A 72089-nucleotide genomic window follows, 5' to 3' on the forward strand; every position below is an offset into this window, starting at 1 on the left:
GTAGTTCAGTGGATAGAACACTGGTCTTGGACATAGGAAGACAGGAGTTCAAATACAACCTTAGATATTTGACACTAACTAACTGTGTGACCTTGGCCAAGGCACTTAACCCTGATTGCCTCACAACCAGGGCCATCTCCAGTAATCCTGATTCATCTCTAGTCACTGGACCTGGATGACTCTGGAAGAAACTGTGCGATTGGTGACTAGACTAGCACCCCTTTACTCATGGTATCACCTTCCTGATTTCCTTTGAGAACGAAGGACAAACATCACATCACATCGTCATCAACAACAGATCCTCTTCAAGAATGAGACAGCAAATATATATATATATATATATATATATATATATATATATAGCTTTAAAATTTACAATGTCTTTTCCTCATGACACAGTGAGACATCTTATAAGTATTATCCCATTATTATAGGGAATTAGAGCTCAGACAGTTTGTAATACCTTCAGCATGACATAACTACTCAATGTCAGAAGCAGGATTTGACCTCTGGGTTTCCAATCAGAAGGCAAGTATTCTTTCTACTATATAGCATGTTCCTCATTCATTTTCCCTTTGTATTTTTTCCTATCAAGTTCATTTCAAACTTCTTGGCATTGCATTCAGGGCTGCTGCCAAAATGATACCACACTATCATTTCTGTTTATTATTGCTGACTTTTCATTTTAGCCAACACTTGTTAAGTTCTTACTATGCAGAAGGTTCTATATCATGTACAGGTTTCCTCTCTTTGCTACTTGTCTGTCTTTGCTCATACTTTTGTGACTGGAATAGCATTTCCTTCTGTTCCTGTTTATCTTTTCTAAATCTCTCATTCTATCAGTAGTTATTGGTTCCAGGAGAACAAAGACCACACCTAATAAACATTATATCTTCTCTGTTTATCTCTTATTTAGTAAATAATTAATGCTGACTGAATAAATGAATATCAGATTTATCAAAAGCAAAATCATTTCCTCCAGGAATTCAATATATCTGATATTTGCATGATGCTTTGTTGTTGTCTAAGTAACTATTTAGATTATCTCCATTTATTTATGCTTCTCTAACTTCTATGGGGTAGAATGCATATCTTGGATTTAGGAAGACAGGTTCAAAGTCCTTCCTTGGTTCAGTCTGGTAGCAGGATCATGAGGAAGTCACCTTAAGCTATCAAATTGCATCAACAGAGGGAGTTTTTAATCTAGTGACTTCCTACCAGGGATCCAGATCCTTATGTTGGTCCAGAATTTGATTTTTATTTTCTCTTATAATGACCAAATTCTAGCCACTAGTAGCTTTAAATGGTGGGATTTTGTTATCATTAAGTAATCTCGTGAAAGGGTGAGGGGAAATAGATTTAAATATCTACATATATATAATTTAGCAGGATAATATCAGCTGTTGTTTTGTTATTGGGTGCTTGTTTTAAGAGTCTGGGAAGTCTGAATTACAGCGTTATACATGACCTGAACTCATTTGTTTCATGATATCACAGTCCTTCAACTGTTAATTTAGATCCTTAATTTCATGCATATGTCTTTAAAGCAAGTTAAAACTTAAAGTGATACATAAATGTTTTGTTGTGATTATTGTGTAGGGAGGGAATACTTTTCCTTATTAGAAATGATTTTCATTTTATTTATTTCCTGATTAATAATTCTCAATATTTCTTCTCTTCAGGTTGATCCTTGGAGGTCTATGCCCTTGGAGATATTTGCTTGGTTAAGTTAAAGCAGATAGAAGAAAATACAAAACAGGAATAAGAAAACCAATTGTGGGGGGCAAGCTAATTCTTTCCCTAGAGTCAGGCTTTTTGTTTTTTTTTTTAAAGATGAATCCTTTAAAACTGAGATATAATTTTACCTTCTCTATGAGGCGTTCAATGTTCCTTCTACTTGGTAATAATGACCTCTCTCTTCCCTTAACCTCACCTGACTTTAGGACTTTGACATCTCTAATAAATGGATTATTTTGTTTCATTTGTGTATTTGTCATAGTCAATTAACTCTCTGGACTTGACTTTCCTCATTTGTAAAATGAAATGGTTTGTTTTAGGTAACTTTTAAAATCCTTGACAATTCTAAATCTCTGATTCTATGGTGCAGAGTTGGCTCCAAGAGAACAAAAACCCACACCTAATAAACTTTGTATCTCCTTAGTTTATCTGTTATTTAGTATATAACTAATGTTTCATGAATAAATAAATATCAAATTTATCCAAAGCAATGTCATTTCCTCCATAAACTCAATATATCTGGTATTAGCCTGATGCCCTTTTCAAAGTACGTTTATTTAGATGATTTTCATTTGTATCTGCTTCTCTAACCTTTAGGTGGGTAGAATACATATCTTGAATTTAGGAAGACAGGGTCAAAGTCAGATATAAATTGCCTTAGTAAAGGAAATTTCCACTTGAGGGACTTCCTACCAGGGATCCAGATCCTTATGTTGGTCCAGAATTTGCTGGATTTCCTTTAATAATGGCCAATTCTAGGCACTAGTGACCTTAAATGATGGAATTTTGTTATTCCCAAGTAATCCCATGCAAAGATGAGGAGAAATGTATTTAGGTATCTACATATAATTTAGTTAGATATTATCAGCTGTTTTATTATTGAGGACGTGTTTTAGAGCCTGGGAAGTCTGAATTACAGTGTTACACATGACCTGAACCCATTTCTTTCCGTGATGTCACAATCCTTCAGAAGTCAGTTTAGATGCTTAATTTCACGCCTGTTAAAGCATTTTAAAACTTGAAGTATTTTATAAATACTATTATTGTGCCCACGATGGAGGGAGGTGGCACTTTTCCTTATTATTTATTTTCTGAGAAGTAATTCTGGTGAAGTTCTTAATAGTTTCTCCCTCCAGATTCTGGCGGCTCTCTTCCCTCCCAGAGGTCTTTTGGCTTCGTTAAGTTTAGCAGCTAGAAGTCCATACAAATCAGGAATGGGAAGACCACTCTTGGGCTGCCAGCTTGTTCCCTCCCTAGAGCCTGGCCCGGCCGCGTGGCAGAGACCTGTGATCCCCACCTCGCCCTCCACCAGCCCTTTGGAGCATCTGCTCTGCCCATCCGGGAAGAAAGGAGGAGGCTGTCCGGGGAGGGTGGGGACCAAGAGACCGAGCCCTCTTCCCAGAAGACGCCAGAGAGGACCAGGGGGCAAGCAGGCACCTATTCCGGTTTCTGGGTGTAGCCTCAGATCTTACTGAGTCATTTTTCCCCAAAGTGTGGGGAAACTCCGGGCTGAGAAATTGGTTTGGGCAGAGGGGGATGGAGTGGGGGGAAGCGGAGGAGGGCGGAGCCAGTGGCCCTGGCGGAGCCCAGCGTGCCCACTCCGCTCTCTGCCCGCGCTCTCCGCCCCCAAAGGGTGAGAAAATGAATTTCTCCACCCTCCGGAAAATGGGCAAAGGCGGAGCATCCTGCCGGGCTTCCCTTGGGCCGCTGGCTAAGATCCAGGAGCGTCCGGCTTGCGATTCAGTCATCCCCAGAGGGCGAGAGGAGTCGCAGTCTGCGCCGGCCGGGCTGCCCCGGCTGCCAGAGGTTCCCCGGGTGCTCTGCCCTGCCAGTCCTGCTGTTCAGCCCCTTGCCCGCCCCGCCCCGCCACGCAGGGGCGCCCCGAGTCGCCCCCAGGTGAGTCGGACGGTCCAGAGCAGTGGCAGCTGCCCGCCACCGCCGGGGGTCGGGAAGGTCCTACACCCCTTCCCCTCTCTGCTTTTCCTCGCCCATCCCAGCCCCTTCGCCCCTGGCTGTCAACCCAGCCTCTTGGCTACCTTCAGGACCCAGGTCATAGCCCACCTAGCCTCTGCAGGAAACCTTGCCCCCTCCGTTGCCCCACTCTTAGGTCTGAGCCCGCTGCCACTGCCTTCTTTTCCACATTATCTGCTCTCCTTTCCTTGGCGCATGTCCGCCTTGCCCCTGCTCTCCAGGTCATCTACCCCCAGTAGAGCGTCAGCTCCGGAGGGCTGAGACTGTTGGTGCCTCTTTTGTAGGATCCTCGGGCTCCCCACAGGCTCTGGCACTGGTTGACACCGGCAGATTCCCTCTGCCTCTAGGTGGTCCATACTTCTTCCTAGCACTTTCATTAGAATAACCTCATTGAATAGATCATTACCCCATTTTAAGGATTGCAGGGCAGAGATGTCACAGAATCACGGATCCGATTTCCATGGGACCTCAGAGACCAGCTGGGCCAATCCTTCTCAGTGGACCGATGAGAAAACTGAGGCACCCCGACTCAACTCTTTTCTGAAGAGATGGGTAAAATGGCTTAAGACTCCTGAGTGAAGTGTAACAGCTCATTGACCCTACTCGCTGCCAACATGAGATTTTCTTATAGTTTATAGGAAAATAGAGGATGGAATTTTGCTTTCCCTTAAAGTAACTTCTTTAGGGAAGCATCGAAATGGAGATGAGGATGATCGACTTAGCCCCAGGTGCTTAGGATGTTTTATCCAACAGATAATATGCCCACTTTTCATGATCCCTCAAAGCAAAATAATTGTAACAGTAACCGATTTTCCTCAATTAGTAATCATTTATTAAATATCTCTATTAAATTAAATACCTATATAAATGAATATGTTAAATACATGCCAAGAACTTTGCTACCTGTCTGATGTAGGAAAAGGAAAGTAAAACTTTTTACAAAAGTAAAAAACTCAAATTTTCTGGGAGAAGAAAACATGAAAGAAAATTGCAAAAAAAACCCTTATGTATATAGGTCTATACAAAAGTTATATACATCTCTTTGGATTTAGGTTTATACAAAGGAAATGCACATCTCTTTTATATTCCTATTGTGGGAGATGGGGAGGGTTTTAGTAACTGGAGTTTCTACCTATGCCATATTAGCCAAAAGTGCTTCTCCAGTCCAATCTTGAAGGAGACTAGGAATTTCAGAGACAGAGAGAGGTAAGAGGGAAGTACATGGGGATGGTAGTAATAGTACTCCTACCTGTTGTTGGTTAAAGCGGATTCCTACGTAATGGTCATATGATGCCATTATGTTAAAATTAATGAAGTAATATCACAAAGCACTGAGATTTGCTAGGGAAAAAATACTGTTCTTTAAGCATACTTGAGTGACTACCACATAGTCTTATATTGTAAAATTCTTGATCATGTCTTTTTGTAAATACTTTATAAGGGAGCCTCCTATTTGGTTGAAGATCTCTCATTCTTTTTGCTCTTATGGGATGCCAATATGCTCCTAAGGTGGTTGTTCTTCCTTTTGTTTTAATACATAAGATTCTTTTAACTGCTAATGTGTCAATAGAATCAATTAGACTTGCTTCACACCTATTCATATTTAAATATATGAATATTGACCAATTAAGTATCATAACTTTTTACTTCATCTAAGTCTCCTTCATCACCATTTAGTTGTAGTCATCATGCACTCTTCTTTGGGTTCTGCTTTTTTTTTTTCACTTTGCATTATTTCATAAATGAGAAGTTACATATTTTCACAGGGGCAAATACATTTTTAACTTCCTATCTGTAGGTGTTACTTTTCCCATTACCCCATACACTGTATCCTTCCTCTAGGGCTGAAACCATCTCAAGCTCTTAAACTCAACATATCTAGATAACAATTTAGTATTTTCTTCCCTAAACCCCTCTTCTTCCAAACTACCCTACTTTTGTTTAGGGTACCACCATCTATCCATTTAATCAGATTCATAATTTCAGAGTGAGTGGGATAAAGTCAGAGATTTCTTCAGTAGAATATTATAGATCAGAAAATACTTGAATTATGTGCCCCTCCTCCCCTCACCAAACAACTTCTGGAATATTGGTGGAGTCAACTGACCCCATCTTATCTGTTGAAGTCCATTCAATTCCTGGGGCTGAAGGGATAATCCAGTTTCTGTTTGAATTATCTGCTTTTTTCCTTAGCTTAATTTACGAGTTTAGATTTTGAAGAACACATTCCTCATTAATGAGGATGGGTATGGGGGAGGAAATCACATTAGGATAAATAATAACCCTTGCCTCAGTCTCTGTAATTGATTGGAGCCCATCTCTCCAGAAAGGAATAAAACTTCCTATCTTGAGAGATCTCCAAAATTTATTTAAGTGGGATTTGTCCCACACAAGAGGCATCTTCTACTCTTTCTTTTCTCATCCCCTATGAATTAAACTAAGATTTGTAAATTCTACTCCTGCAATATATTCATGATTTTATAAACTGACTGTTCCTGCCACTTTCATTTGGTGGTGAACTTCCTGGTAAAGTGACTGACTCTTCATATTTAGTTTGGCATGTTAATGACAGACACATTCTATCACACTGCTTGTACCCAAATCCTTTGCAGCTTGATGAGACCTGCTAGGATTGGGTTCAGCTGACACAGTTTTCAGAAACTCAATTGTGCAAATCTTACTTTTTTTCTTTATGTATCCTCATTGCCTAGAAGCAGTTGAGTGCAGAGTGGTTAGAGTAAGAAGACCAAGTCTGAATTTTGCTTAGGAAATATGAACAAGTCACATAATCTCTGTCTGACTCAGTTTTCTCATCTACAAAAGGGAGGAATGATAGTACCTACATCTCAAGGTTGTTGCGAGTATCAAATAAGAAATCGTGTGTAAAGTGTTTGCAAACCTAAAGTACTTTATAAATGCTATTATTATTATTATTATTATTATTATTATTGCTTCTTATTTGCTGCTTCATCTCATGTACAGTTGCCTAACTTGAATATGATTTAACTTACATTGTCTTTATTTTGATAATATAGATTTTTTTTCCTTAGTTAATTTCTGGATAATTTGTGCTCCTGATGGTTAATATTCTTGGAGTGTCATTATATTTGAGGAAGCAATTGTGCATTTGAAGACAGGCCTGAATTTGAATCCAATCCTGCTGTTGTCCTCTGCTGCTGGGGAAAGAGTCAGTAGAAACCTGGATTTGAATTCTATTTCTGGCATGGCCATGATCCACTCCAGTTGTCTGCTTCTGGGTTTCCTTACCTGTGAAATGTGGATAATAATACTTAAAGGATCCACCTTACAGTACTGCTATGAAGGTCAAATGAAATCATCTGAGTAAAGTTCTATGTAAATTAGAGTGTTAAATAAATATCTATAAAACTGTTAATTGTTGTAAAAGTATGCCCTTGGGCAAGCCTCTCTGATTGTTTCCTCCTTTGATACGTGAGAGCACTGAGCCTTCTTTTAGCTCTAAATTCTAAAATTCAATGAAAAATTCACCCACTACTCAACCTGGTCCTGTCCTCTGCACTAAAGGCCACTGAAACATCTATGTAACATCAGAGGCCAGGTGTTAAATCTGAAAGCAATGGATTCTTTTCTCCTTTTTACCCAATTCTGTTTCCGGTACTCTGCTTCTAAGTCCAGTAAGGTAAATTGACCTTTTGCAATCATTGAATGTTAGAACTGGAAAGGATGCTGAAAATTACCCAGTTCAGTACTCTTTTTTTAAATAAATAAGGAAACTAAACATCCTAAGGAAGAGTGACTTGTCCAAGGTCCCACAGTTCAGTAGTAGAACAAGTCCTAAAGTTAAAATTATGATGTCAAAGAATATTACAAGCCTGGAAACCAGGCTCTGACAGTATGTGACTTCTTTTCTTTTCTCATTCTTAATTTTCTTTTTTACTTACTTCATCTATCCCAGTATTATTCCCTGAGACTAACAACACAGGGAAAAGCGATTATTATGTTCAGGACCTCGGGACCAATTGAGGCAGAGCTATTGTTCTTGTTCTTTAGGAACAAGCTTGACCTACTTTTGTTGGGATGACTCATGGTTCTGATAGTAATTATTGGGAGAGAAGGAAATAGAAAAATTTTTTCTATAAGAATTGAGGAATATTTTAATTAATATTTGAAATACTTATGAATAGAATTAGGTTGCTCATTTCATAAGAGGGAAATTTGCAGTTCAACCAAAGGACTTTGGAGAAATAAATGGTGATGGAAAATGGTACAGAGAAATTAACCTCTGTATAGGAGTGGCTAGGTGGTGCAGTGAATAGAGCACTGGCTCTGGAGTCAGGAGTACCTACCTGAGTTCAAATTCGACCTTAGACACTTAATAATTACCTAGCTGTGTGGCCTTGGGCAAGCCACTTAACCCCCCCCCCCCCACTGCCTTGTAAAAACCTTAAAAAAGCTGTATAACTAGAAAAGATGTGTCAGTATGATGAAGTAAGATATTTGAGGACAAAGCTGTTAGACATCTTGTGTATAAATTATTTTCTACATAATATGGTGGAAAGCCCCCTTGATTTATTGGAGTACATGGACAAAGGGTGCATAGGATAAGAAAGCTTAGGCAGATTGTGTTAAAGGTCACAAAATGTCCAAGCCAGGGAAAGTTAATCTAGGCCATTTCTAGTGATATCATTATATAGTTAATGCTTATCCTGATAGCAATATTTAGAGTGTCTTTTCATAGTCAGTCAATAGAATGCTTGTCATTTTTCTTTGTAGTCTTTTTTTTTTTTGTCTTAGAATTTGGAGGACACCCTAATTCTTCCTGTAGTAATTTAATTTGTATCTTTCCCCCTCGTTTTTGATAGTAAATTTAATAAAATCTTTATTGATATGAGCTGTCTGTGGCCCACATCTCCCATGAGCACTCACATTAATGAAATCACAAACTCCACAATATCTTTATGAAGATTTATGGTTGCTGAATTCTATTTTAAAGACATCTCAATAAATGTGTTCATTTGAAGTTCCAGATTTTACATGTAGTCACTTATGTGGTCTCTGCCCAAAATTACCACCAATTTCTTCTTAAATGATTGCTAATTAGATAGGTCTTGAAAGGGATTTTTTTGGAGTACATTATTGACCCTATTGTCATATTTGCTTGCCGTTTCCGTTAGATACACACAGATTTAGCCCTTCTCCCTCTCACTTTAGGTTTTTTTTTTTTTTGCAAGGCAAATGGGGTTAAGTGGCTTGCCCAAGGCCACACAACTAGGTAATTATTAAGTGTCTGAGACCGGATTTGAACCCAGGTAGTCCTGACTCCAGGGCAGGTGCTTTATCCACTGCGCCACCTAGCCACCCCTCCCTCTCACTTTAAAGGGACAAAAGAAAATGCTTAGGATTTTGAGGAATTCCAATAAGTCACTCCTCTTTATTCTATAATTAGGGGCTTAACAAATGTTGATTAGCTTCCTAGACATACTGTTTCCCTTGGTCTGGTGTAAATAGCTTTGCTGAAGGATACATTGTTTCTTTTGTAAATCCACCCCCCCCTTTTTTTAAAAGTACCTCTTCCTGTTTACCTGTTCTCATTGATCTTACCCTAAACTACTTTGTGGGAGGGATTTTTTTTATTGTGAGACACCTGACTATCGTGTTGTCTTTCTTGCTTTTGAATAGATAAAATGCTGTTTACTTATCTGGCTTAGTCTTGAAGTTGCTAACTGGGACCCTGAACTTCCTGCAATAGTATCTTGTTCTTTACTTGTTCCCTCCCTTCTCCCTTCCTCTCCCCTTTGCTCTATCTCTGAGGACAGAGACTGATTTCTTTATTCTTTTTACTTGATATTGAACCTGGTCCAAGGTAAGCTCTAAATTAATGTAAGCTCTCTTTTTTTAATGTTTGTGAATTGATTGGCTGCTTAAGTGAACTCATATCACTGATTTTTTTTTTTTTCCTCAGAGTCCACCTTGAAACCAAAGAATGGCAACTCAGGAAAAGAAACCTGAAAATCGGCAGTCTTCAGAGTAAGATCCCAAACTGAATGCTCTTTGTTGTTTATGTGTTATGTTATCTGCCTCATTTATCATGCAAATCACCAGTCTGACTGGCATAGTTTATTAGGAGCTGTGTGATCTTGGGCAGTCTGTGCCCTTGACTAACTCTTTAGACTTAAGTTTCAATTAAAGAAAGAGTTTCCTCAACTAAATTTCCATGTATCTGTCAAAGTACAGGTCTAGTTCTTAGTTTCTTTTATCATCCAATATATAATAACATATGCAGACCTAATACAGACCTGTTTTTAAATATGTTGACATTTCAGCAGTTTTTCCCAGATCCACAAGTTGAAGTAGGACTTTTAAGATTGCTACCTTTTTTCCCTGTAAAAAAAGGCCAGTTTCCACACATGTATGTCACAATGTATTTTTCTTTTCTTCTCCTTCATCACTTGACAGGATGACAATTCTCTAAATGCCCACATTGATAGTCATGTTCCCAACAAGTAGCTTATCATTGTTTTCTGTGTTCAGGTTTTAGCTATTTATAGCACACAGGGCACCACTGGGTTGCTGCTGGCCACTCAGCATTCTTTCATACTTCTCACCAAATAAATCATAATTAAAAATTTCTTCCCAGCTAGTTTTCCTGTCTGGTTCTGAATCTTGACTTCCTTAATTATTATTATAGCTCTTTCATCTCATTGATTTGTTTTCTCTTTCTTTTTGGGGGTTTTTGCAACCCAAGGGAAGAAATGAAACCTAGAGAAAGGATTCTGCTGATGAGTCATTGTCATTAATCAATTGTTTACTTCCTTTTCTACAGAAGTAAGAATAAGGGTAATGAATTATTTCATTTCTATCTTTTATCATTCACATTCATAGGAATTAAAGTAATGTTTCTTATTTATTTCCAAACCATTTATTCTGGACAGTGTATGGGGATAAGACTACTGGATTTGAAAACATGTGCCTTTGTCTCAAATTATTAGTCTTGTGACTTTGGGGAAGTCTTTAACCTTTCTAGGTTTCACCATTTCTTCATCTATAAAATGAGGGGATTATATCAGATGAAGGTTTTGGTCACTCACAGTTCTGAATCTGTGGTCCTTTGATCTGGTCTTCATAGACTCTTCAGAACTATTACAACAGTCTTTGAATTACTGTATTTCAGTCTCTCCCACCCAGTCCATTTTCCATACAGCTGCCAAAATAATGTCTCTAAAGCATAAGTCGCTAACTGTGTCATACCTCTATTTGAGAGACTTCAACTTTTCCTAATCACTCCTAAGATAAAATAGAATATTTCCTTGACCTTGCTTTAAAAAATTTTCTGGCCACCATTTTAGGCTTATTGCAAACTTTTCTTAACGTCTTTGCAGTTTATTCTTTTTCTCTGAAATGACTTCTCTTCTTACTTCTCTCAGAATTGCAGTTTAGCTTCCTTCTAGATTTAACTCATGCCATCTCTTAGTGGCATCCTTCTGACCCCTTTAGTTGTTAGTATTTTTTCTCTCCTTTGTTAAATGTTCATATGTTCATTACTAACTTATCTGTTTATTTGTGCTATCCCAAGTAGAATTCTTGGAGAACAAAGGCTAGTTTTGGGTTTGGTTTTGTCTTTCTATCATCAGTGACTTTGCACAGTGCTTGAAACTTATAAATTCTTTAAAAAAATTTTTTAATAGTATTTTAATTTTTCCACTAATTACATTTCTAAAAATTGTTTTGAGTTAAAAATAAGTTTTGGGTTTTAAATTCTATCCCTCCCTCTTTCCTTTTCCCCTCCTTGAAACAGTAAACAATCTGATATAGGTGTGATATATGTATAATCACATAAAACAAGATTTCTAGATTAATTATTTTGTGAAAGAAAACATGAATTTAAAAATGAAAGAGTGTAAAAGGATGCTCTGATTTGTATTCAGAAGCTATCGATTCTTTTTCTGGAGGTAGGATAGCATTTTTCATCATGAGTTTTGGGGATTGTCTTGGATTGTTATAATGCTGAGAATAGTTGAGTCATAGTTTGTCATCAAACAGTATTGTTGTTACCATGTACAGTGTTCTCCTGGTTCTGCTCACCGCTCTGAATCATATAAACTCTTAATACATATTTTTTGGATTAGTCTGAATGAACCAGGCCTGAATTAGACTGGATATTTATTGATCTGAGGCAATCTTTTGAATGTGTTTGGCGGAGATACTGACTTCTACATTTTTTATTTGTGCTTACCCCTATAACTAACTTAAATTTCAATGTAGAGTTAAACACACCTAGTCACAAACATAAATCTCATCAATTGTAATAGAACTACTTGCTCTTTATGAAGCTTATTTCATCTCAAAGAGATGTGACTATTTTATTACAATATTAACTTTGATTTTTTATTTTACTTGTGGTAAATCATTCTCAGAATTTATTAGTGCATAGGTAGGTAGAAAGAAGAAGAAAAACTGCTCAGAAGAATGCCTTGGGTATCTTTATTTTGATCTTAAGATAGGAGATTGGGAATGCCAATAAGACATTTGAATGATTGGAAGATTAAAGTTTAAGAAAACAATAAAAAAAATGTTTCCAATTTTATCTATTTCATCCTACCCCTTCTATCTATATGTCAGCACCCCTGATATTCATTCACTGGAATAATCAAGTTGGCTCAGACCCAATTTCTTGGAACTTTCCAGAACCTGATTGGCATCTGACTTTGCAGGGCCTGTGGTATGGCACTGGATAAACACTAAACAATGCCCTTTGTAATACTTTGTCAGCATTTGAAGCATTAAAAAAATGAGTCAGCTTTATAGTGAGAAAGACTGGGAGGTTCCCTGAAAAGGTATTTATTCATTCTTTGTATTTTGTTGGGATAATGTAATTTCAGAACCATGAAACTCAATTATATTGTAGTAATAATAATAATAATAATAATAATAAAGACCTTATGGGAAGGGAGAACTTCCCAGCATCAACCATAAAGGTTTATTGTTTAAAGTTTATTGTTGCCTATTACAAGCAGAGGGAATTGGCCTTGAACCCAGGAACTCTTGAGTTAATCACTTAACCTCCCAGTGCTCTAGGTAACTCTCTAAGATTATAATTTTTTTTTAAGAGAAGAAACCTAGAAACCTTTTTTTTGTTAGAGGGAATTTTCTCATCTGAACTTTTCTTCTGTTAATGAAATCCTAAGTCCAGTTCTATTTCCATCCCTTCTGATATGTAGGAAGGACATCTTTTAAGCTCTGGAGAGATAAAGAGATACAAAACTTTATTCCTGCTCTTAAAGGACTAACAGCCTTGTTGGGGAGACAGGATATGTACATTAAAAAAAAAGCAGACAAGTATTGTAGGAACAATATATATAGTATTTTTTCTATGACCAGGATTAGCAGGATAGGAGGAGGCAGTGCTTGATCTGAGAAGCAGAGAAGAGCATTCTTCTGGGAGTTGGAGTTAGTGTGAACAAAGCTTTGGGGGAAGATGTGGAGCAACCTAACAACAGCTATTGTAGTTATCTTTGGGAGCATATTGTAAATGAAGTAGTATTTGTGGTTTTAGATATTTTGAAACTGGAATCAAAAGAATATCAGAGTAGAAATTTACAAATAGGTAATTATAGGAAATAATTACTGCTAAGGAGGCATTAGGAAGAGAAATGTAGATTTTGAAGTAGTTTAAGTAATAGTTTAGTCTGTGAACCAATATTCTGATTAAAAAAATAAAGTGAGCATTACAGAGTCTTGAGGATATACTCATATTTCAGTAGTCCTTTTAAGACTTACAGAGTTCTTGCCTCACCTTTGCATCAATAAACATGTAGTTTATGTATACAAGTATTAATAAATATCCTTAATATATCCTATTGTAAATGAGGAAACCAAGATTCAAATTGAGTGCCTTGTCTATGTTAACTCAACAAATGTAGAAACCAGAATTTTGTATCTAGACCTCTTATTACAAGTCCAAGTCTGTTGTCTGTTCTGAAGTTTGTAAAGATAACTATGACTAGTGTGGTATTGTAAGGGAGGGGAGTTTGACTATACACACATACATACATGCACACATGCATACATACATGTAAATGCATGAACATATACACATGAATAAGAGGGCTAAATATTTTATATTATATATGTATGCATGTATGCACGCACATATATAAATATATAACCTTTTTAGAGTTCTTGGCTCTGTATTAAAGCCAAAGTGAATTTTTTTTATATAAAGATATGCTCTTTGATCATTTTTTAAAGTCATCTCCAACTCTTCCTGGCTCCCTTTGGGGTTTTCCTGGCAAAGATTTGCCATTTTCTTCTAGCTTATTTTATAGATGAGGGAACTGCAACAAACAAGATTAGGTGACTTATCCAGGGTCACACAGCTTGTAAGTCTCTGAGGTTGGATTTGAATTCAGAAAGTTGAGTCTGCCTGACTCCAGGCCTAGTGCTCTATTCACTACTTACTCGACTTTGTTGTAAATTAGTACTAAGTCTGTGGAACATATACAACTTGATTAGCTTCATTTTTAGGAGCAGGCCCTTTGGCCTTTTTGATCTGGGCTTCATGAGGAATTGTTCATTTCTAGATTGTAGGCAAGAAATTGTTCTTGATATTAGTGATGTCTTTGATCTTGGTGTAGTTTCTTAACCCCACTGAGTTTTGGTTTCCTCTTTTATAGTGATTGGACTAGAACAATATTTGAATTAACAAGTCTACAAGCATTTCCATTTGGTAAACATTGTACAAAGTACTAAGACAGAAAAAAAGCCCTACATTCAAGGAGGTCACAACCTATGGGAGACACAATAAGCAAGCAACGATAAAAGGATAAATTTGAGATAATCATGAAAAAACACTAACATAAAGGGTCATTGAGGAAAGATTTCTTGGAGAAGGTATAATCTTAGCACTTGAAGGAAACTGGGAAGCCAAGAAGTAGAGAATTTCAGATATGAGAGACAGTCAATGAAAATGTATGGGGGTGAGAGAGGGAGCATAGTATTCTGGAAATAGAAAAGATTACTGATTCCTAGAATACATGGAGGGAAGTAAGAAGTAAACATACCAGAAAGGTAGGAAAGGTTCAGGCAAAGGAAGGCCAACAGGATTTCATATTTGATCTTGGAGGCAATAGAGAGCCACTAGCACTTATTGAACAGAGAAAGGTAACATTATCAAGCCAGCTCTAAAATCATATCATCCTCTTACTTCATGACTTGGCATCCAGGCGATCCAATCGATTGAATTCCAGACATGGAGTTAGGAAAACCTGAGCTCAAATCTGGTTTCAGATGCTTACTAGATATGTGACTTTGGGTGAGTCTCCTAATCCCTGTTTGCCTCAGTTTCCTCATTTGTGAAATGAGCTGGAGAAGAAAATGACAAGTAGCTTCACCAAGAAAATCCCAAATGGGATCCCAGAGTGAGACACCTCTAAAATGACTGAACAACAATATGAGAACATAGCCTTTAAAAAAGGTACAATCTCGTCTGGAGTAGGAAGGTCTAGATGAAATCTGGGAAATCATCTAGTCCAACTCTCTCTGGAGATGAGTAAACTCAGAGAACTTAAATGGCACCTGTACTAATAAGGACCTAAGTTACTTAGTTTGTTCAAGGTATGACATTTATGATTTGAAGCAAGATTATTATTAGAAGGTCTAGACTAAAGACAAAAGTCAATGTAGACTGATAAATTGCCAGATTAGTTTCAGTCTTGTGAATTTAATCTTGGCTTTGATACATGTTTTTTATCTGGGTGTTACTTGACTCCATCTATGTCCTTATGCTTAAGTGTTATTAAAAATAATAAGTTCACAGAGGCCTCATATTCTCTTCCCCCCACTTTTTTTTGCAAGGCAAATGGGGTTAAGTGGCTTGCCCAAGGCCACACAGCTAGGTGATTATTAAGTGTCTGAGACCGGATTTGAACCGAGGTACTCCTGACTTCAGTGCCGGTACTCTATCCACTGTCCCACCTAGCTGCCCCTCCCCCCAACTTTCTTGATTTGATTGCTGCTTCTCTTTATTATTTATCTAGCAGCTTTGCACTTAATTCATAGTTTAGTTCTCTACACCCTTGTCCTAGTGTGGACTCTGGACATTGGAACTTTTTAGTAAATGTTGAATTAAGTTGCAATTCAAAGGAGGATGTACCAGACAAGGGGGTTCAACATTCTCTATGAAGAGAGGCAGTGGGTATATAATGTGAAGTACATTCTGAGGGGATAAAATTGGGAAGTTCTAGGCAAATCCCCTCTACCTTATTTTTCAGTTTCATTTGTAAAATGAGGGCTGGAGTAGATGATCCTAGAGGTGTCTTCCATCTGAAATTTTCTGATTCTAGAACCCAGAAGAAAGATCATGTCACTTCCCTTTTAATTTACATTCCTTCCTGCCCACTCCTATTTAAGGACAAAAGTATTTGTTTATAAATAAACATCTAGCTTCTCCTAGAGAGACAATTTCAGCATTTTAATTCAGATGAGAATTAGTATGGAGTGCCAGAGTGTGAAGGCTAGATCCCACTTGATCCTGTCCTCAGATGCTCCCTTGATGAACTCAAAATAAACCTCAATTTCTTTTTAGTATAAATGGAGATAATAATATATCCACTAACTATCTTAAGGAGTTGCTAAAAGGAATATATTTTGCAAACCTTAAAATATGACATGAATGGGAGTAATTATTTGAAGTATAGAACTAATCCTAATTCCAAGCTTGTCATTTTAATTGTCCCCTTTTGAAATCTTATGCTTTTCATTCTCTTCAATTTTTTTTGTGATGATTATTTTGTCACCCAACTCCTCTCAGTAATGTTCCCTGCTTTTCTGTCTCAGTGTTTGATTCTATCCATAATCACAGAGCTGGAGAAAACTTCTTGTTCAATTCCACTATTTCTGGTGAAGAACCAGAAAACCATTGGCTAAGAAGCAGCAGTGTCAACACCAAAAGTCTTTTGATTTGCTTTTTGCTTGTATTTTTATTTTTATTCCTAGCCCTTAGAGTAGTTATTAAATGTATGCTTCCTCCCCTCTGTCTTTTCCCCTCTCTCATCCTCCCTTTTTTCCTCTCCTTTCCCCTTCACCTTTTTTCATTCTAAGTTCAGCTACACAGAGATGGCAAAAGAGAAACATCAAGAAGAATACTGTGGAGGGCAGTAAACAGGCTGATATTAATGTCTTTTCCATGTTAATATTTATGATCTGATAAGTTCCAATATTGTAATTCTATCTCCTCATTTCTCCCCCTCCCCCACCATTTCCATTTAAGGGTACCAATGAGATAGATAAATTTATGCTTCTTGTTTGACTAATTCTTGGTTAATTTAAGTAATCCATTGGACCTAGAAAAAAGTGCCCAAATCTAATGCTACTGCTCAGCACTGAAACCCAGGCTTTGCAACTAAACCTTCTTGAATGAGATTTGACACCTAAAATCATCATAAATTTCAAGGGAATCCTTCCTCAAAAAACATTATAACTAGAAGTTGCTATATTTACTGAGGACCTATCAATTAGTATCCCTACTTTCCTAGATCTTTTTTCCATTCTAGAAACTTTAGATAGTCTCTTCTCTGAAAGATTTTATGTGTATTCAAAAACCCTTTTTGCTCTGTATTCTTTTTATAACAGTGGACACTTAATTCAACTTTCAAACCCAAATATCTCAGAAATGAAAGAAGATATTCTTTATCACTTCAATCTTGGGACTAGAACTCATGATTTACAGGCGATGTTTGGAGATGTAAAGGTAAATATACATACATTTATTTTTTCTTTAATTTTCCAGGGTTTTTTGCTTACTTTTATGTTAGGACCTTATTTTGGCAAATAGTGTAAGATATTGGTCTATACCCAATTTCTGAGAGACTGATTTCAGTTTTCAATAATTCTTTTTAAAAACCAATTAGTATATTCTTATCTCAAAAGCTTAAATCTTTACATTTGTCAAATATAAAATTATTGCAATCATTTACTACTGTATATTGTATATCCGCTTTGTTCCACTGATCTACCTTTCTATTTATGATTTTTTGGGGGGGATGTTTAAAATTTTTGTTACCTTTCTATTTCTTAACCAGCATCATTTAGTTTTGAAAATTACTGCCAGGGGGAGGGGGGGCAGCTAGGTAGTCAGTGGATAACCTGGGTTCAAATCCATCTGATCTCAGACACTTAATAATTACCTGTCTGTGTGGCCTTGGGCAAGCCACTTAACCTCATTTGCCTTGCAAAACCCTAAAAAAAAATTACTGCCTCATTAAATGGAAATCTTGTTCCTTTACTTTTTCTTTTGTTTTTGCTCGGCAATGGGGTTAAGTGACCTGCCCAGAGGTCACACAGCCAGGTAATTATTAAATGTCTGAGGCTGAATTTGAACTCAGGTCCTCTCAACTCCAGGACTGGTACTTTATTCATTGTGCCATAGCTGTCCCATCCATTTTTCATTAATTCCTTTGATATGCTTCTCAATGAATTATTTTTTTCTAGTTCAATATCATTTTTGGTGACTTTACTGGAATGGCATTGATATGTAGATTAATTTAGGAAGAATTGCCTTTTTAAATATATTGACTGTCCACAATTAATATTTCTTCAATTATTTAAATTATTTAATTCAATTATTTAAATAAGTTAAATTACTTATATAAAAAGTGTTCATAATTATATTCATATGTGCATTTAATTCTGAAAATACAATGCATTAAATTTCCTCCATTTAGTACTGGTCTGTTCTATGTCAATGTGATGACTGTTGATAAGGAGTTGATTGGAAATAGTGTGTTAAGTGTAAATAAGTGTATTAAGAGATTTTTTTTAAAGTTTTTTTTTTCCCTTTGCTTTTTGTAAGGCACTTAACCAAGGCCACACAGCTAGGTAATTAAGTGTCTTGAGGCTGAATTTGAATTCAGGTCCTCCTGACTCTAGGGCTGGTGCTCTATCCACTGTGCCACCTAGCTGCCCTTAGTTTTAATTTTTTTGAATATAATTTATTGATGTTTCTTGACAATTACATACATTCAAATGTATAAATAGAAATGAAAGAAACATGAGGTTGCGAAAGATTGTACAAATGATTCTAAACTCTCTTACTGTTTACAACATCTACAAATATGTAATTTTTAAATTTTATTTTAAAAACATTTTTTAAATATTTTATTCTTTTGGTTTTCCAATTACATGCAATGGTAGTTTTTACCAATCATTTTTTTAAGGTTTTGAGTTACATTTTTCTACCTCCTTCTCTTCCCTCCCCTCTCCATAACAGAAAGCAATCTGATTCCTTTAAACTCCATAGTTCCTTTTCTGGATATGTATGGCATTTTCCATCATAAGTCTTTTAAAATTGTCTTGGATTATTGAACTGCTGAAATGAGCAAGTCCTTCACCCCCATTGTTAAAGTGTAGGTGTTCTTCTGGTTCTGCTCATCTCACTCAGCATTGGTTCTTTCTTTTTTTTTGGCAAGGCAAATGGGGTTAAGTGGCTTGCCCAAGGCTCACACAGCTAGGCAATTATTAAGTGTCTGAGGCTGGATTTGAACTCAGGTACTCCTGACTCCAGGGCCAGTGCTCTATCCACTGTGCCACTTAGCCACCCTTGCATCAGTTCTTTCAAGTCTTTCCAGGCTTTTCTCAAATCCCATCCCTTATGATTTCTTGTAGAACAATAGTGTTCCATCACATACATATACCACAATTTATTCAGTCATTCCCCAATTGATGGGCATCCCCTCAATTTCCAATTTTTTGCTACACAGAAAGCTGCTATGAATATTTTTGTACATGTGGGATTTTTTACCCTTTTTTCAAAATCTCTTCAGGGTATAGACCCAGTAGTGGTATGGCTGGATCAAAGGGTATGCACATTTTTATTGCATTTGAGCATAATTCCAAATTGCTCTCCAGAAAATGTTTATATTTATTTTAACACAGCAGTTTTCATATCACTTTTCCTCTTTTAAAAAACACTTTAAAGTGTTAGATTGTTACTGTTATTGCTGTTTTTAATTTCACAATGATTATCAGTGTATCTTGTCCTCTGGCTTCTATTTTAAGATTCATTCTGCACCCCTTCACATAAAGTCTTCCCAGATAACTAGGAATCCTTCATAATTGTCATTTATTGTGCTGCAATAATGTTTCTGACTTTCATAATCTGTACCATGGCTTTCTTTTAGATGATTAATGCTGGTTATTTTAAAAGAAACCTTTGTGAATCTTCTATATTCCCTAATTCATACATGTGTGCGAGTATAGATATATACCTATATATACACACATTTTTTTTAATAAATTTTTTTGCAATCACTTATTTTTACATGGCAATTGGGTTAAGTGACTTCCCCAAAGTCACACAGTTAGGTAATTATTAAGTGTTTGAGGCTGAATTTGAACTCAGGTCCTCCTGATTCCAGGGTGGGTGCTCTATCCATTATGCCACCTAGCTGTCCCCATATACACAATTTTTAACCAATGCTGATCTTAGTGACTATAATCATGTATTTTTGTGTTTAAGCTGAATTTATTTATAAATTTTTATAATATATAATATATATTTATAAATATTTATAAATCATCAAATCCTCTGGGAAAAGAGTCCCCCATCCTCGTAGAGATTCACAATTTACTTTTTGTTAAACTTCTTCAGTTTGGATTTACTGATTTTTATAAATAGTTATTTTTTTCCTGGCAATTTATCAGGTCTTGGCAGGAGTTTTACTACTAAGGAATAAGACTTCCCTGTAAATATCACATTGAATCCATGATTTAGAAAAATATAGCAATCACAGCAACAGTTTTTTTTAACCAAAGAGATGTTCTTTTTTTCCTGGTGCTTGTTATGTTGCAAAGTATCTAAATATTTTTTACTTTAAATTCTTGATCTGCATATAGGCTTCATTTCCCCCCTATTCAACCCCAAGACCTCTCTTGCATGAAACTTTTCTGTGGGTTTTGTTATTTTTCAATGCCTCCATATTTCATGTATGTATACACTTTCTCACTTTTTAAAAAAACTCTTATTTTAGGGGGGCCAACCTTTATTTGGGTACTCAATAAAATACCATAATTCCGTGGGTCATTTGAGATTTATATGTTGTTATGTGATCTCTTTGTTAGTTTGTGTGTGTTGGAGGAAGTCCTGTTCGAATGAAAGCTTTCATTAGCTATATAGGAGAAGAGCTGGGACTTGCACCACCTGGCATGGACCATCCCAACATTTGTGAAGGAACTGACCGTTATGCCATGTATAAGATTGGACCTGTATTATCAGTTAGTGTAAGTAATATATCATTTAGTTATTAACTTGATTAAGCCTTCCTTTTCTTCAAGCCACAATCATACCTCTTCCTAATTTACAGAAAAGACAAATTATTTGTGAACTCTGATAAGAGATGATGGGGTACTACTGGGATTGGGAATTACTAAGATTCCTCTTTAGGTTATTTATTCAATTGTAAACGAAGGCAGTGTGCTGGAGTTTGGATTGTCAGTTCCCTTTAGGTTATTTATTCAATTGGAAATGAGATAGTAGGGGTACTATTGAGGTTAGGAATTTGAAAGTATTTCCATTAGGTTATTCATGCAATTGGAAATATGATGGTAGGAGTACTACTGGGGTTGTGAATTTCAATGTACTCTCTTTAGGTTATTCATTCATTTGGAAATGAGATGGGGTTGGGAATTTCAAAATATTCCCCTTTGGAAGTCTCTGCTTTCTGTGAGAGCTGTGGTAGATGTTGGGGAGATTTAGAAATTGGAAAATAGGAAAATGGACTGGCTGGCTTTGCTGAGGTGTAATCTGCATCCTGTGAGGCAGGACCCTTTTTTAGTGAGATTTAACATCTGAAGGATTAGAATATCTAATTACAAATCACTAATACAAATATGTAAATAAATTACTATTTGTATTGCTCCCTTGATCTCTGATTCTTTATCTCCCTTGAATCTTACTGACCCAGGGATGGCAGTATTAGCAATAAGTAAATCATCCCTTTTTTTGCTGACAGATGTGGAAACTGAAATAATGGTAAAGAGAATAAGCGATTTGCTCAATAATCACATGAATATTGTATTAGTGTCAGAATTCTGATGTCACAATTCTTCAGCTAGTTCTCTGAGTTATTTCATTTAGAATTTCAACATTTCAAAAGAAGTGAAACTATCAAATGATCATTTTAAAATTTGAATGGTTTTAAAACAAGAGAAGTCTCCCTTAGTCTGTTTTTTTTTTGATTTAATGTCTAGCTAATATTATATAGAATATGTTGCATGGTGTAGTGGATAGACTGTTGGACTTGAAGTTCCACTTTTGCCTTGGACGCTACTTGAATGATCTTGGGCATGCCATTGAATTCTGGATATCAGATTTTCCATCTATAGAATGAGGGTGTTAGAGAATTAAACTAATACCCCGTTTTATTTTGTATGTTTTTAAGGCTTAATCAATTTATTATGTATCAATGCTATTTATTAATTATTCTCTCTGAGGATCTGAATTTGAATGTTATGAACTTAACCTTATTAGTTGCAGGTTCTGGCTTTGTGCCTTAAACTATTTTGCATTGCTCACTAAGCCATCTTGTTGTTTCCCCCTGTACTCCTTTAAGAATCACAAGAAGAAAGGACTCGAGCCTTTCCTAAAATGAGCTTTTTTTTCCTCTCTCTCAAAAAACAGTTGTTTAGAAGAAGGTGAGAAATAGAGCCTTGGGTTTGGCGTAGATAGTATCTGAGTTCAAAACCTGTCCCTTATTCTTGAGTGAGTCCCTTAACTCTGGTTTGCCTCAGTTTCTCAACTGTAAAATGGGGATAATGATAATAGCACCTCCTGGGTTGTTGAGAGGATAAAAATAAGACTTTTTTTTCCCTGTTAAAACATTTCAGTTAATGTCTGCCTCTTCCTGACCCCATATTTTCTTGGCAAAGATACTGGAATGATTTATCATTTCCTTCTCCAGCTCATTTTAAAAAATGGTTTTGGTTTGTAAAATAAAACAATTTCATAATATAGTATAATAAAAAAGATAATTGCACATGGAACTCTTAATTTATTATGTACAGCTTGCTATTCCTATCTAATAAAGTTATCACCCACATGGCTATCATCAGACACAAATGGTTTATATATGTAAAGTTATTTTATACAGTCTTTTATCACTTTCTCTGGATGCAGATAGTCTTTTTTTAATGTACTTTATAATTAATTGGGATGTGTATATATATATATATATGTACATATAAAATCAAAATGACTTATTCACTCAAAGTCATTATTAAAACATTACTGTTCCTGTATATAAAGTTCTCTTGGTTCTGCTCATTCCCTCTTCATTATTTCATGCAAGTCTTTCCATGTTTTTCTAAGCTCATTAAGTTCATCATTTCTTATAGCACAGTGGTATTTCATCACAATCATGTGCCACAATTTGTTCAACTATTAACTAGGACTCAGTAGCTTGCCCTTCTCAGAAAATCTCAACCAGACTACAAGATCCCTGATCACCTTTGAAAATTGCTTACCACCGGATGTGTTAGGAGCCCAGGTCTGATGGAATTTATGATTAGCAATCTCATCATTGACCAAGGAGAAATGAGATAGACCTTTTTTCCTCAAGATGCTCTTTACTGATAATTAAAAACCTGCTGTCAGATCATTTCTTGAGAAGCCTCAGCTAGCTTTGCTAACAGCTAGCTTGATGACTCAATGGATAGAGTCCTGGGCTGGGAGTCAGAAAAACCCTGGTTCAAATTTGGCCTCAGTTATTCACTCTCTCTGTGATCCTGGGTACAAGTCTCTTGACCTCAGTTTCCTCTTTTGTAAAATGTGCTGGAGAAGGAAATGACAAACCACTTTAGTATCTTTGCCAAGAAAATCAGTAACAAAGCTTTGCTAATAAATTCATTGTGCTCTGTGCATTTTGGTTTCTTTATCACAGACTTTTATTACCATAGGTTGAAGTCACTGACTTCTAAGATTCCTTCCACTTCTAAGTCTATTAACCCACTTATGAATCTATGATTTTTTTTTTTTAGGATTTTTGCAAGGCAAACGGAGTTAAGTGGCTTGCTCAAGGCCACCCAGCTAGGTAATTAAGTGTCTGAGACCGGATTTGAACCCAGGTACTCCTGACTCCAGGGCCGGTGCTTTATCTATTGCACCACCTAGCCACCACTGAATCTATCATTCTTATGTGTGGCATGTCCTATATACAAATCAGAATTAACCTCAGCTGCCCTAGGCAAAGCTTTCAAACTGCAAGTCTCCAAAAGACACCAAGGTATTCAGTTTCAGACTGTCACAAAGTCGTGACTCCATGCAGGAGGCAGAAGCAAGATTAAAGACAGCATAGGCTACCTCTCCAATATTGAAATGATAGCTGACAGGAGGAGGAAACAGAAAAACTATAAATCACTTGGGGCCATTGTTTGCTCAAGGGTTATTTGCTCAAGAATGTTGTTGTATTATACACAGCATAATAATGGATGTTTTGTAGTCCAGTTTCATAGTCATCAAGCAAAGGATAATTAATCTTCCAGATTCTCTGTTTAAGAGGACAGAGATGTGAATTACATGTTTTAAAAAGATTTCCATAAAAAGAGTTTCAAATAAAATCAATGTTGGTGCTGAAAAAAGGGTAAGCTTCAGTCACTGGGGAGATTTGCTTATGAGGAACACCTGTTCCTACTCACTGCCAAGAAATTAAGACCATTATAATGCCATAGTCACCATTTAAGTAGACTTTTAAAATATAACTAATCAACAAAACATAAGACTATGCAAAAGGCCAAGAATATTGAATTTATGTGATAAGACAGTTTTAAATTCTAAAGTAATGATTTGATTAATATGTGTATAGTTTGAAATATTATTGAAGAGATGTTATTTCTAATTTTTTTTCTATATTTTTTTCAGCATGGTATGGGAATTCCTTCCATTGGAATCATGTTACATGAACTCATCAAGTTATTGTATCATGCCAAGTGTTCTGATGTCATCATTATTCGCATTGGCACATGTGGTGGAATAGGTATCTTTTCTAAATATGTTTTATTTTTCTAATAGCTTGGCTCAAATATTGATACAAGGTTATAGCAATATATATTATTTATTTGTACTTTTAAATACCTTCGAATAGTACAGAATTTAGTATAGCATGGTGCTGAGGCCTTGCTTGTAGCCACATCATGTTGTAGGATACCTGTCCTTATGTAGAAGTCTCCTTTGGAACAGCACAATAGACAGCCTTCTTTGTCTTTGCTCACATTGCATTTGTGCAAATGTTCTTGGTTGGAAAGCCTTGCTGTATTTGTCAAATATGCGCTCTTCTTTTAGGTCTCGAGCCTGGTTCAGTGGTGCTCACTAGAAAAGCTACAGATTCTTGCTTCAAACCTGAATTTGAACAAATTGTTTTGGGGAAACGGATAGTTCGAAGTACAGAGCTCAATGATGATCTGAATCAGGAATTAATGGCCTGTGCTAAGGAGATAAATGAGTTTAATACTGTGATGGGAAATACCATGTGTACTTTGGACTTCTACGAAGGTAAGGTTATTATTTGCTAAATGGATTTAAATAAATTAGAAACATCATATATACATACATATATATATATATATCAAAGGGTTTATTTATCCTCCATATACTTCCTAGGTCAAGCTCGGCTGGATGGTGCTTTCTGCTCATATACCGATAAGGATAAGCAAGAGTATTTACAGGCAGCTTATGATGCTGGAATCAGAAACATTGAGATGGAATCTACTATCTTTGCAGCCATGTGTGGTGCTAGTGGCATCAAAGGTATGCTCTGTTCTAAGCCATGCCCTCACAGTATTGTGGCAATGGAACTTTGCCAATTAGATATGACAAAGAACAGGAAGACAAATGCAAAGCATCTGTATGCAAAATTAAAATATGGACAAATTCTGTATGTAAAACACAACAAACTTGGTGCACTTTTAAATATATATTTGTAAGTTGACTATTTGGACTTCAGTTCATTTCCTTGTAAAAAAGTTTTTAATACATGGCAATTAGATTCTCAGTTCATCAAAGCCTATGAATTCCATGAAATCTTTAAATATCTAGGAAATGCATTTTTTTTTTGGTTTTGATTTGGATATTTGATACTGTTTAGATGTGACTTTAAAAAAATTTATTTAAGGCAATAGGATTAAGTAGCTTGTCTAAGGTCATCTAGCTAGTTGTCTGAGGCAAGATTTGAACTCAGGTACTCCTTGGTTCTAAGGCTGGTGCCCATTCTACTGTGCCATCTAGCTACCTCCCAGATATGATTCTAATTATAGTGTCTTATAATCTAAAATGCTTTCTTTCTTTTTTTTTTTTTTTTGCAAGGCAAATGGGGTTAAGTGGCTTGCCCAAGGCCACACAGCTAGGTAACTATTAAGTGTTTGAGATCAGATTTGAACCCAGGTACTCCTGACTCCAGGGCCGCTGCTTTATCCACTGCGCCACCTAGCCACCCCTATCTAAAATAATTCTGTCTGCTTTGGTTTGCTTCACAAAATCCTACAACTTTTTGGCTAATGTTGATTTTGGTTTGACCCTAAAATGCCTTTTAAGAATCAGATTTCACAGAATTATAGACGGATAGAATCTTAATTCTAGTGAGCCATTCTAATTATATGGTCCAATTTTTTTTTTTTTATGTTTTTGCAAAATTTATTTAAGGCAATAGGGTTAAGTGGCTTGCCCAAGGCCCCACAGCTAGGTAATTATTAAGTGTTTGAGGCCGGATTTGAACTTAGGTACTCCTGATTCCAGAGCTGGTGCTCTATCTACTGTGCTACCTAGCTGGCCCAGCGCCACCTAGCTGCCCCCAAATTTTTCATTTTCCAAATGAGAAAAATGAGGATTTTAAACAATGGTTTGCTTATGGTCATATAAAAAGTTAGTGGTAGAACCAGGGGTAGAATTTGATTCTTGAGGGAAAAGAACAAAATCAAACCATTAACAAAGCCTAATCCTGTATCCAGGGTTTGAGGATTAGAAGGAAGGAAAAGGAACAAGCATTTTAGCACCTACTCTCCAAAGGTTCCCTGCTAATTGTTTTACAAATATAACCTCATTTGATCCTCAGAGCAATCTTACATATTATTTGCATCAAATGTTTGAGAAACTAAGCAAATTTTAGGTGACTTGCCAAAGATCACACAAGTATCTGAGGTCATCTTTGAACTCAAGTTTTCCTAACTTCTAGGACTTATCCTTTGACCTCCAGGCTCTATCCATTGAGCCGTCTAAATGGCCACTAGATACAACCCATTTATTTTCAGAGCTTATTTGCTAAAATATCTCCCCTGACTGTTTTTCCTGCTACAGGACAGTTTTCTAAAAGGGCTATGTTTTGATATGAAGTGAAAGAGTGAGGGTAGAGTAAAAGGTCATAATTGAATTTGAAATAAGAGGTTTGGATTACATTCCTGCCACTTAACTTGTATGAATCTGGATAAATAATTTAACCTTTCTGGGTTTTAGTCCATCTGTAAAATAATAGAGCTAATCTCTAAAAGTCCTTTCCACCTCTGAATCTCTGATCTTGTGGGTCTCTAGAATTTTCTCAACTCTGTGCTGCCAGCTCTGGTTTTTATTCTGGGTTCTGCACATATATTTTCAGATTTCCATTGGTGTCCTTTGGAATCAGTCAACTACCTTCCAAAACACTAGGAAAATCAGGATAGTGGATTTTACTTTTCAAAGAAAGTTTGAATAAATAAGCTTTTTGTTCCATTTCTTTTGTATAACAAATTGGGAAAATATCTTTGTTAAACAAATTAAACCTGCTCTAACTTGGGTGAGTCAAACCTGACCAGAGACAGTACCAGTTAATCAGACAGAGAGGTTTATTAATTATTTTTGTTGTGAGGAATGGATTTGCAAATAATGGGATTACACTATTCCTTGGAACAACTTGGGCAGGGAATATATACATGCATTTTTGGGCTTTGAATGATCTTCCTAGGACAAGCACACCGTGCTGGACAATAAATACAAAGATTGCATCATTTGTGATCAACCCAGCCCTGTGGGAACTGATCCACTACACTTAATATAGACAAATTTGCAGGACTTGTGATGAGTAAAACAAATTAGTACTTTGTTTTCACTCTTTCCCAGGTCTAGAGGATGCCTGTGAATCATCTCTAGAAACTAGATTATTATTGTTAAATTCATTACACATATACTGATCAATTAAAATCTTTATTCCACATTGTTTCAATTTTATTTTGTACTATAAAAGTATTCTTTGTTCCAGTAACCTTTACTATAAAATAGATTTTGATAAAGTAAATTTTATTTTCCCACTGACTTCCATTATAATGACAAGAAATGGGTTCCATCAAAAAATATTTCCAGATAGTTTGAGGAAAAACAATAACTTTCTATTAAAATTTTACAATAATATGACAGAGACTATAAGAATCCAAATAGAACACTGAGAGAAAATTACAGCAAAGGATCCAGAATTCTGGCACTGTAATTCTGCGCTTCTGCCGTCATAGCGGGGTATATATTATTCTCTTTGTAAATGTAGCAGCAGCTGAAGTGTTTAACAGTTTTCACTAGTCTTAGATTATTTGAATTGAATGCTGTCTTTGCTAGCAATAATTCCATAGTAGCACTTATACATTTATTATGGTGTGAATAGGAGGAGCCGATCAGACATTTGGTTAATGTCTATGGTGATCAAGAAATTATTAGGAAATTATTGTTTGTAATGACTATCCTAACTCCAATTTAAGGCTTTATTTATTTAACTGAAGGCAGATAACTAGGTAGAATTTATTACTCCTAACACCAGGAAGGCATATTTATTGTAAGCATTCTAAATATATTTTTGTTTGTATTTACCTTAACTTTGTTACAAACAATATATAGGAAGTGAATTGAGCAAGTAGGCTGTTAGTTTAAATCAAGTTTAAATCTTTATCTGGGTCTGTGAACCTTCTAAAAAAATTTTGTTAACTACATTCCTTTTTTTTTTCTTTTTGCAAGACTATAGATTAAGTGGCTTGCCCAAGGCCACACAGCTAGGTTATTATTAAGTATCTGAAGCCAGATTTGAACTAAGGTACTCCTGAATCCAGGGCTGATGCTCTAGCCACTGTGCCACCTAGTCACCCTATGTTATCTACATTTCAATATAATCATTTTCATTAAAATGTTATATTTATTTTCTTAATTTAAAACACTCAGAGGAGTCCTTAAACTTCAATATACTGCCAAAGGGGTCCTTGACACAAAAATTAAGAATTTGAAATTTAGGGGCAGCTGGATGGTACAGTAGATAGAGCATGGTCTTTAAAATCGGAAGACCTGAGTTCAAACGTAACCAAAGATGCTTGATATTTAACTAGCTGTATGATCTTGGGCACATTATTTAGAACCATTGCCTTGCAACCTCCCCCCACCCCTCCACCCCCCAAAAAATTAAGATTTAAATGGATGTTCTTTTCTTTTTGCAATGTTGACTAGTTAAGAAAGTCATCTTTCTTATATCCATTAGTGGTACTTTAATTACTTTATTCCTACTGTTTCCTTCCCCTAGGGAATATAATGTTTGAACAGACTTTTAGGGAAAACAGTTTTCAGGTAAACTTTTTTCAGTTGAGAGCTTTGAGAGGTGCTCTGAAGAATCTATTTATATGAAGAGAGACTATTCAATATCTAAATTGTTCATTTAAAAACTAAAGAAATCAAGAATATTATGAACCTTACAACCCATGATTAATCTTGCAGATAGCTCATGCCTTTAAAAAAAAGAATTTTCTCATTATTTGTTCTCCTTTTTATCTTGTACTTGTGAATTTGAGGAAGTTAACCAGATGATTTATAAGGTTCCTTCTAGCTCTTAAAACAGACAAGGTTCTAAGGGTGAAAATCAAGAGGAAAATGTATTTGTTACATTTTAAAACTTATTTTTACTTCTATTTAGGAGACAACTGAAAAAAATTGTTCAGAATAGTATCTTTTTTTTAGGTTTTTGCAAGGCAAACAGGGTTAAGTGGCTTGCCCAAGGCCATACAGCTAGGTAATTATTAAGTATCTGAGACTGGATTTGAAACCAGATACTCCTGACTCCAGGGATGGTGCTTTATCCACCTAGCCGCCCCATAATATCTCTTAAAAAGTTTCAGTTTTTAGTATTTTTGTATTTAATTATTTATTTCAAATTGGTCTGAATTGTTTGATGAGGAAACTTTTACCTTGGAATAGCAGGTATGAAGAAAGCAGGAAAACATGAGTCCTGATCTCTCTTCTTGGTGGCATCCAGGGAGCTTTCAAACCAGAAACTCTTGGTTTACCCTATATTTATTTTGCCATGGTTCTTTTTAAGGTTCAATCTGAATGATGGTTCAATTTTCCTGACATTTTTGGTGCATTTTGCAACAAAGTAGATAAAAGTTCTCATATATGTTATTTTACTTCATTTTAAAGGACAACAGAGAATCAACTTTTGAATGGATGTGTTCTTTTTTCCCTTTTACAGCCGCTGTTGTATGTGTTACCCTTCTGAATCGTCTTTGTGGAGATCAGATTAGCAGCTCCCATGAGGTTCTCGTTGAGTATCAAAAGAGACCACAGAAGTTAGTGGGATTCTTCATCAAGAAACGCCTAGGAGGAAAAACATGAAAAACTTGTTTGTTTATTTCTGGGTTTTGAGAGATCCTGTAATTGTTTACAGTTAAAAGTAATGAATCTCAATTGTATTCTTTCTAGCATTTTGTAAAACAAAAATCAAATAAATGTGACTTGTTCTTTTTATATAATTGTTCTGATGTTTTGGCAAAAATAAGAGAATGTATTATTCTTTCCTGGGAGAAGAATCTTGGTCCATCAAAGATGTCTTTTTGTTAAATTTACTAAGGGACACCATTTTAAGGGATTTTAACTTGAATGAAGCAGCAATCTATTTAAATATTTTTACAATAGCCACTAGAGGGTACCGTGGGCATCTGAAAAATACTTGTTCTAAGGCTCCTCTAGGCAATAGGTTGTCTCTCACTGGCTTGACTCTAATCTGTTCATTAGGTAAAATTAAGATGTCATGTACAGGAATGTTTGTGTGTGTGTGTGTGTGTGTGTGTGTGTGTGTGTGTGTGTGTAGGTGTTTTGTGTTTGTGTATGTGCGCACATACATAACCAATCCAATCACTTGACATATTCCTATATAATACCACATCTTCCCTTCATAGCTGGCTATTGAAAAAGCTTCAGTAAAATACCATTAACTAGGAAAACAATTTAATTGGAATAGATAATATGTTATAAAAACTGTATTTTTCTAGAATATAATAGATTGGATCTAACTCTTTCTAGGGGCAAATCCTTGGGTCCAGCTACATCTAGAATCAGAATCATTTTCTAGGTGGGAATTAACCTTGCTCTCATCTCACAGCCTGGGAAGTTCTCTATCTTATTTTTAGATTTCCTGTCTCACTGTGAAAGGGATGAGGATACTTCGTGTTAACTCATGACTAGTTTAGCAAGTGCTGTAGAAACTAATGATTTTCCGGATTGCAGCTGCATACACAAACAAGCAGGATGTTGTCTTGAAGGTCCTGGAAACAGTGTTTCCCAAGATTTGAAATTTTGCTATGCTTTGATCTGTCTCTGAAACTCTAGACCTAAAAGGGAATGTTTATAAAAATTCCTTAGAAGCTAGGATCCTTCTGACCTTAACTGATTGACATAAATCTGATATTCAAAGTAAGAAAGTAGCAAAAATGGTCTCAGATACCTTTGTATGTGATTGCTTGGTTTTTGTTTGAAAATTTTTTTTAGTTTTTGCAAGGTAAAGTGACTTGGTCAAGGTCACACAGCTAGGTAATTATTAAGGGTCTGAGGGTAGGTTTGAACTCAGGTCCTCCTGATTCCAGGGCTGTGCTCCATCCACTGCACTACCCAACTTTCAAATTTTTGAGAACATTCTCCATTCTTGGAAACTCACTTTGCTTGAGAAAAGTTGATGCTTAAAAGCATCAGATTCTGGTTTCAAGGAGATCCACCTGGCTGAGATCCAACAATTATTCAGATTATCTTTCACTTTTGTTCTAGAGTGATCCGGGATACTTTAAATATTAGAATGTAGGGAACAGTAGCTGTTTCAGTTTCTAGGTTTTTTGTTATGGTACCCACCTTGGTTCCAAAGCTTTCAAAATTGAAATAATACGTCTGTATTTAGATTTTTGAATCTTGTACAAGGGAATGAAAGGCTCTAAAAATATTGTAGCAAATAAAATGAAATGTTTATAGATCTGGAATAAATCATTAACCAAAGGAAGATCAGATTAATTTTCTGAAAAAATTTTTGAATGGACTGATTGGAAAGAGAATTGAGATTATAAATTAAATCAGAACCTCTTGTTTCTAATCTAGCTTTGAAAATTACTGCTTTATGACCATGAAAAAGTCTCATTCTTTAGGTATATTGTCATCAGTATTTAATTTAATTCAATAAGCAGTTCAATTATCTACTGATTGTAGAACTTTATGTGAAGCCCTGTGGATGATACCAGGTTTTGGTAATAGTTAACTATCTTGTGTTGGAAAATGTCATCCATATCCAGAGAAAAAATTAAAATCTGAATGCAGACCAAGCATACTGTTTTCATCTTTTAAAACTTGTTTAATTTTTTCCTTTTTCATTTTTCCCCCTTTAGATCTTATTCTATTACAACATGACTAATATGGAAATATGTTAAACATGATTTCTCATGTGTAACCTATATCAGATTACTTGCTTTCATGGGGGGCATAAAAGGAGATAGGTAGAAAAATCTAGAACTCAAAAACTTACAAAAAGATGAATATTGAAGATTATCTTTGCATGTAATTTGGAAAAGATATAACATTCAAGAATGAAAAAAAAAACACCAGGGGCAGCTAGGTGGTGCAGTGGATAGAGCCCTGGCCCTGGATTCAGGAGGACCTGAGTTCAGTTCCAGACTCAGGCACTTAATACTTGCTTAGCTGTTGGCCTTGGGCAAGTCACTTAATTCCACTGCCTTGCAAAAACCAGAAAAAGAAGCCAGGTACTGTTTTCTCAGATGTTACAGTTACAAGGAAATGCTATGAATGCAAATACTTTTATTAAATCTATTTTTTTATTAATGACCTCGATACAATCTTTTGAGATATAATGGGGCCACCTTAGCTTAAGAGTTGAAAGGATCCTAGACATAATTTAGACTAAATCCTTACTTTAACCAGGAAAAAACAAACCTAGAGATTTGCTCAAGATCATGTGCTAGTAAATAGCAGAGCCAGATTTAGAACCTGGATCATCCATCTCCAGATTCACTGTGGTTCCCACTACCATATGTTAGAAATGAGGTGCCCTAGAAATGCAAATTGTAGTGATTATTTTTCTTCATTTGGAAAGCAAGAGAAACTAATCTACTGAGGAAATTATGACTCAAGGAAGCACCATATGCAAAGGGAACAAGTAGCATATACAATAATGTTTAAAATGGGAAAATAATCCTTTTCCATCTCTGAGGTTGTGCTCAAACTGTCATATGGCTTAATTTGAACAGAATTAATGGCCCCATTATTGAGAACCTTAATGTATTGACTGTTGTGGGTTTTCTGTGTCACATTTAGTCCCCAGAGACCTTCATAGTAGCGCTGAAGGAATGACCAAAAAAGAATCAGCTTCTTGGAAATCTCCATAATGTGGGGGTAGAGTGAAAATTTGGCAAGATATTCTATTACAGTGGAAGGGCGATGGGGAAGGAATCCATCCTCTTCTGCACTGGCAGTTTTCCCCTCAATTTCTATGCAGCTAGGTGATGTAGTGGATAGAAGACTACCCTGGAGCCAGTATGACCTGATTCAAATCTGACCTCCAAAACTTGATAACTTATTAGCTATGTGACCTTGGGCAAGTCATATAATTCTGATTGCCTCTCTCATATAGGGCCATCTCTAGTTGTACTATCCATATCTGGTCACTGGATCCAGATGGCTCTGGAAGAGAAAGTGTAAGAGACAGCTTGGACTGTGCAGCCCTGGAACCAATCACACTCATTTTTATGAGTTTAAATCTGGCCTCAGACACTTAGTAACAATGTAAGCCTGGACAAATTACTTTTTTGTCTCAGTTTCTTTTTCTGTAAATTGAGCTGGAGAAGAAAATGGCAAACCACTCTTGCATCTTTACCAAGAAAACCCTAAATTAGGGAGTTTGACCCAACTGAAAATGACTGAACAACCATGGATCAGTCCTGTGCAAAGCCCTGGGGATACAAAGGAAGACAAAAGACAATCCTTGCTCTTGGTAAAATCTCAAAAAAGTACTAGCTAGAGATAGACAAGGCAAAGAGGTAATCAGGTAATCACAGAGGGAAAGCAATCAGATTAGGGGGAATCTGGAAAGAATTCCTACAGAAGGTGGGTCCTGAAGAATGGACTGGGAAGTCCGGAATTAGAGATAAAATGAGATAATGGGAAGTTATACTGACATAATTAGAGTTCCTGGAAATACTATTTATACAGAGTTCCTTGAAATACTGTTTATACAGACTGGGGTTTGGTCAAGGTCATAGGTTCAGAAGGATAAAGCTGCTGGTTTAGGTTAAAGGAGGCCATTGATTAGTGTTGTGAGTGAAAGTTGCTGTTTTGAATGATAAAGACTTAGGTTATAAAATCTGAGCATGCCAATTTATTAGCAAAGCTAGTAGCTGCTTCACAAATTGGATCTAAGACCTCAGTAGACAGAGGGACCCTTTGGGAATTAATAGCATTCTTATAGTCAATAATGAGGAACAATTGATTTATATGATCTAGAGTAACTCGGGCACTTTCTCTTCTGATTGACCAGAGTTTGATCATCTCCAGAACATCCTGGTCCATTTTGCATTCATTACAAAGTATCCTGGAACATTTTTGTAATAACCCCAGAATGTTCCAAGATAGGTACATACATATAAAACCTTATGCAAAGCTGACTTTTCAAAGACTATTTTGCTAAAAGGCTGGCAGCTATGGATAGAGTATCAGGCCTGAAGTTAGGAAGTCTCATCTTCCTGAGTTCCAATCTGACTTCAGATACATACTAGTTGTGTCACCCTGGGCCAATTACTTAATTTACTTCATTCTCTTCATCTGTGAAATGAACTGGAGGAGGAAATGTCAAACCATCCAAGTGTCTTTGCTAAGAAAATTCCAAATGGGGTCATAAAGAGTTGGACAAGACTTAAAATTGTCTGAACAATAAATGTATCAGGAAATGCAAAATGAAAAGAAAAATTTCCTCATAGCCTGTTTGTTATTTCATTTTTAGAGGTACCTATAGTTCAAATTCATTAATAGCATGTTGGTCAATTTTTGTTTCTTCCTTTAGCCTAATCATTCTGTTAGCCCCCAAGCTCCCCTGGGGTTCAGAACTACTCTGAGTATTGAATCAAAATTTGTATCTCCCTGGATTAAGGACCACCACCTCTCTAGTGCTATTTCTAAGTCTTAAAAAAACAGACACATAAATTAGCATTTCTGGTAGCCAATAAGATTTTGTGATAGATAAATAAAACCTAATTAATTGAAAGCAACTGGTAAGGAACAAATTTGCACATGTAGTTAACAGTAGGAGGGTCAAGTGACTTTGCTAGGAGGCACACTGGTCTTGAGATAAGATCTTTCCATTAACAAATTCTCTCCAGCATGGAACTATGTATGTATGTAAAAGCAATAACACTTAGGATAGCTTTAAGAAATATTTGCTGACTGACCTACCTGGAGCAAATCTCCTAACCTCTTCTGGCTCCATTTTCCTCATCCATAGCATGAGAGTCTTGGATTGGATAAAATCTAAAATGCCTTCCAGTTTTAAATCTGTCTTCCAATGACTTCTAATCTGTACTTAGATATTCATATTCTCAAACATTGATTTCATGTAAATCCCTAAAATGATTCAGATTGATTCTGTATCATTTATTTATTGATCCTATTTAAAATTTCTTGATTTTTCCTTATAACTACTTTAGTCATGGATCTTTGTCTCTGACTTTAACTTAATTCAGGATTCAGTGGGCTTGTAATGGGTGGAGAAATCTTGTTCTCTTGCTAATCGCTGTTCTATTCTTGTTTTGTTGCAATAAGGGAGTCAATTCTATTATCTTTACCACTAAGCTATCCTTCTAGACTATCTGGTTTGCTGTCTAAAAAAGTCTGCAAGGCCATTATCTTGCAGATTGACTAAAGCAATTAACATTTTTTTAATCTCAGGAAGTAAAGAGAATGTTATTGCTAGCCTTTTCATTAACCCAAACTTTCTTCTAACCAATCATATTGTTTTTCTTGTCCTCAATCCCATGATGTCATTGATCCTGTTCTGTTCTTTGTTCTGTATTCTCCAAACCTATAAAAGAAGGGCTATTTTTATCTGAATTCTTAGATATAAATGGAGGCCAACCATTGACCCATTTATTGACAGTTACATGTAGACATATTAATAAATGTTATAGATCAGAAAAATATGCCTTGGTTTACCCTTTTGTTAAATTTCAATTGTGCTAGCTTTAAAGAAAAAAAAATTCCAAGACGGAAACAATCAGTCAGTAATATCTCAATTCTTTGTACCAAAGGCATGGAGAAAACAAACTTATTTTGCAGTGCCAGATTAAGTTGTGAATTTATGAATCCTTGGATATGTTCCTTTATTTTCATGAGATCTGATAAAAAAGATTGGATACGGCTTGTACTTGCAGGAAAGTTAGTTACTTTTAATTTTTTATCATGAAAACTTTGTTTTAAACAAATCCAAATTTGCTTTCCAAGCAGAGAAAGGCTACCTCCAATTTTGTCTAAATAACTTTGGCTTTTTTTGTTTTGATATGTTTTTAATGTTGGTTTAAGAAATTACATCATTACCAAGATAAGATCCAAATGGTTACAGGACTTAGACATAAAAAACAATACTATAAGCAAATTAGAAGATCAAGGACTAGTCTACCTGTCAGATCTATGGAAAGGGGAACAGTTTATAACTAAGGAAGAGTTGGAGAACATCACTAAAAACAAATTAGATGATTTCGATTACATTAAATTAAAAAGTTTTTGCATAGATAAAACCAATGTAATCAAGATCAAAAGAAAAGTAGTAAATTTGGAAACAATCTTTACAACTAATGATTCTGACAAAGGACTCATTTCTAAAATATATAGAGAACTGAGTCATATTTTTAAAACAAAAAGCCATTCCCCAATTGACAAATGGTCAAAGGATATGCAAAGGCAATTTACAGATGAGGAGATCAAAGCAATCCATAGCCATATGAAAAAATGCTCTAAATCAAGAAATTACATTATTACAAGAGTATTCTCTGATAGGACTTACTCCTCTGAGTATTGAAAAACCACATCTTATGTTTTTCCTTTGTACTTTTTGCATTTTCTTCCTATTCTTCCTGGTTTCATTCTTAAATGATGAGTTCCAAAAAAGCTTAAACTGATGTTAAAATTAAATTGTACTCTAATAATTCTGAAGAGTGTTTTGTAAATTGGCACATAGAAAAGTGCCTAATTGTTTATCTGGAGTTTACTCTACCAGATGAAGCCTGTGGCACTTTCATTTAAACAGTTCATTTTGTTGTAAAATTATTCTGATTTAGAATGCTACAGTTGGCCTATGGCTTATTCTTTCAATAGGCAGTTTGGCATAATAAAAGAATCTAGATACTAAATATGTTTAGTGCTAGTCTTTCACTATTTTATCTAACTTTCTTTTCTTTACACATTCTTAATATTTTCTCTCCAATTTCCACATGGTTTAACTGTACAAAGTTGTGAACTGTGTCATTAAGATGGTTTGATAGAAAATCTGGATGTTCTTGTTAATAAAACCATTTGTACATGGATTAGCCAGTGATAGAACCCCAAATCATGGTAGTCATTCTATAATTGATACAATTCCTTCATATAGAAAGCCATGGACTTTGGTCAAACTCTGATAAGAGTAAGATGAAGATGAGAATGACTTTGCCCCAGGATGGGTTGGAAATTTGTCTGGGACATAGGACATTTAGAGGGTAGTGAATACAGTGTTTTTCCTCTAGAGAAGATGTTATGGATGGAGTTGGTCTTGGGATAGAGTGGTTTTGGGGTAGAGCAATATAGAGGAGCAGTTCCCCTGGTGGTTAGTAGTTCAACCGTGAATCTTTTTCTATTTGCTGGAATTTAATATGGAATGGGGAAAAGATAATGTCAGAACCAAGAACTATGGAGAGACAGGAGGATGGGTTTGGCTCTCCCTTGTCTTGTTCTGGCTCTGATTATCCTTATCCCTCAAAAATTTGCTATTTTCTATTTGTCTTCTGCTATTTGTCCCTACTCCTAAATTTGTACTAAAGTCTTCTAAAAGCTGCTGGATAAACTTATTTTATGTAGAAATTATTTATTTTAGTCCTAATGAACTTCATAGATTATATTAATAGAACAAATATGTATTTTAGTGTGACAAAAACTGAACTAGATAATGTTGATGTTTTAATGTATTGTGCAAAGAGTCAAGCAGATGCTCAGTAATTTATAAGAGAAAGCCAATATTTAGGCTAGCAATATTTAGTAATCAAACACAAAATGATATGAAGATTAAACAAATGAATGGGTGATATTTTCCGCATTTAAACAGAATTAAAAAAAGAATGTTAGCTATTGAAGATAAATGGAAGCTAGCTAGACTGATAAGAACTATATGTATGATATAAAAAAAATTCATTTGGTTCCTGAGAAATGATAGCAGGGCTCTTTTTGATAGAATAACATATAATGATTCTGTTGTCAGAAAGAATTACCCAGGATGGTGTTTTAAACTGAGATAGGGCCTCAATAAAATCCTTTTCCAGGATAGACAAAAGATAATAAATTGAGATTCTGAATCTCAATTGTAACATCCTATTAGACTCTGGGCAGTCAGTCTTAAAAAACAATCATGAGATATAGGACCAATGCTCAGAGTTCAGTTTATAGAGCTGAAACTTCATTTTTTCCTCTCTATATATAAACATAGTATTCATCTGCACATCTAGAAAAGCCATTCTGACCTTGGGAATGGAGTATGGCATTTCCTACATTTTAAGTATTTCCTCCACTTCATTTTTTTATATGAGCCAATGATTTCATTCTTAATATTCTATTTTTTGCTTTTATATATATATATATTTTAATTTTTTTAATTTTTTAGATTTTTCAAGGCAATGGGGTTAAGTGGCTTGCCCAAGGCCACATGGCTAGGTAATTATCAAGTGTCTGAGGTCAGATTTGAACCCAGATACTCCTGACTCCAAGGATGGTGCTCTATTCACTGTGCCACCTAGCTGCCCCGCTTTAATATATTTTTAAATAAAATTTTCACAACTAAGAGTTGTCGACCTTTGCCTAAATTTCTTCTTCTGGGACTTTTGTAAGGATAGTGCTGAGAGGGACAGTTGAGAATTAGATGAGTGGGGCGATAATCCTTCTTAGTTGGGTCCAGATTTGGAGTTGGGTACACGTTTCAATTGCAATTCTAAAAAAGGGGTTAGGCTTAAGGTCACCCCAAAACAAACATGAACAATCCACAACATAGTAAAATTTTGGTAGTTAGGTGGCATATTAGAGCATCTAGGTAGTGTAGTAGAGAGTAGGACCTGGAGGCAGGAAGACCTGAGTTGAAATCCAAACTCAGACACTTACCAGCTACATGTGACTCTGGGCAAGTCACTTAACCTTGTTTGCCTGGATTTTCTATATCTGGAAAAGGAAATTGAAAACCATGCTAATATCTTTGCCAAAAAAAAAACACACCAGATTGGGTCCTGAAGAGTTGGACATGAGAAATGACCGAGTAAAAAAGGGCATATATGTATATCTTGTGAATTAGGGCAAATCACTCATTCTCCCTAGGTTTCTATTCATCATCTTTAAAATGATGGCGTTTGATTACAAGACACTGGAGGTCCCTTCTAGATCTCAACCAATTATTCTAGGATTATTTAATGCAGTTCAACACAGCAAATACAGATTAAGCTCCTCAGAATAAGCAAAAAAAAAAGGGATGGGCTGGTTATATAGCAGGTGTGAAGGACAGTTGAAGACAGTCCACATACTACATTAATATCCTCGGATGTAAAGAAAACACTCAGCACACTGGATGTACCCCTGGTGGTGAATTTATGGAAGGACATGGGAAAGATCTAATTAAGATGATTGGGTTAGGAACTATAAACAGTTATCTTTTCTTCATTGTGACTTTCCCCAACCTGGTTTTGTTATAACATAGATCTATATAAGAAATTAAATGGGAATTTTTTTTTGAGTTTGCAGAAGTCACAAATGATATGGAAGACTAGCCGATGACACAAAACCTCTGACTAAATACTTAACACAAATGTTGCAATAATGTAATCTAAATACCCTATAAAAGACAAAGAAACAGAAAAAGAAAAAGAAAAAATCAAACTTCTTCTCTGGTGCAAAGGGAAGGTCAAGAATTTTTTCATGGATTTTCCAAGTCATATGTGAAAAAGATAACTATAATTGGAAAGGAACATACACATCAATGGATTCATATGTCCACTGGAGTATCTGAGAGTATTTGAATGCTAAGGATTATATAAGTGAAATGGTTGCAATATAATGATAAAATAGTTGTCACTCTTGTGCTTACCAAGCAATAGAAAGAGAATTAATATTGAAAAAACTGTTCTAAATGACCAGATCATGTTATGAACCACCTCAGTATCTAAAGTCTATATACAGTAGCAACTCAATAAATGATTGTTGAATGAATGAAAGTGTCATAGGAGATTGGCAGCATTTATTAAGTGCTTATTACATATCGTGTTAGGCTCTGGGGATAGAGACAAAAACTTTCAAAATTCTGCCCTCATGAAATTTACTACATAAGCTGGAAATTGAAACCAGTTTAATCCCTTTATCATGTGGTGACTCTTTAAATACTGATACTCCAGTGAGGTCTCTGTCAAGATTAAGAGTTGTGGGGGTCCAGTCTCCACGGGATCCTTGGAACCTGACAGGAGGGATAGAGTCGGCGAAATGAGTTGAGTCAACAAGTGTGTATAGGCAGGAGCAGGTTGACTGACTGTCAGCTGCTTGGATTTATTTTTATAGTTTCAGAATCATGTATGTTTCAAGCAAGCAAGCTGAGATCATTTCCTTGGTTACAAGAGTGTACAATTTTCATCATCAGTCATATAGTTTATATGGTTACAAGTTTTAATCATGTGATTACAAGCTTAAGCAATAATCAGATAGTTAACTGATTTCTTATTCCTACTCGGACCATGATGATCTTAACCTGTCTGTTACCTTATTTATTACTACATTGTATAATTGTTAATTTATTTAAAGTTATTAATTAAACAATTCTTTTAATGGAAACTTTTTTATATTTTTTGTGTAAGTAATGTTTTTCGATACACTTCCTTAACAATCTATAGTGAGGGTTTTTATGCTTGTCCACCCATCTGTTAACTCTTACAATAACCAATTTTTCTTTCAGGTCTTGTTGGTAGAAACCACAGTTTCTGTGACTTTTTTTATTCTTTCCCATGAAACTAAGGCTGCTGGAGTTCATGTATCAGTCACCTGTATAACTATTTTCTCACCATCTTTTTCATATATTCCTGTGTATGGTAAGGGTGGCAAAACTATTAATTTCCCTGGAATTCTATCTTACCCATCTTGTATCTGTTTTCCCTGTATATATTCTGGCATCTCCTTGGAATTCCCAGTGTTGAGTTTTCCAGAGATTTCATAATGTTGAAGCCTTTTGTATACCTCAGGGAGAGGCAGTCCTGTTAAATTTAGACAGAGTTTACAATCTGTTTTATTCAAGGAATTTTTCTGAAATCCTTCCTTTATAGTCATTCCAGTATTAGGGTGAGTAAATATTATAATCAATAATAAACCTATAAATATTGGTATTCATGAAATCCCTATATATATTGAAGAAGGAAATGTTCCATCAGGCAGTGTGACTGCCTTGAGTCTTCTTGCTGTGACTGTGTCAAACAGCTTAGAGACACTGGCTCCCAACAAAGAGTCATGAGTAGAAATTGCAGAGAATCAAATTTAGGAAGGGAAAATTCCTAATGATTGTTTTTGGCCTAGATCTTAGAGTGTATTGGTTTAAGGAATTTATGGTCTTAGAGTGATGGGGCACTTTGAAGCTAATAACCCAGGGTCCCACAATCTGTGGAAAGATTGAATCAAGGTCTTCCTGACTCTGAGGAGGTTTCTTAATCAGTAATGCAACATTTCTTCTTTTCAGAACAATAATATCTACTCTCATATAAAATGGATTTGTTCTCCTTATTTTCAGTCTTCTTTGAACTCATTTCCGAGTTGGGTATTTTGTAATTGTTTTCTCATTTTCAACCTTGCTTTACTATGTGGCCCTATTTGGAATTTTCTTGGCAAAGATACTGGTGTGATTTCTAATTTCCTTCTCTAGTTTATTTTACAGTTGAAGAAACTGAGGCAAACAAGATTAAGTGAGTGCCCAACATCATACATCTAGAGAGTGTCTAGGGCCAGATTTGAAGTTAAGAAGAGGAATATTCTTGACTTCAGGTGCAAATCTTTATCCAATGTCTTTATCTAGTCACTTAGCTGTCCCTTAGGGATGTGTTGGGTATGTGGTTGATGGGCTTCTTATTCAGTATGATTTGGGCTAAATGGAGTTTGAAGTCCCTTTCAAATCTGAGATACAATGACTCTGGGAAACTGTAGTTATCTGCTGTTAAACACTTTTATCAGTTATTTGAAAACTGAAATATATGATATATGTTTCAGATGTTCAGATGTTAAGTCTCTTTCACCAGGCCATGTGTGATATAAGTTGTGGATGCCCAAGACCTTCATCAGAATGAGCTCACATCTCATACTAGTCATTCTCTCTACTTGTTAACTGCTCAGAGTCTGTTGTCACCCTCAGGAACAACTACTCTGCCAAGGCATATAAGTGTTGAGTAGGTTCCATGAGAGTGGAGCTGATCTCTTTTATTAATAAAATTCTAGCATTATTAATAAAATTACTAAATACTCAGAAACTGTCTCTCAGATGTTTTAAAAGTTATAGTCCTCTGTCCCAAATTCCTTTATTTCTTTGGTTTTTACAAGGCAATGGGGTTGTGACTTGCCCAAGGTTACGCAGCTAGGTAATTATTAAGTATCTGAGGCCAGATTTGAAGTCACTACACCACCTAGCTGTCTCCTTCATTTCTTTATTTTATACCTCCAAATCTGTTTAAATCTGCCCTCTCCTCTCTCTTACTCCAGTCTCCAAGGAGAAGGTGGACTTTCTCCTTGTCATGGCTAATCCTTCTGTTTGTTCCCTTCCTTCCAATCTATCTTTTCTCTTCTGACAGCTTCTCTTATTAATCATTCCTTCCTTTGTCTTCAGTTTCTTTTTCATCAACTAGTCCCATACCTCTTCTTTTTTTTTTTTACATTTTTGCAAGGCAAATGGGGTTAAGTGACTTGCCCAAGGCCACATAGCTAGGTAATTATTAAGTGTCTGAGGCCAGATTTGAACCCAGGTACTCCTGACTCCAGGGCCTGTGCTTTATCTACTGTGCCACCTAGCCGCCCCCCCCATACCTCTTTTTTATGTTTCCTCTGTTCTTAAAAATTCTTCATTTGACTTTGTCACCCCCTCATACTATAATCTTGTAGACCTCTCCTAATAATATGAAACCCCTAATAATAATAGTAGTGGTGGTAATAGTAGTAGTAGTAGTAGTAGTAGTAGTAGTAGTAGTAGTAGTAGTTAATGCTTCTATAAACTTTTAAGGTTTTAAAAAAACCTTTACATCATTATCTCATATGATATTTTACAGTGACCCTGTGAGTGAGGGGCTATTATTATTCTCATTTTATAGAGAAAGAACCTGAGTCTGAGAATGATTAATGCTTGAGATTGTATAGCCTGTAAGTTTACAAGGAAGAATTTGAACTCAGTTCTTCTTTATTCTGAAGTCAGTGCATTATCCACTAAACTACCCAGGAAAAAAATATCTGTAATTGTTGCCTTTTCCTCCTTCCCCATCTTAACTCCTTATAGTTTAAAAAAAAATTTGTCCAATTCCATACTCCTAAAACTCAAAGGTGACCACTATTTCTTAATCATTAAACTCAATGGTATTTTCTTTAGCTTTTATTGTCCTTGGTCTTTCTGCAGGTTTTGATACTGTTATCCACCCATTTCCTTTCCTGTTTTGGCTTCTCTAATGTTTCTCTCTCTCTTTTTCCTCTCTCTCTCTCTCTCTCTTTAAGGCTTTTGCAAGGCAATGGGGTCAAATGGCTTGCCCAAGGCCACACAGCTGGTAATTATTAAATGTCTGAGGTCGGATTTGAATTCAGGTCTTTTTGACTCCAGGGCCCTTGCTCTGTCCACTGCACCACCCAGCTGCCCCTAATTCTACTCTTGTTAAGGTTAAGAATACCTGTAGGGCACATGCTTTTCTTCATAGCTATCCAAAGTCATGAATTGCTTCTATACAAGGTTTTAAAAGTGTCATTATATGCTCTTGTAGGTGGAGTGCTGAATCTGGAGTCAGAAAGAATCGAATTTGAATACGACTTACTTGCTGGCCAAGTCATTTAACCTATCTACCTTAGTTTGCTTATCTATTAAATGGGGGATAATAAAAGTATCTACCTCCCAGGGTGAGAATAAAATGAGATATTTTAAAGTCTCTGCAACCCTTAAAGTTTCATATAAATGTCATTGTATGGTTGATATTTTGTCTCTGAGCTGAGATTTGGTATAGGACTGTATTTGTCTGTGTGTGTGTGTGTGTGTGTGTGTGTGTGTGTGTGTGCGTGTGTGTGTGTGCGTGTGTGTGTGTATGTGATCTACCCTGAAACTGTTACAGAGTAAGAAAAAGAAAATGGAATCAGAGAAGCAGGAAGATCAGAAAAGAGATTATATTGAGTAATTGAGCAGGTGTAGAATTATATATATAAAATAATTATATATATTACATATATATAAAATAATTATATATATATGAATTATATATAAAATAGAGTCCTAAATCCTTGTTAATGTTAGAAATGTGAGGAGTGACTTCTAGAGTCAGCCAGAGACAAGACTCTTAGAACTAGAAGTCTTTTGAAAAATTTAAGTTTAATTTTTCACCCAATTTAAGTTTTTTCACTTTTTTTTTAAGTTTTTGGAAGGCAAATGGGGTTAAGCGGCTTGCCTAAGGCCACACAGCTAGGCAATTATTAAGTGTCTAAGGTTGGATTTGAACCCAGGTACTCCTGACTCCAAGGCCGGTGCTTTATCCACTACACCACCTAGCGGCCCCAAGTTTTTTCACTTTTAAAAACCATTGTTTTTGTCTTTTTCATACAATTCCTTTGGAAGTCTGGTAAAATCTGTGGACCCTGATGGTCAGTTACATTGCACTGATGGTCTGTATTCAGGAAAACTTGTGATTTAGTTGTGGGTCTAATAACCATAGAAATTTTGAAGTAGTAATGACAATATATCTTCAACACTGTAATGTGATATAAAAATATCTGTGATTTCTATTAGTGACAAAGTTATAGGCACTTCCCTGATGTCATGGTCTTCTTTGAGGATTAAGGACAAACATCATAGGCAGTGGAATATTATAGGGTTTTTGTTTCCTACATTTATAATTAAAGGAGACACTAAATTTCAGTTAGAAAACAAAGATGTAATTGGTTTTCCCATTCAAGTTCATGTTCCTCCCTCCTCCCCATTAAATATATACAAAAATCGCTCAGACCTACGAAGCCCAATTTAAGAGCTCCGGCATTATAGCATCTCTGATGCATGCAATGGAACCTACTTGTTCCATGTCTTGGTTCCCTCTAGAGTCACTTCTCCCTCCCCTTAAACTAATTTCTCTTTCATTTTCTATCCCTTTAACTATTTCAATTCAGCTTTCATGTTCTCCCTAAATTTCCATTTTTGACTAAACTTCCCTAATTTATCTGAACCTCCCTTATGTTATATGTTTTTGAGTTTCTTCATTCTGGTAACTTTCCCCATAATAGCCTAGCTATGCTTATAAAGTATGAAATTTGAGAAATGATACATTAAATGTGGTTTAACCAATGCATGATAGATAGCATGGGACCTTCCCAGTCTTCTGGACACTCTACTTTCATTAATATAGCTTTATTATTTTATTATTCTTTTTAGTGGTCATATAGCACTGTTGAACTAAGTAGAATGAAATATAGAGTAGAAGAAAAGCACTGTTAGTTCATACTCTGGTACTAACTGATTCTGAGTGTAACAGTCTTTGTTGAGTCATTTTCCAACTATATTTGTCTCTTCTTGACCTGATTTGGGGGTTTCTTGACAAAGATAATGGTGTGGTTTGTCGTTTTCTTCTTTAACTTATTTAAAGGAACTGAGACCCAATTGTCTAGTAAGTATCTGAGGTCAGATTTGAACTCATGAGTCTTCACTGATTCCAAGCCCAGTGTTGTCTATTGTAGAGCCTAGTTAGCCAACTTTAGACAAATTATTAATCTCATATTACTTTCTTTCATATCTGTTCATCACTAGATCAAATTTCCTGTAAGTTATTAGATCCATGACTAAGTCAGAGATTTTCCTGTCTGTGGATCATCATGCAATATAACTGGCCAATTATTGGATTCCATATACACATCTTTTTTTTTTTAGGTAATTATGGGTGACAATTTTATTTATGATAAAGCTCCAGTTTCAGTTTAGTTTTGTATATTTATTTTTGTTAAATTCACATAGAAATTTTGAGCTTTGTATTTGTAGTATTGAACTTTGTTGCCTGTTAGTTTATGAAAAATTATAAGCTTCTGGTTTAAAATTCATTATATATATATATATATATATATATATATATATATATTTTTTTTTTTACAAGGCAATGGGGTTAAGTGGCCACATAGCTAGGTAATTATTAAGTGTCTGAGGCTGTATTTGAATCCAGGTACTCCTGACTCCCAGGGCCAGTGCTCTATCCACTGTGCCACCTAGCTGCCCCCAATATTTTTTTTCAAAGGAAGAGTTTATTTATTTTGAGTTTTACAATTTTCCCCTCAATCTTGCCTCCCTCCCCCCACTCCCCACAGAAGGCAGTCTGTTAGTCTTTACATTGTTTCCACCACATACACATCTTGAAGATTATCTAGGTCAATGCAGTCATTTTGCAGATAGGAAACTGAAGTCTAGGGAGATAACAATGACTGGTTTAAGGTCACACAAGTACTTAGTGACAAAAATAAGAATGACTTCTGCCCTTTACATAGTGACTATTGTTAAACTAGCTCTCCATTGTGTGCTGCTTTTGCAGGGATTTTTGTTACCTTCTCCCTATTAGTTCTAGTCATAGTTCCTTTCTGCCAACTTCTTTTTGCTTACCAATTTTGTCAACCAATGGTTTATTGTGTCCTCAGCTTGTGGTTGATATGAAAATTTGAGAAACATTACTCCCCCAATGTCATTGAAAAAATATCATTAAAAAATGATGTTTAAGATAAAAGTGAGTGCAGAGCTGTGACATCACTAGAAATCATCTACCCTTTCCTTTCAGTGTTATTTATTTTATTTATTAACACTCGTATTTGATGAAGTTGATCCATAGCTCTTCCCTACCATCAATCCAAATAATCCTAAAAAATAGAAAAAAAGTTTAGCTAATTTTACATAAAACAGAGCTCAAGGTGGAGGAAGAGGTCAAATTATTAACAAAGTTTTAAAATTGGAGGGGATTTTGGAGATTATTTAATCCAGGAATTCTTAACTTTTTTTTTATAACAGAAACTTTTTGGCAGTCTGGTGAAGCCTATGGATTTCTTTACAGGATATATAAAGAAATATATTTAGAAATATATAAAAACTGATGACTGTATTGCCAATTACAGTTATCATTGAAATTATTAAAAAAAAACACTAACCAAAACCAACTGCATAGACCTTAAGTTAAAAACTCTGCTCCTGAAGCATTTTCTAGAATCCTTACTTCCACAGATTTCTTCTAAGGCAGGATTTTGACCAACATCCTGAATTCTTTCTCTCAACCCCTAGATGGCAACCTGAGACCTTGAAGAGCTTTCTGGCTCCCTTGGCTGTTATTTCAAAATTCCTGTCTCTTTCTGGAAATCTTTCCAGAAAGTGTTTTTCTCTTATTGTTGTTGTTGCTCAATGAATGCTTGAAAGATCATTTGGTCCCTATAAAGAACTTGGACTTTTGAAGGAAAGATAAACAGAATATGTTATTTTATGTTATTTTATTTTTAAAACAATGTCTCCAAACATCCCACCCCTGAATTACATGCAAAGATAGTTGTCAATATTTATAATTGGACATTCTAGTGGTTTGAGTAGGAAGGGCTTCCTCAATGTCTCTCTTGTGACCAAAGGTCTGAGAAGGAGGAGGAGTTAAACAGTGCAAAATTTTCCAGATAGTACATAGGATAACAAAGAAATCCTCCTTTGCTGATTTCCTCCATCCCCTTTTTGCTACTTTTCACCACTTTTTTTTTATTCCATCTCTACTGTTTTTCTCTCTCTCCTTCACAAAGGAACCATTCATTCATCATGGTGGAAGAAGAGAGGGAGATAATAGGACGAGGGTAATTGTTTTCATCCATACACTTTAAACTCTGGGCTTGGGAGTACTTTGGGGTTCTGATGCTGTATTAAATAAAATTCAGACTATGAGGTCTGTAGTTAGGTTTCTCCCCTTACCGCCCCCCCCCCAACCACCACATAATGCCTGGCTGAAAGAGTTATTGATGCCTAAGTGAACAGGGAAAGAAAGACTTCATCTATTATTAAAGAAATAATCTATAGAAAATAATTTTCTGAATATCTGAGAGTTTTTCCTTTTTAAGTAAAATATTTGATGCATATTGGTTGGATGGATGATTTTCTAAACTGTAATACACACTTTCTTGACTTCACTGTATTGGGGAGTATTGTGGAAAGAGCAAATTGGATCTGAAAGCAAAACACCTGGGTTTGTATCTTGGTAGGAAAATGATCTTGGGTTAAGTCATTTAAACTCTCTAGGCAACATCTTCTTTGTTCCCGTACATTTGACATTTGTTTAACATTTGTTTGCCTCAGTTTCCTCAAATGTAAAGTGGGTACAATAATATGTGAGACTCAAATAAGATAAATATCTATTTCTTTCCCTGTCTAATAGTTGATCTTAAAATGTGTTGACAACCCATGTCATGACTACTCAAGTTTATTCAGGACTATCCAAGCCATATTCACCTAAGAAATAAAATTCTGAAGACTGATGATATTTCCCCAAAGCATAGCATCGATGATAGCAGCCAGAGGAAGGATCAGCTGGGTCCTGGAACTTCAATGGATTACAGCAGCAATGTAGTTAAAACAGTGAGTAATAGTTTTGGATGCAGAAAATGGAAATTGTAAAGACTAAGAGTATTGGGAGAAGGCAAGAAGTTCAGGGTTAACAGCCTTGGATATGGAGTGGAGCAGAGATAGTATGGAAACTTTGGGAGCTTGTCAATGATCTGTAGAAAGTTGAACCAATAGCTCCAGGAAGGCACAGGTGATTGCTGGGTGATTTAGCTGTGAAAACTCATGTAGAGTGGTTCCCCCCACCCCATATAATTCAAGGAGGTAGGCCATTGATGTCAAACTTTTCTTTATCTTGACTGTGAGTTTTCTGGGAATTTGTTCTCCCTGTGGGTATTTCAGTCTATAGAATGTTGTATTAATTTGGTATGGGGGTTGAGTTCAGGACCCATTAACTGACTTTGCCAAAGACATGTCGCTAGGAAATTACAGAACTGATAATTGAGACATTTTTTGACCCCAATTCTATGTTCGTTCTACTGTAAAATACTGTTTTTCCCCCCATTTTGCTTCTTTTTTAATGATTATTTCATTTTTGTTATCTGTAAAGGCAGTCTACTTTTTATCCTTTACTAAACTCACTTGTTTGACCACATAGATAAGGCAGAATGAATCAATCTGAACACATTTTTTTTTCAATCTTACTATATAGACAAAGCCTGAGATGAATCTTAAGAGCACAGGTAGAACCAGTTTTCTGAAGAGAAAGTGTTTCCTTTCCTTGAGGAAATCAAAATAGTCACTAAAGGATCAGAATCAACCAATTAAATTAAGTTAAAATAGCCTTTTACTGTAGTTTAAACTCTTTTCTGAGAAATAGCATGAATATTGGACCACAGATGTTGGACCACAGATAGTGGACCACAGAAAAGAAGACTGGTTGTATGACTATGGATAAATCAATCAACTGCTTTGAACCTTGGTTTCCTCTTTGAAATGGGGGTAATTATATCTGAAATGTCTGATTGTAAGGACTGCATGAAATAATATGTAAAACAGTATGCAAATGTTAAATATTATTTTATTGATGTAAACTATAAATAATCTTTGGCCATTAGTGTGGCTTTATTAATAAACTATCTCAACTCTTCATACACTAAGCTATAGGATGTTTCCTTATTTATCAGAATGTTTGCATTTAAGTATGAGGAATTATGGCATGGCAATGATGCGGACAAGATCATGGCAGAGATTTGTGGGTATTTATACCATCCTTGTCACATTCAATCGCTCAGTACTGAATTTAGATCCCCTGATAAATCAAGGAGAACCATATGGTTGTATTTGATGGGTAACTAATCCATTATTATGACAGATGGTTTTATTTCTCTCCATTGAAGGTGAAAGCTCATTGGTGAATGTGATCATTACTAGCTTGGTGACTCTCCCCTGAAATGTCAGACTAATCTACACTTTATATTGGAAGTGTTCTGAAAATCAGATTAATCTGATGTTTACTTGCTTCAGTAGATCTGGTCCATAATATGAAGAAACTGTGAATGTAATTTCCAGGAAATAGTAGTTTGATATAAATCACTAAAAATAAAGGGTGGATTATGCGAAACCTAGCAGCAGTAAAGTCTAGTATTCTTAAAACAACAGTCTGATTGGAAGATCTATTAAAAATGTAATGTGATGTCAGTTTTGCTTGTAAAGTAGTATATTTTGTACATGAAGGGTATTTTGTAAGTTAAAAGCAATGTAAATATATGATTTAAGAACCATCACTAATAAGAGTGCTTAGAATTTCTGACGTTTTCCTGCTAGGTGTCAATTTGTGTTGGCTGGAAAACGTTATTGATATAGAACCAATGACCTTTTATTGTTATTACAATACTGAGAATATTGTCCTGAGAAAGACTAAGAAAGGCTGATGAAAATGCTAAGATATAACTGGTTCTAGGGATCTTGGGATTCACTTACTATTTTTATTAAAGTTTTAGTGAAATTTTTTCTCCTTTGGTATCTTGTTTGATCCTCATGAAAATTTTGTTATGGTGAAGGCAGACAATAACCATTTATTAAGAGCTTCTTTTAGTATGGTTATACTAAACTTTGTTTTCTATCAGGAAGAGGGGGGGAAGTGAGGAGAGAGAGAGAGAGAGAGAGAGAGAGAGAGAGAGAGAGGAAAAAAATGTAAAACTCAAAACCTTCCAAAAAATGATTATTGAAAGCTACCATAACATGTAGTTGGAAAAATAAATAAAATATTTTATAATAATAATAATAAAAGAAATATGCAAATAAATTCTTGGAAAGTCTCTTCCCTCAAGAAATTTATATTTTAATGGATGAAGATAGTATTTAAAAGATAGCTGAAAAGGGGTAGTTGTATGGGAGAGGAAGTACCTGCAAGGGACATGGTGGGCAAAAAATGGAGACTCATAAACAGAGCTCTGAAGAGAATGAAGCAGGGCCAACTTGGGTCTATCCCCCAAACTGAGATTCTTGAAAGAAGTTACCAATGGGAGAAGGCAACTGGCATGATGGAGGGAAGTTCCAGTGTGAGAAGGTCCCAGACAGCTGGGTCATGATGATAAAGGAATATGGCCAGGAAGAGAATGAAGAATATTTGGACGGGGCAAAATGAAGACCTCTCTAGAGGGAACTCATTGCTAAGAGAACATGCTGTGGGTAGGACAAACATCAAATCCAATTTTATGGATAAAGAAAATGAAACCCAAAGTAATTATGAGCCATGTCTAAAATTATAAAGCCAGTGAGTGTTCAGAGTCAGGAGAACTCTCTCTCTCTCTCTCTCTCTCTCTCTCTCTCTCTCTCTCTCCTCTTTCTCTCTCTCTCTCTCCTTAAAATTATTAATTAATCAATTAATTTTGGAATTTTACAATTTCCCCCTAATCTTGCTTCCCTTCCCTCATTGTTTCCATGCTATATATTGATTTAAGTTGAATGTGTTGAGATATAATATCCTTAAGGAAAAAAAATAAATTGTAAGAGAAAGTAAAATCACATAATAATATAACTTTTTTTTTAAAAAAATTAAAGGTAATAGTATTTGGTTTTTGTTCAAACTCCACAATTCTTTCTCTGGATACAGATGGTATTCTCCATTGCACGTAACCCAAAATTGTGCCTGATTGTTGCACTGATGAAATGAGCAAGTCCATCAAATTTGATTATTACCCCCATGATGCTGTTAGGGTGTATGATGTTTTTCTGGTTCTGCTCATCAGTTCATGCAAATCCTTTCAGGCTTCTCTGAATTCCCATCCCTCCTGATTTCTAATAGAACAATAGTGTTCCATAATATACATATACCACAATTTGTTCAACCATGCCCCAAATGATGGACATTCACTCAATTTTCAATTCTTTGGGGAGGCTAGGTGGTGCAGTGGATAAAGCACCGGCCCTGGAGTCAGGTGTACCTGGGTTCAAATCCGGTCTCAGACACTTGATAATTACCTAGCTGTGTGGCCTTGGGCAAGCCACTTAACCCCATTTGCCTTGTAAAAAACCTAAAAAAACCAAAAAAAATTCAATTCTTTGCCACCATAAAGAGAGCTGCTATGAATATTTTTGTACAAGTGATGAAGAACTGTCTATCTTTTTATAAATATAAAAGGGGACACTCAGTATGGACACATCCAGAAATCTGGATGGAAGGATTTGGGAAAAGCGAGAAACTAAAGAGGGATAAAGGGGTAGCTAGGTGGCCCAAGGGATAGAGTGCTGGGTCTAGAGTTAGGAAGTCTTGAATTCAAATCTGGTTTTAGATAGTTACTAACTGTGAGACCCTGGGCAAGACACTTATCTCTGTTTGTCTCAGTTTCTTCATCTGTGTTTATGAGCTAGAGAAAGAAATGGCAAACCATTCCAGTGTCTCTGCTATGAAAAAACCCCAAAGGGGTAACAAAGAGCTGGACATGACTGCAAACAACTGACAATAATAGAAGCCCATATTCCCATGCTGGGGTTCTGTGGAATCAGACAGGAAACTGGAAGAAGGGGGAAGAGGAAAGCAACAGTGAGATTTTATATACCAGGCTTAGTGGATGTTGAAAGCAAAGACCAAAGGGGAAATATGAGAATTCTTTTCTTGTTTATTCATAGGTTTCAGACAATAGAAGCCAACTCTCTGATAGATAGGTAGCCTTTGAAAGTCAATTTTAAAATGCTTCCTTTGCTATGGTCTTGTTGATTTGATGGAACCAAATAAACATAAAACTTAGTATTTTAAAATGTTATTAATGTGTGAATCTTAAAAAATGTCTAAGAAGTAGTAGGACTAAGTGGAAAGAGCCTCGGGTCTAGAATCAGGGGATCTGTTTGAAGTTTAGATCTGATGCTTGCTGAATAATTTTAGGTAAGACAAGTTACTACTTTATTTATAAAATGGCAGCTAGGTGGTACAGTAGGTAAAGTGCAGCACTGGGAATCAGGAAGACTTTTTTTCTTGTGCTAAAATCCTACCTCAGATACCTACTATGTAATTCTAGGCAAGTCACTGAACCCTTTTTTGCCTCAGTTTCCTCATCTCTAAGATGAGTTGGAGAAGGAGATTGCTTTACCACCCCAGGATCTTTGCCAAGAAAACTCCAACAGGATGAAGAGTCAGATATTATTTAAAAAATAACTGTAAAATGGGAATAATATCTCATAGGATTAGTAACCCTCATAGGATTTTTATGGGGAGAGCAATTTATCACATCTTAAATGTTATTACATTAACATTATACTATCATTTTATTCTGAAGTTTTCTACCTCACTGATCTTTGAAAGAAGTTTGGGGTTCTAAGAAGAAAAAGGATAGGGAGTACTTTCCAGCTCTGGGTAGGTCACAGCACCTGCAAAGACACAGGAGGAAGAGATGGATTGGAGAGAGGAAAGACAAATAGGCTATTTTGTCTGGCTCACAGAGTCCTGAAAAGAAGCAACTTTTCAGGCATTAAACAGTAATACATATATATATATATGTATATATATATATATGTATATACATATATATATATATACACACATATATGAAGAGGTAGATTGTGAAGGACTTTAGATAGGGAAAAACGAGTTTTAAAAAATTCTTTTTCTAAAAAAAGTCATTCCCCAATTGACAAATGGTCAAAGGAGTCAAAGTCAATTTACAGATGAGGAGATCAAAGCAATCTATAGTCATATGAAAAATTGCTCCAAATCATTACCTATTAGAGAAATGCAAATTAAAGCAGGGACAATTTGGGGCTGTCTGCAGGGAGAATACCATCTGTATCCAGAGAAAGAACTCTGGAGTTTGAACATTTATATTTATATTTATACTACCTTTAATTTAGAAAAAACTGATAATCCTATTGCCTGATCTTGCTATTTCTCATACTTTATGTTTCTTCCTTAAGGATATGATTTCTCTCTCATCACATTCAATTTGGATCAATGTGCAACATGGAAACAATGTAAAGACAAACAAATTGCCTTCTGTGGGGGTGAGCGGGGAGGGAAGTAAGATTAGGGGAAAAATCGTAAAAGTCAAAATAAAATCTTTTTTTTATAGTTTTTACAAGGCAATGGGGTTAAGTGACTTGCCCAAGGTCACACAGCTAGGTAATTATTAAGTGTCTGAGGCTGGATTTGAACTCAGGTACTCCTGACTCTAAGGCCAGTGCTTTATCCATTATGCCACCTAGCTGCTCCCTCAAAATAAAATCTTTTCTTTTTATATTTTATTTTCTTTTATTTTTTAATTCTCATTTTGTACAAATGGTTTTTTTTACATTAATAAAATATTCTTAAGAGTAAACAAAATACCTCTCCCCCCCATGAATATAGACTTGCTTGGGCGATAAAGTAAATGGGAGAGAAAAAAAATTAAAATTAAAAAAAATAATAGTAATAATTGTAGGTATGGCCAGGTGGCGCAATGGACAAAGCACCAGCCCTGGAGCCACGAACCCCCGAGCCCACATCCAGCCCCGTAGACCCAACCATCACCCAGCCATGTGACATGCAAGCCACCCGATCCCCACTGCCCTGCAAAAACCAAAAAAAAGAAAAAAAAAGGACCCAAAATAAAATAAAATAGTAATCATAGTAGGAGTGGCTGGGTGGCAGACAGAGCATTGGCCCTTGAGCCAGGAGCACCTGGGTCCAAATCCGGCCCCAGACACCCAAAGATCACCCTGCTATGTGGCCCCAGGCAGGCCACCCAGCCCTACTTGCCCTGCACCCTCCCCCAAATAATAATAACAAAAAATGTGCTTCAGTCTGTGTTCCAGCACCAACAACTCTGTCATTGGTGGATCGCATTCTTTATGGTAAGTCCATCACAAAAGTTACTTCCATATTTTTCCAACGTTGCCATTGCTGATCGCGACTCCCTCCTTTCTTATTTCTCCACTACCATGTACTCTGTTTTCTCTCTCTTTTCACTCTGACTCTGCTGTAGGGTCGCTGAGTGGCGCAGCAGACAGATCCCTGGTCCTGGGGCCAAGAAGCCCTGAGCCCCCATACCACCCCTTAGGCCCAGAATCCACCCAGCCCTATGGTCCTGGACAGGCCACCTCTTGCCTCCCCTCTTCCATATCATTGCAATAGCTCATTGTAATAAAAAAATCTTATTATATGAGATATCTTGGCCTATTCCCCCTCTCCTTTTTCTTTCTCCCATTACATTTCCTTTTTTTTCTATTGACTCCATTTTTACACCATATTTTATCTTCGAATTCAGCTTTCTCCTGTGCTTCAACTATAAAAGCTCCCTCTACCTGCTCTATTAACTGAGAAGGTTCATATGAGTATTATCAGTGTCATTTTTCTATGCAGGAATGCATGCAGTTCATCCTCATTAAGTCCCTCATATTTCCCCCCCTCTCCTCCAATCTCCATGCTTCACCTGAGTCCTGTATCTGAAGATCAAACCTTCTGTTCAGCTCTGGCCATTCCAAAAGGAACCTTTGAAATTCCCCTGGTTCATTGAAAGCCCATCTTTTTCCCTGGAAGAGGACATTCAGCCTTGCTGGGTAGTTCATTCTTGGCTGCATTCTAAGCTCTTTTGCCAAAATAAAATCTTAAAAAAATTTTTTTTTCCTAGAACTTTTAGCTAGGGGAGTGACATGATTATAATTATCCTTTAGGATTTTAGATTTAGAGCTAAAAGAGTCCTAAAAGAATCATCTAATCCGATTCTTTTATTTTTACAGGGAAGAAGAAAATTATGGTGTGTGTGTGTTTGTGTGTGTGTGTGTGTGTGTGTGTGTGTGTGCACGTGTGATTTGGGGGAAGGAAAATTTTTGTCTGAGGTACAATATAGAAAAATTGGAATTCACATCTAAACTCTCTGACTCTTCCCACTACTCTATTTCCATTCAGAAAAGAAAAAAAAGACAAAAAAAATTAAAACAAAACACCTCCAGTTTTTTTCTCATAGTATTTGGTCTTGCTAAGTAAGTTGAAAACATTGACAGCAAAGCAGAATTGCCAAACCCAGCCAGTGTTTCTACATTGACTCACATGGGAGAGGAGGTGGGAAGACACAACTGGCTTCCTGGGCAAAAACTGGGTCATGATGCTCCATGCCCCTCATTAATGTGTCCAATATTTCCCTTGTGTTTGGAATGTACTCCTTTCTCACCTCTGTCTCATAGAATCCCTCCTTTATACTTCAAAGCACAGCTTAGGATCTACATTTTATATTAGACTTTTCCTGATCTCCCAAGTTATTCATACCCTTTCTCTCTTCAAATTACCTGAAATACTCTTTATTTTACCTCTCTCTAATTTTTTAAAAATTGCTCAATAGACAATTAGTTTCTTGAGGGAAGGATACATTTGATTTGATGGTTGTGAATAAAAGATTCACATTCTGATTGGAATCAGGAAGACAATTCAAATCCTTTTTCAGTCATTAGTTTTGTGACCTTGGAAAGCCATAAAACCTCTCTTAGCCTCAAATTCTTCATTTATAAAATGAGAATAACTATAGAACCCACCATCTGAGATTGTTGTATCTATAACATGGATAAAGCACTTTGCAAACCTTAAATATGATATAAATGTTCTTATCATTATTAATCTTCATAGCATGTAGCACAGTCCCTTGCTCTTTTCAGGTTCTTATTATTTATTGAGTTGAATCTGAACTTATGGTTTTAGTATGTCTTTTTTTTTTTTTAAATGTTTTTGCAAGGCAATGGGGTTAAGTGGCTTGCCCAAGGCCACACAGCTAGGTAATTATTAAGTGTCTGAGGCTGGATTTGAACTCAGGTACTCTTGACTCCAGGGCCGGTGCTCTATCCATTGCACCACCTAACTTCCCCTAGAATGTCTTCTTAAAGACTCCACTGAACCGGGGAATCATCTCAAACTGAGTGTTAAATTTTCATTGTGAACCTTTACGCTTATGACATTGGTAAACTACAAATTTGAGCCTGTTGCATTTTGTAGATTGTCTAGATTTTAGAAAGGAGAAGAGAAAAATTTAATAGTTTAGGTTAAATTTAAAGTTCTGTCAGGAGTACATTTATCTTTTCCAGAGTCAAAAATTTGTAAAATTGTTTAAAAATTTACCAACATATGCTAAAATAACACATAGCATAAAATTATTAATAATTTATCAGCATACACTTACTTGGAATTCCAGAGTTTAGGGATGACTTGGGTGTTCCTTTTATATTATCTGATCTTGGTAAGTAGAGGGAAATTTTCCTGCTCCCCATTATCAATAGGGAAAATACTAAGTTTATTATGATATTTATTAATATGAGTTATTTTACTAATCAGAATTTTGCTTATTAGAAGTTTGCTGTTAATAATTCAATATCATGAATACATATTAAATACTTTAGATAAACAGCAGTCTGCTGAAATCAACCCAATTTCTTCCTTCGAGGAACTTACAATATTCCAGAAAAATGACATGAGTGGATGGGAGACAGCCTGGGCCAGTCTAGAGAGGTTTATGGAGTCAGGAGATTGAAGTTCAGCTCCTACTGACAAGTGAGACCTTTGGCAATTTACTTAACCTTTGTTTCAGTTTCCTTATCTGTTAAAAGGTGTTGGACTATAGTCTTATAGTCTTTTTTTTTTTGCAAGGCAAACGGGATTAAGTGGCTTGCCCAAGGCCACACAGCTAGGTAAGTATTAAGTGTCTGAGGCTGGAGTTGAACTCAGGTACTCCTGACTCCAGGGCCGGTGCTCTCTCCACTGTGCCACCTAGCTGCCCCCGGACTATAGTCTTCTAAAGTAACTCCCAGATCCAGGACTGTGGTGCTATAAGTTTTTTTTTTGCTTGGAGGAGAAGGTACAAGTAGGTTAAAAAAGCAAAATGAAACAAAAACCTGAAAGACTGATGAATATTTATGAATTTAATACTTTATTTGATGACCAAAAAAATTCTATCATTCTCTGTCTCTAGCCTTATCTGATCTATTCATTTGCAACTAATTTTATCTCCCATTTAATTTGTGGACCTTCCATTATGGGGTCTATCAATGTCTGGAGAGAGTGAATATTCTCTGGGCTGTTATGTATGCATTGCCATTATTCTGCACAAGCACGGATGTAGACATAAGTGGGTTGCACTGAAGTAACCAAAGAAATACTGATTATATATTTAATAAGTGAACATAGGAATAAATAAATGAATGAAAAAGCTTTTATTAAGGATTTACTACGTGATGCTTACTTTTGTGATGTTCATGTTTAATCATTTGGTTCTAAATACCACTACTGTTCATATACCAAAATTTATTTCTTATAAACCTTAGAAATTCAAGCAGTACTTTTAAGGTTGTAGAAAATTATCATAATTTAGCTTGTTTTGATTCTATTGATGAAAATTTTTACTCAGGAAGTATTAAGCACCTACTATGTGTCAGGCACTGTACACTGATAAGTAAAAGGGTGAGATTCATAATGAGAATTTAATCCAGTGAAGACATTATACCTTGTTTGTGATTTTGGTCTTTAACATTACAGGATTATTGCCTAGATACTGCTTTAAATCTGTGAAAAAAAATTTTGTCCTTAAAAGCAATGTTGTAATGGACATGCACCACTCAGCAACTATATCCCTACTTTATGGTACCAGAAAAAAAATTGGTTTAGTTCTTGGAAAATTATGCAACATTGCTACAAATTGCTATTTACCATTTCTTTGCCTTTTACTTGAAAACAGGTAATTAACTTTGCAAAATATTTTAAATGACTTTCTGTACTATACAGTGGTGAGAGCTTAGTTACCATAAGAAGCCTTATCTAAAAATATATTTTATAACAAGCTAAGAGCTGGGGATGCAAATACAAAGAGAGACAGTCCCGTCCTCAGGGAGCTAACATTATTTAGTTTGAGCAACTTAATGTGAAGTTTTGTTTATATTTTTGGAAATTCTGAACTCCGATTAATATATAGAATAGGAGGTGATGGAGAATGGGGAGGGAAGGATAGGATGTATATACAAATAAATATGATAGAAGTGTGATGGCAGCAAAGGATAGGGAGCAGATAGAGTCATGATTCAGAGTGAGACAATCTGAATGGAAACCCAAGCCTCTTTATTTAATACTTGTGTGACTTTGGGCAAATCTCTTAATCTCTCAAATCTATTTCCTCATTAGGTCTATTCCAGCTCTAAATACTGTGCCCTTTGATTATACTAAGCTCTTTGGGGAGGAATTATATTCCCCCCCCCCCCCACTTTGAACCATTAGCTCTGGTGCTTTATAAATTTGCTTGTTGACTATTTCATTGTGAGAATCATGTCAAAGAAAGCAAGGAGAGAACATTTTTCAACTTGGGGAGGGGGACCAGGTAGAAGGTATGGAAGAAGGGGATTTTGATATGAGGAAGAAGTCAAATACAGGCATAGAGTGGGTTTGTGTGATGCCTAGTTTGTTGGAATTTAAATGCATATAAAGGGAAGAGTACAAAATAAATCTGGGAATGCAGATGATGGAAATTCTTAACTGTGAGGCCAAGGTGTTAGCATTTTATCCTATAGACTGTCTATTTTATTTCTGGATAGTTTTGCACTGTTAAGCTCCAGATGGATATTTATACTTCCCGTTTCTGACCTGATGAAATCAAGTTAAAACTCAATTTGGAGGATTTAGAAAGCAGGGCAAAACTAGACTTGCAGAAAGGGATTAATAGAAGAATTTTACTTCATGAAATATTAGCCATCAATTTTGGGTCTATTTTCTTCTAAATGTTTAATGGGTTTTTTATAGGATTTCTATTTAATTTTTATGGATAAATGCATTTTTGATAGTATTCTAAGAAGGGATTCATTTACTTTATTGAACCCTTGTGCTGATTGAACCTTTTGACCCTGATGGCAGAAGTTGAAAAGTAGGCTTTTGTATTAGGTCAAGAAGAGAAACCAACTAAGATATTTTGAAAATTATTGAAATTAGCAATACAGTGCTTCATCATCAGGGAAAAGGAAATATATTTTAATTACTTTTTCTTTTGAAGACTTATAAAGCATAATAAATCAAGAAATAGTTAGGTCACTGAACATTTTTTAAGTACCAAACACTAATTGATTATTATCCCCAACTTCAATAAATCTCTTTAATGGAGACAAAGAGCAAATTTGGCCTGAGAATTCTGAATAATTTTACAGTATGGCTTTTAAACTTCATTACCATAACCTTTTCAAGTGAGTCAGTCAAGTGTATGTCTGTGATAAGCTCATCCATTCAGGTTCACCAATTGCTCATTTAACTAACTATTTGGTTGGTTCTTTGGGACTTGCAGCTCTGATTGAAGCATGCTGTTTTTGAAACTCTTATTATCCAAGCAGAACTAGTCCTTGGCAAATCTGTGAAATAGGTGGTTTATTTTCAGCACTTCTATCTACCCTGTTCTGCATCTTTTTTCTTCCCCAATGTTCCCCCTTATTTCCTCAGGGACTCTTTATACTGATGTTCTCTTATCTTTGGGCTGTCCTTTCCCTTCCTTCCCCCATCAAAGCTTACTGTCAAGACAACATCTGAAACTCATTTGCACTAATTCAGCAATGACTGCTCCCAGTTCCCAGCTCCCAGTGATGTTAACTCTGGAGGGTAGGTTCACATTTTAACTGACTCCACAAGACCTTAAGCTTAAAAAATAATGATTTACATTTATGTGGCATTGCCTTTTGTTTTATGTATTTATCTTTATTAAAATTCTATTTATTTATTTGTCTTTTATTTTTTAAACGAATCTTAGGAGTCTAGGTTTCATCTGGAAAGGATCTTGGAAATTATTTTTTTTTATTAAAGATTTTATTTATTTTGAGTTTTACAATTTTTCCCCAATCTTACTTCCCTCCCCCCACTCCCCACAGAAGGCAATTTGCCAGCCTTTACATTGTTTCCATGGTATACAGTGATCCAAATTGAATGTGATGAGAAAGAAATCATATCCTTAAGGAAGAAACAAAGTATAAGAGATAGCAAGATCAGACAATAAGATATCAGTTTTTTCCCCCCTAAATTAAAGGTAATAGTTCTTGGTCTTTGTTCAAACTCTACAATTCTTTCTCTGGATACAGATAGTATTCTCCATTGCAGACACCCCATAATTGTGCCTGATTGTTGCACTGATGGAATGAGCGAGTCCATCAAGGTTGATCATCTCGAATATTGGAAATTCTTAAATTCAATCCTTCCTTTCATCATCCAGATGATGAAAATGAATACTGGGGATACTCAGTGACTTGTCAGGGCCATACCCAAGTCAGCAGAATCATCTGGTTCAGGATTTGAACTCAGATCTTTCAGACTTTAAGTTGGGTAGATTATACAATGGCTATGCCAGTAAAAACTGAGTTCAACTCTGAAACCTTGGTATATACCATGAGTTCAGGTTTTTGTTTTTTTTTTTTGCAAGGCAAACGGGGTTAAGTGGCTTGCCCAAGGCCACACAGCTAGGTAATTATTAAGTGTCTGAGGCTGGATTTGAACCCAGGTACTCCTGACTCCAGGGCTGGTGCTTTATCCACTGTGCCACCTAGCTGCCCCCATACCATGAGTTTAAAAAGAAAATTTAGGGAAGTTTACATGCAAGCTAGGGAAATCTACTTTGGGTCTGTTAATCAGGAGGAAGCTAGATGGAGACATATATAGAGTATTAGAAAATAGAGTCAGGAGTACCTGAGTTTGAATCTTGCCCAAGACTCTTAACTAGCTTTATGATCATGGACACATGCTTAATCTTTCTCAGTCTAAATTTCCTAATCTATAAAATGGCAGTAGTACTTCATTCACATGGTTGTTGAAAGTATTAAAAATGATAACTTATGTAAAGCATTGTAAACTTTAAAGAGCTACATAAATGCTAGCTATACTGGTATTAATATACCTCCTTGGGGAGACACCATCCTAGTTTAAGTCCTCATTACCTCATAGCTAGACCGCTAGAGTCGCCTCCTTTTTTGGGCACCCTGCCTCAACTCTCTCCATTCCAATCTTTCTCCATACAACTGTCAAAGGAATTTTTCTGAAAGTGCAGGGTTTTTTTTTTCCATCTCCACCCCTTCCTCCCAACAAACTCCAGTAGCTCCCTATTGCCTTTAGGATAAAATATAAACCCCTTTTGTATATAGCTCTTCCCAACGTGACCTCTTCCTACCTACATTCCTCCATGGATGCCACACTGGTCTTACTATTCTTCACTCATGACTCTTCATTTTCATCTTTGTTTCTTTGTATTTTCTTCAACACCTTCAATACACTTCCTCCATTCCTTTTCTTTTATGAATCCCTAGGTTCACCATTATCTTTTCTGATCCTTCCCAGATGCCCTCCCCAAATTACCTTGAATTAATTTTGAATATATTTGCATATATATTCATGTTCTTTCTCCCATTAGAATATGAGTCCTTAAAGCTGATTTCATTTTTGCCTTTGAATTCCTGGTGCTTAGCATGCAGAAGTTGAATAAATGCATTTTGTTTGGCCAATAGAAGTATTAAGAAAATTATCTTGGTTATGATATAGAGAGATGAGATTCAAAAGGTATCCAGCAATGGGGATGGCTTGGGGAAAAAATTGTCCATGGATGGATTGCTTTTATACATGTTATTCATCCTGGTATTTGTATATCTTAACTATCCTATTCAATAGGCAGTTCCTTCAGGGCAAGGTATAGGATGTTTTTCTTTTTTCCACAGTGATTTACACATACCAGGTACTCAACAACTGTTGGAATTATTTATTGGACAAAAAAATCAATCAATAAACAAGTATTTATTATTTATTATGTCCTAGATATTGTGCTATTCAAAGCAAAAGCAAAAACCTTTAGGAGAAGTCAAGGAATTTCTCTTGAGGAATTTGGATTCTAAATGAGGTAGAAAACATAAATAAAATAGTTCTATATAAGATACATTAAAAAAAAGGAAATGATGGTCTTATTTTTTGACTAAGTATTCTGCTTCCTGAAATATTTTTGTCTTGAATTTGTGATTGTCTAGTAAAAGAATGGATGGTGAACTGTGAATTTGAATAACATTTTGGACTTGGGTAAAGCTCACAAGATGATTATATTGAAAGGCTCCATAATTCTTGGATTGGAAATAGTCATTCTCCATTTTCTCCAAGTGTATGGAAATGGAAAGTGGAAACCAGGTAATGGAGTAGACATTGAGTTTGAAGTAATGTGTATGTGTGTGTGTGTGTGTGTGCACGTGTAGTTTGAAAGTAATTTTCCTCATCTTAAAAATGGAAGTGTTAATACTTTGTTCTTTTTTTTTTTTTAGGTTTTTGCAAGGCAAATGGGGTCAAATGGTTTGCCCAAGGCCACACAGCTAGGTAATTATTATGTGTCTGAGACCGGATTTGAACCCAGGTACTCCTGACTCCAGGGCCGGTGCTTTATCCACTGTGCCACGTAGCCACCCCTAGTATTAATACTTTCATTGACCACTTGGCAGTGATGTGAAGAAATGCTTTGAAACTCTTAGATTGATATAGTCATGAGACTTTTTCTTATGAGATGCATTATACAGGCACTTTTTTTTCAAGTGCTAATTATTGTTGTAGAAAAATGTAATTGCAGAGTCAGACTAGACCTTGGAGGTCATCTAATCCCTTTCTTTTTTTTTTATGAGAAAATTGAGGACCAGAGAAGAAAAGTAACTTCCTAGGTTATAATGGTTGCCAGAGCTGGGATTTGAACCAATGTCTTCTGACTTTTATATCCTTGCTCATTCCTGTAATCTAGAAGGGAAAAAAAAAAGGTAAATCAATGTAATAGGTAATTTTTTTGGAGGAAGAAGCTAAAGCTCTATCTCCTTGTGGGGAAAAAAAGAAAAAGAAAAAGAGAAAAAGTAAATACCATGTACCATCATCCTTTGTCATACGCTTCAGTTGTGTTTGTTCCTAAAAAGTCCAGGCAAGCTCTGTATATATGCTATGGAATGGAAATACCCTGAAGGCGGCATCATGTAACCCATCCTTTCCTTGTTCATCTGAAATGAACAGCAAGTGAGAACAAGATTTTTCAGTGAAGGTAGCACCAGATACAGAAATTTAATCCCAGCTTTTCCCTGTCATCAGAAATGTTTCTTGCATCACTTTGTTGCTGTTCAGTCATTTCAGTTGTGTCTGACTCTTTGTGACCCCATTTGGGGTTTTCTTGGCAAAGATACTGGAGTCGTTTGCTATTTCCTTCTCCCTCTTGCATCACTACCTTTTGTTAAAATTAACTAATAGCTAGGCAACCCTTCCCTTCAGTCAGGTGGACAGAAACAAGAACACTTTAAATGCCACTTCCCAAGTGGAAGAGGGAAATTGGCTGACATGGGGGGTCAGTCTCTTCACCAGTTCCAGGCTTTGTTCTGGAAGAATTGGCTCTGTCGTCTAAGGCAACCGGTGAGTTTTTTTTTTATTTTAACAGTTTTGTAAAGTCTCCTGTATATTGCTTATTGAAGGAGCACTTGTCTTTCTTCCCTGCCCAATTTTTTTTTTTTGCTTCACAGAAGATTTAGAACTATTATATGGCAGAGGACAAGAAGTGCTTTTTATCTTACCTTTTTAATCTCTGGGGATTATTATAGTGTCTGACTCATAGCAAGTGACTATTAAATGTTGATTGAGTAAATACATGTAGTTTATGTTTTTCCATGCTTTGTCTCATAGAAGACTCAATAATTGGATAATTTAGATTTGGAATATTTCAGTTCTTGTAACTAGCACTCTATTTAGACCTGAGTCTTATAGAAAATGTTTAATAATTAAAAATTACTACGAAAGATATTATAACCGCATATGTTTGGGCCATTCTGTAGAAGTCACATTTTGGATTCATGGGGTAGATATTGGGCTACTCATCATTAGATTTAAAGAATAAGTATACTCAATGAAATATTGAAAGATAAATGTCTTTTTATTGTATTATAATATGGATCGAGTGCTGGTAGTATATTGATTTGTTTTTAAGAATTATGTGATCATTCATTTCTCTATACAAAGTTTGATATTTAATCATATTTGGACAAAAGAAGCCAAACTACCTACCTGGATGGTTCCAATTAAAATTCTTTGGAGATAATTCATGTCTTTCCAGTGTTCTTAGATTTCTAAAAGGAGTCAAAATATTTGAAACAAGCTTTTTACTTTTTAGGATTAATGTGTAGAGACAAAATAAAAATAATTAGCTACATTAGTGGGACAATACATTTTTGTGTCTCTGAAAGTAAAATTTTTCTGCAATTTTTACTTCCAAATTCAATGTTTTGCATACACTCAATGTTTTTATGTGTACTAATTAAAATATTGTTGGTTTGAAACTATAGACTTTATCAATCCAGAATGTCTTCTATTTGTAGAGGAACTATGCTCGTTTGTTGAAATATTATTTTCCTATCTCCTTAAACATCCCTGAGTTCTGCGGTTTATCACCAATGCACACAGATATATATGAAGACATATGTGTGTGTGTGTGTGTATCTGTGTGTGTGTGTGTATTGACTATATAGGAAAGAAAGTAGGATCAAAATAACTTTCTTTGGAAAATGAATTCATCTCAAGTAGTTGGTATAAATCTTAGTCTGATGCATTTAAATATCTTAAAAATTATACTCAAATGGCACAAGAAATTAAGAATGAGCAAAGTGAGACTTAAATAATCTTCTTCTCCTGGCAGGCAATGGATGAATGGTATCTCTTTTGAAAGTAAATTTTTAAGTCAGTTATTTGGAACTTGAAATACATTTTCCCATAAAAACATAATAAATCATGGTAAATTTCCAATGCTAGCTAATCAAAGCTTCTGTATTCCATAGGGCATGTACATTATTTCACTAAGCTGAATTTTGAGTCCTTGAAGCAAGAGGGTCATGTAGTTAAGGAGAGCACAGTAGTAAAGGATGAAGCAGAGTAGGAGAAGGATGATATTCACCTTAGTACAAGATTGTCTCCATGTATGATGTAGAAAAGATTAAAAATTGTCTTTGGTATTTTCCAGGTCCACTCTTGTGTCTGATTTTTCAGTGTCCTCTGTGGACCATATTATGACACCTCACCAATATCCTTCCTATCAACCACAATGTTCTGTGGTCCATTTTTTTTAGAATTTTTTTTGCAAGGCAGTGGGGTTAAGTGACTTACCCAAGGTCACACAGCTAGGTAATTATTAAGTGTTTGAGATCAGATTTGAAGTCAGGCCCTGTTGACTCCAGGACTGGTGCTCTATCTTCTGCACCACCTAACTGCCTCTCTGTGGTCTATTGTTAACCATCTATCACTTCCAAAAGAGTTCTTCATTCCCACAATGAAGATTTTCACCATGGTGTTAAGAGTAGTCATCTGATAGAAGTGATTTATACTAAGGAATGAATGATTTGGGAATAAGGAATAAATAAATCTTTACTGATTGACTAACTTCGCTTCCTCAGAAGTATTTGCATTAAAAAAAGATGACTAATTCAAAATGAACCTCTAATTGATTGCATTTCTGATAGCCTGTTTGAAGGAAACAAATTTAGAGGGCAGGAAAGATATTTTGGATCAGGTTGGTCAACAATAGGCAAGCCAACCCTCCTTTGATACCTGAACTTGGGTTAGCTCCTCTCAATTGCTCTTGTTTTCCCAAACTTACTTCCATTCCTCCACTTTTGAATTCATAGGGTCACTAAAATGATTAAGTTTTTTGACCATGGCTGTCATGACAGAGGTACAGGGGCAGTCTCCCTGACTCTCAGGATGATGGATGGGGAGAAAGAATTCTGGAAGCAATCATATGGGGCAATCAAGTTATGCCTAAATATTATCTTGTTTCATATATATATATATATATATATATATATATGTATATATATATAAAATCTTTCCCCAACTAAATTGTATACTTAATTACCTATATAATACTATACATATAGCATATGTTTAATAAATGACTGTCAAATTGTTTGTCTCTTTTTTTTGGGTGAACTATATGGCAGTTGAAAGGACATTTCAAATTCTTATAAATGCAGTATTTTAGCACTTTTGTAATTTTAAGTTCTTATTCTCCTGGGTAAATGTAAGTAGAGAAGTCAGGCATGAAATTGAGAGTGAGGAAGAATCTCCTACCTTCATAGACCACAAATTTAATGTATTAGTGTATAATGATGGAATGAAAGAAATCAAATCATAGAATTAAAGCTGAAAGAAGAGTCGAGATCATCTAGTCCCATTATTTCATTTTAAAGAGACTGAAACTGAGGCCTCAGGAATGCAGTGACTTGTCTAATTACTTATGAATGGAGTAGATGTGTAGAGATTTGAACTCAAGTCCTTTGATTCCTATGTTGCATTCTTCCCAATAATGTGCTTCATTTTCTAAATTCTGTTTCACTCTATATCCAGCCTTTTCTCACTTGTGTTCCCTGTGTTTTGTATTGAGATTCATCATTATGGGTAATATCTTTTAAAAACACACACACACTTTCAAAATTAAGACTCTTGCAATATCCATTTTATAAAAGTTGTAGAGCTGTATAGAAGAGCATGCTTTCGGTATTTCACTGACCAAATCCACTTGGATTAGATTCAAAAGAAGTTCACTTTATCTTAAATTCTATTTTATAGTTAATTGTGTTATAATTAGATTCCAGTAAGCACATAATGGAACTATTTCAAGGCAAGAACCATTTGTTTTTTGAAAATGTCTTATAAGCAAAGATTCAGTGAATTGAAATAATTTATCCCCCCCTCACCCTGATTTTATATCAATCCAAAGTATATTTGTAAATGTCAAAAACTGGGAATCAAAGTTAAGTTCATTGACCTATAGATGCTGATTTTACTTTCTTCTCTTTTGAAAATTAGGACATTTGTCCTTTTCTTGTACTTGTTTACTTCTCATCTCAAAGCTCACTGAAAGTGCCTATGCAATCACATTAACCATCTTTCAGTAATTGGATAAATAGTTCTCTAGTGAACTGAACTTCTCAACTGATTACTAGGTGGTTCTTTAAAATTTCCATGTTTTATCTTTTGCATCAACTTATTAATCATTTTTGGGCTTTTCTATCCAATTCAAAAATTAATTTTTCCTTGGCAAAACAAGATATGAAGCAAAATTTTATAGTTCTCCCTTTTCTCCTTTGTACATTCTTATTACATACAACCATGACAGCTGTCTATCCTTTCTTTGATCCTATTTTTTTTTCACTCATAGAGTTAAGAATTAACTTTGAAAAAAAATTATCCTCAGCATCCTCTGACCTTAGTTTATTGTGAACTGTAGGTGCTATTGACACTCCGCTTACAGGATCAGTCATTCTTTTGTATTTATTCTCCATTACTTGTTCTTGCTTCCCTCTTCTGTCCATTTCTTTGAAAAATTTGCCTCCTTGGTTGATAATTTCGATGTTGCAGTGATCAATTGATTTTACTATTTTTCAGACATTGAGTTAGATGATAAGGAATTCAAAGATAAAAAATTGGAAACAGCATGTATATAGATAAACATAGTCAAAATAAATGTAAGAAAGTTATATATAAGGCAATTAAGGAGGGATGGTAAATGTAAAATGGGGGAAGGGAATGCCTGGAAATGCTACATATGAAAAGTGGTTCTTGAACTGTATTTAGAACAAAGTGAATGACTCTAAGAGATGATGTGAAGAAGGAGCTTAATTCAGATGGGAGATGACTAGTGGAAAATGGAACAAGAAACGGAACAGGTTAATTTGGTTGGACTGGGAATGAAAATAATATACAATGAAGGTTGAAAGAGAGTTTAGAGAAAGCTTGGGTGAAGTTAGAGTAAGGTTGAGAAGGGCTTGAAAAGTTCCAAGGGGGAGGTTATACTTTATTTATTGGTTATATTTAATTTATTGATGAGGGGCGATAACAATCAAATTTGTGCTTAATGGAAATCAATTTATTAGTTGTATGGAAAATGAAGAGAAAAATATGGCAGGTAGATCAATATAAATGGGAGAGTGAGAAGTTGAGCATTATATTGAGGTACAAGCCTGGGAATCTAGAAGAATCTGGTAGAAATGAGGAAGTTTGGGAGAAGAATAGGTTTTCAGGGAAAAGCTGCTAAGTTCTGTTTTGGACATGTTGAGTTTGTGATATCTCCTGGATTTGTACTTGGGAATACCAAAGAGAGAACTAATGGTAAGGGACTGGAGTCTGGAGAGAGATGCAGGCCTGAATATATTCTTAGACACAATAATTTATCTTATGGGGACACTGAGGTCACCATTCATACTCTTTAAACAATAGTCCCTTTTGTCCTTATTGAGAAAAATATTTGTTGGTGTCTTCAGAATTTCTTTTCTTGAAACTTTCTTATATTTTATGAATTGACTTCCTACTTAGAATTTTGGTCCATGAGATTCTCTCTCTCTGCTTTTTCTTATATACATTAAATTTTATTCTACTCAAAGCCAGGGTATGTGCCAGACTGTGCCTGACTTTCTTCACTTTCTCTGATTCTAATTCTAATATTGAAAGGTCACTGCTCCTAAGATTTTTCATCATTTTAGGCATCATCAGGCCCAGAATATCAGTTTTCCTGATCAGCTCCTTTACCTTCGTGCGTGGGAGAGTGGGATAAGGACAAAGAGGGGGATTAGATTATCATTAAGGAAGCCAAGAAATGATTATACCTCAGAAATAGCTACAGCTTACATCTGGATATTTGAACTATACTATGCCTCTCCGCCAGGCTTGTCATCTTTGTTCAGAGTTTCTCATTGATTCCTTTTGTCCAGGTGGAAAAATAAACTCCAAGTCTTGGAAAATGAGGCAGCATTGTTTTGTTTTCTTTTAAAATTATTCTTTTCTTGAGCTAAGAGAAAATTGAAAATTGTTAGAATAGCTTGGAAAAAGGCTTATAAGGATAACTCAAGTTTACATTGCAGGTTAGTTCCAGAAAAGTCTCACTTTTATTATTGTAGATCAAAATCGTATGGCATAATGGAAAAAGATCCTAGTTTTGGAGCTAAATGATATGGGTTGAAACAGTTATAAAGCATGTTAGTTATAATTTATAGACAAATCACTTAGGATCAAGTAGTTCAGGATTTGTTAACTCTGATTTCAAAGTTCGCATTTAAAGGAATTATTTCTAGATATGCTTCACCAACTTCTCCCTCTCCCTCCTCTAGCCCTGACTAAGCATCCATTTTGTAAGGTACAATTACTTTTTTTTTTTTAACATTGTTCAGTACAATTATGCAGTTGCTACAACTCTTCACGGCCCTATGGACCATAGTGTTCATGGGGTTTTCATGGCAAAAAGACTTGAGTGGTTTGCCTTATCTAGTGGATTGAATACATTAAAAATAGCTAACAATTAAGATTTTTCTTTAAGAAGGACTTGTTGCTGGTTTTAAAAGCAAAGTACTGAGGCAGTTAGGTAGTACAGTGGATAGAGCAGTGCCAATGGAGTCAGGAAGACCTGAGTTCAAATCCAATCCCCGACACTTAGTGGCTGGTGCAACACAGGGCAAGTCATTTAACCCTAATTGCCTCCAAAAACCAAGCTTCCAAATTTCCTTTTAATAGATCGACAAGGGTACAGAGGAATGATGCAAAGGAAAAGCTGGTTTCCTCCCATATATTTTGTTGGCAGTACTACAACCATGGAGGTTCTTTAAAAAAAATCTTTCCCAAACTTAGAATATACCAATAAACATTCAAATAACTTACAAAATGATTTTGGTATCCAAAAGAACTGGGTTTAAGTTATATCTCTCTACAGTATAGAGCCTATATGCCCCTGGGCAATCACTTTCAGTGCCCCAGTCAAAAACCTAAGACTATCAGGTCCAGGGAAGTTGCTCATCTTCATCTTGGAGGAATATTTAGCTCTCATAGTTCTCCACATCAGTGAAATCATGAGTCTTAAAAATAGTGACTATAGATAAAATCCTAATGTCTAAACTGTCAGCACTTTTGTTTGACAACATAATAATAGCATCAATATCTTTATGCCCTTGTTTCTTCTCTATGATTTTTCAGATTTGTGTAGTTATAGATCACTTTAATCAATACTAACAATTAATATTATTTCAGGACCATTGCTCTGTCCACTGACAATGATTAGCTGTGTGATCCTGACAAAGCCATTTATCTACTTCAGTTTACTCATCTGTAAAATAAAGATAATAATAGTACCTACCTCTCAGGGTTGTTGTGAGAATTAAATGAGCAAATATTTGAAAGTGCTTTGCAAACATTTATTACTATATAAATGTTGTTATTGTTTTGTTGTTGCTGCTGTTATCATTAGCAGGAATTTGATTTGAATCTAGGTCTTCCTGCTTCCATGTCTATAGCCCTAATGACTAGACCAGAGCACATGTCAGCATACTATTCCATTAAATTCAGAAATAATTTCTTGGACATAAGGGTTGTTTTCAGTATTCCAGTATTGTTTCCACTATCAAGTATTTCAGGAAATACTGCCATAAACATATTTGTACAGTTTTGCTTCTCCCCCTTTTCATAGCATCTTTAGATATAGTTCTAATAGTATTATTTCTGCATCAAAGGTTATGAACTGCTTCATAGCTTTCACCGTAGAATGCCACATTGTTTTCCAAAACATTACACCAATTTCCAACTCTACCAGT

At 35.6% G+C, this 72089-nt stretch overlaps 2 protein-coding genes across 3 annotated transcripts in view; both read left to right on the forward strand.

Moving 5' to 3' along the window:
* The first annotated feature begins 3482 nt into the window (after positions 1-3482).
* On the forward strand, positions 3483-30456 carry UPP1 (uridine phosphorylase 1). Of its 2 annotated transcripts, none has more exons than XM_074198256.1 (8): positions 3483-3633; positions 9650-9714; positions 17317-17434; positions 20803-20961; positions 24596-24710; positions 25016-25225; positions 25334-25480; positions 30192-30456. In XM_074198256.1, exons 2-8 carry the CDS (start codon positions 9671-9673, stop codon positions 30332-30334), a joined length of 936 nt encoding a protein of 311 aa, XP_074054357.1. In that variant the 5' UTR covers positions 3483-3633; positions 9650-9670; the 3' UTR covers positions 30335-30456. The 2 variants fall into 2 exon arrangements, with proteins under 2 accessions (XP_074054357.1, XP_074054358.1); XM_074198257.1 differs by lacking the exon at positions 3483-3633 and adding an exon at positions 8114-9550.
* A 34356-nt stretch (positions 30457-64812) lies between these two features.
* The window catches only part of ABCA13 (ATP binding cassette subfamily A member 13), a 493610-nt gene continuing 486333 nt past the window's right edge, over positions 64813-72089 (forward strand). The window contains exon 1 of the mRNA XM_074199032.1: positions 64813-64884. Coding sequence (XP_074055133.1) covers positions 64813-64884 — 72 coding nt within the window. The remainder of the gene's footprint in view (positions 64885-72089) is intronic.

Source organism: Macrotis lagotis, chromosome 8 (genome assembly GCF_037893015.1).
Source record: "Macrotis lagotis isolate mMagLag1 chromosome 8, bilby.v1.9.chrom.fasta, whole genome shotgun sequence".
Lineage (NCBI taxonomy): Eukaryota > Metazoa > Chordata > Mammalia > Peramelemorphia > Peramelidae > Macrotis > Macrotis lagotis.

Excerpts from the sequence above, each read along its gene's own strand:
- UPP1 (XM_074198256.1), top strand. The coding sequence starts at position 9,671 with ATGGCAACTCAGGAAAAGAAACCTGAAAATCGGCAGTCTTCAGA. Across the intron at positions 9,715-17,316 it reads GAAAATCGGCAGTCTTCAGA|TGGACACTTAATTCAACTTT; the intron begins GTAAGATCCCAA and ends TTTTTATAACAG. Across the intron at positions 20,962-24,595 it reads GACCTGTATTATCAGTTAGT|CATGGTATGGGAATTCCTTC; the intron begins GTAAGTAATATA and ends TATTTTTTTCAG.